Source organism: Panthera pardus, unplaced genomic scaffold (assembly GCF_024362965.1).
Source record: "Panthera pardus isolate Hobbes unplaced genomic scaffold, ASM2436296v1 HiC_scaffold_24, whole genome shotgun sequence".
NCBI classification, from domain to species: Eukaryota; Metazoa; Chordata; class Mammalia; order Carnivora; family Felidae; genus Panthera; species Panthera pardus.
The window spans coordinates 131,654,234-131,726,322 of record NW_026526810.1 but is presented as its reverse complement, the minus strand read 5'-3'; positions in this window follow the sequence as shown (position 1 = coordinate 131,726,322).

Genomic DNA, 72,089 nt, shown 5'->3' with positions numbered 1-72,089 from the left:
GGAACTGAATCTTGCCAAGAGCCATGTGAGTGAGCTTGGAAGAAGATTGTCCCCATCTTGACCTTGATGTGACTGCAGCTTCAGCCAACACCTTCATTTCAGCCTTATGAGAGACCCTCCTACCTCAGAGGTATCCAGTTAGGCCCCCACCTATGTCCCCAACCCATCAGCACCGTCGGCTAATAAATGTGCGTTGTCTTAAGTGGCAAACCTGGGGACGATTTGTTACACAGCAATAGATAACTCATACATATCTCTAAATCCAAAGTCGATGCTCCTATCCACCATAACCCACTATTTCACAGAGCTTTCCATGTTATCACTGCCACTAACATCCTGTTCCCGACCTAACAGATAAAGTGACTCACCGAATGTGCCTCTGAGTGTGGGGGCAAGAAAAACACACCGCCGTGTACATCGCGAGCCAACTCCTCTGAATGAAACATTAGTAGAGTTTCCTACTTGCCAGCGTTTTACATTCAATGTTTTAATGAAATTATTGTCATTTAAAGTGAACGTTGCAGGAAATTGAATGGTGCTTCAGCCTGAAAGTTCCCTGAGGGGCCCAGGTCGTTAGAAAAACCACAGTGAAGAACAATGTTTCAAGACATCGATTCACTTATTCCTGTTGTACTTGAGCCCCATAATGTACCCCACACTGGGGGACAACCCTGGTCATTTTTTTAAGCCATACTTTGGGATAAGGACCCAGACAGATAAAGACAGGGTAGAAGTGGGTAAGCTGGGGAACTGGGGAATTATGAACAGTCTCCTGCAGAAACGGCCTTCAGCTACGCTCTCAAGAGAAGCATTAGAATGGGCCAAAGACAGGGAGGAGGAGGAAGAGAATGTTCTTTCCAATTCATTCACTTACGTATCAATTCAGCAAACGTGTATGGAGCACCTAACATCCCTATCATGGAGGTCAGGAGGCGTACAGAACAAAATGTATACTATCGGTATCAGGAAATATAAGTGTAACATTAAGGGGATGCTTAATTGATCGTTTGGAGGAACCCATCCAAATAGTAACAAGAGATTAGAGAAATCCCCCCTCATATAGTGGGGTGGATTGTCAGTGAAAATCTTGCTGAGTGGCCAAGGCTAGACTTGACCCTGCCTAGGATGATCCATATATACGATGGTCCAAGTTTTTGAGCCTGAAAGGCGAAACCATTGATAACTCAGCTTGGACGCCAGGATGCTCTTTATAAAGGGTAATATTCCAGGCAAACCGGGACACCAGTCTCTTCGCTTTAAAGAACTGACAGGGGTTAGACACGGCCTCACAAGCAGAAAGAATGACGTGTGTGACAGCTGTGGAGCAGAAATGATTAATTGCAAATTGTTGGAGAAATTAAGACAATTATTTAAGTGTGATGATAACAGGGCTTATTACGGTACATGCTCAAAAAATATTTGTCAAAGAGGGAACGGGAGGGAGGTTGCTGCTAGGAGTAAGACCAACCTTCGGAAAATTATATTCCACCAAGTTCTCTTAAAATGTCCGACCTCGATTTTGTGTCTTGGTCGACCTTTGAAATAAGCATGAATGTCCCTGGTAGAGTGCAAAGATCATGTCTTGCATGTGGGTCTTCAATCGCCAATCTACCACTTAGGTTCTGAACCTCAGTTTTCTCAATTAAAAAAGAGGAGAGAGGGGCGCCTGGTGGCTCAGCTGGGTAAGCATCTGACCGGCTCAGGTCATGATTTCACAGTTCGTGAGTTAGAGCCCCGCATCAGGCTCTGCGTTCTCAACGTAGAATCTACTTTGGATCCTCTGTTTCCCTCTCTCTTTGCCCCTCCCTCACTCTCTCTCTCTCTCTCTCTCTCTAAAATAAATAAACATTAAAAAAAAAAAAAAAGAGGAGATGGGGCGCCTGGGTGGCTCAGTCGGTTAAGCGGCCGGCTTCAGCTCAGGTCATGGTCTCGAGGTCTGTGGGTTCGAGCCCCGCATCGGGCTCTGTGCTGACAGCTCAGAGCCTGGAGCCTGTTTCGGATTCCGTGTCTCCCTCTCTCTCTCTGCCCCTCCCCCGCTTGCACTCTGTCTCCCTCTGTCTCTCAAAACTGAATAAACATTTTTAAAAAAATTTTTTAATAAAAACAAAGAGGAGAGAGATTTGCTGCCTCAAAAGTCTACTTTGCAGTTTAAAGGAGATAATATTTTAATGCCCACAGTGCTCTTGGCACACGGTCACCCTTAGCACATCTGCCCTCTTTCACTCTCCCTACAAAAATCTAAAAGCACTGGGCAGACTGAAAATATTCTAATACTACCTTAATTCCTACCCGAACCTCCTTATAAACATGAGGGACTTTTACAAAGAAAACTCAAGATGATCAAACACACTCAGCCCAGGAGGGGACAATGTCAGCTCATTTGTCTTGGAAACACCACAAGGCTTCTGAAATCAAAACTCTACAAGGGTGTGCCTGGTGTGCATATTTCCACCAATGAATAAAGAATCAAACCGATTTTTTAGAGAAATTTGGATAATTTGACCATCTGAAGAACCAAGTCGAACAGATTTTAATGGTGTCTTAAGCCTTAGAAAATAAGGCCCCTTCATGTAAATGCTGACAGACCCTTAACTACAGCAAGACATCCATCGACACAGTAATGGCTTTAAGAGGGAGAGTAAGACACCTATTTACATTTTGAGTACAAGCCTATTCCCTAAACACTTGCACGTTGGAATCCGATAAAAGACCAAGAGGCAGCCTTGGCCTGATTGACAGATGTCACAGTGGCAGGGGGATGAAGCGAGATCAATCTCTAAAACCACTCTCAGCGATTGTTCCCCATTTAAAAATCACGTGTTGTTATGACTGAATTATACTTCCTGGCTCCGAAGGCCATTTCTACTTTCCACTTGCAGACCTCGCACGGAGATGAGGATGTTGAACATCGGCCGGAGGTTCCCCACAGGGGACCCACAGGAATCCGTCACCAGGGACACGGTTGGTCCGTTTGTCGGTTCTGCAGAAACTCCAGCGGGACCCAAAGGAGATGTGAATAAACGCCGTTTGAAAGGCCAGATGGAGAGGGGCTCCCGGGTGGCTCCGTCGGTCAAGCGTCCCGCTCTTGATCTCGGCTCAGGTTGTGACCTCGGGGTTCGTGAGTTCGAGCCCCGCGTCGGGCTCTGTGCTGATGGCTCAGAGCCTGTTTGGGATTCTGTCTCTCCTTCTCTCTGCACCTCGCCGGTTGTGCTCTCTTGCTCTCTCTCAAAATAAATAGATCAACTTAATTTTTTTTTTAAAGGCAAAATGGAAAGAAAGAAAGGAAGGAAGGAAGGAAGGAAGGAAGGAAGGAAGGAAGGAAGGAAGGAAAAGAAAGAAAGGACAACACCTCCTTCTAAGAGCCTCATTCGCTGCTCCACTTTCTACAAAGACGGACAATCCCTGGACTCAATTTTCTCAGAGCTAATTCACGGCTGAGCGGGCTCTCTCAACTACGACTTGGGAAACTGAGTCCCAGAACCGTGGAGTGGTGAGCACAAAGTCACCAGCCAGTAAAATTCAGCCAAGGAGGCACCGGGGCCCCAGGCCCCCATCCCGGGCTTGGGTCTCAGGCACCCAGCCCTCCAGGTCCCGAGCCATATCCTGCCTCTGCCGCGCCAGCCTGAGCGAGCACCGCCTCTGTCTCGAGAAGTGTCATTTGGGACGTGCCAGCCTGATCGCCATCATCGGCAGACTTCTTAATGGGGCAGCCAACACTGCCAGTGGCATCTTTTAAGGACACTTCCCAAGGAAGAAGAAAGCTACGAACCCCTCTCCCACTGCCATTTGGTTCCTTTGCTTTATGGCAGACTCAAAACGTTCTCGGAACAAAGACAACGGCGGTAAGAATGATCAATAGTAATAAAACAACCTCAGCTGCTATTTATTGGATTCTAATCCTGTGTCAGGCACTGTTCCAAGCACTCCAGGTGTAAGGTGGAATAAAGGGCCCAAATAAATAAGGATTTAAGGGACTGCCCTCCAGGCACGCTTCCTGGACTTCATTGCGAGCCCTTGCCCCACTCAACGTTAGCTTCGGATTTGGTTACCCCAGCCCGGTGTCTATGCCGTGCCGGGCGCTGCGCACACCGTCTCTCTAATCCCTGGTACAAACCGGCAAGGACTGAGGCACCATTATCCCCAGTTCTGGAGACACAGATAAGGAGAATAAGAAGGCACACGGAGAGGAAGGCACGTGCCCGAGGTCAGCTTGCTAGTGGGGGATGGACAGAGACAGAATCAGAACCCACGTCAGGCCATTGCCCAAGTCTTATCGCTGCCCTTGACCCCCCCACCGGGCTCACCTGCCGAACCTCTCTAGTACCAGGTGGATGAGCCCAGGTGGGGGGGGTCTCAGGGGTGACATGGTCAGATAAGCAGAGCAAACGTTTCTCTCCTGGCTCTGAAACCAACACCGACGACACAGCCAAGTGTGAAATCTGACACGTGTTGCATGCGGAAACCACACCACACGCGGCCTTTTCCTACCCCCACTGCTCTGTTCATACCTTTACGGGAGCCGACTTTTGTGGGCTAGCCATCATTACCCAACTCGTTCTTCTAAGAAGAAAAGGTGGTTCAGAGTAAAATCAATAATACAGTTCCTAAACGGTGGATAGTTTTGCATCTGGAAGTTCTCAGAATGAGACACTTCTCAACATTCTCACGAGAGGAGACAGCTTGCGGGGGAGTCAAAAGTTATACATAAATGTTCGAGTGTCCAGAGGGTGGGTACCCCTACCCCCTGCATTGTTCAGGGTCAACTGTTTATATGTATACATGTTTGGGTATGTATCTAGGAAAGATACTATGGGCACTGGGGTGGCTCAGTCAGTTAAAATGTCTGACTTTGGCTCAGGTCATGATCTCACGGTTCATGAGTTCAAGCCCCACGTCAGGCTCTCTGCTGTCAGCACAGAGCCTGCTTAAGATCCTCTGTCCCCGTCTCTCGGTCCCTCCCTTGCTTGCTCGCTCTCTCTCTCTCTCTCTCTTCCAAAAATAAATAAATAATGGGGCGCTTGGGTGGCTCAGTCGGTGAAGCCTCCGACTTCGGATCTCGCGGCCTGTGAGTTCCAGCCCAACGTCGGGCCCTGTGTTGACCGCCCGGAGCCCGGATCCTGCTTTGGATTCTGAATCTCCCTCTCTTGCTGCCCCTCCCCCGCTGGCATTCTGTCTCTCTCTGCCTCTCAAACATGAACAAATGGTAAAAAATTATAAACAAAAAACAGACACAAATAAGCGTTAAAAAAAGAGAAAAAGGAAAAACAGGGCAAGAGTCCAAAGGGAAGTTTGGGGGCCCAGGAATGCACCGCTTTGGAATCTTTCTCTTCCTTCTCCCCGAAGTATCTGTCGATCTTGTTCTTCTGCCCTCACGGGTCACTCTGAAGTTCTCTGAAAGCAGCACAGTGGCCTTTATGGAGGCATCACCAGTCACGTCTCCTCTCCTGGGGCCATGTATCTGTGTAGAGCCCAGGAAGGCAGGCTTGTCTCACCACTTGTGTTCTACAGATGCCCAGATTGGAGCTCGGGGAGGGGGGGTGGCTGCCACAGGGCCACGTGGCCCCAGTACCAAAAGTCGGTGCTCAAACTCCTCGTGTTTCCGAGGTCGCCCTGTTGAGTCCCACCGTCTAGGTCAACGACATCGCTCGGCAAATCTAAACCGCGAGACCGCGATGTTAGGCGTAATGCACAGACCCCAAGGCACAGAAAACTACAATAGCATATACCCATCGGGCACGAGGAAGAGAAGAAAACAGCCGAAGAGTCAACACCAACCTTTTCACAGCTGGGGCATTATGGGTGGCCTTTCTTTCCTCACCTCTGTTTTATAGAAGATTAACTGACGTACTGAGGTAATAAAATAAATGCATTTGAACAATTCATTCTCTCTTTTGCTCTGGGGTTTCCCCAGAAGCTTCCTTTGGAATCAACTAGGGCAGCCCCTCTTTTCCGAAACAATTTACTCGGTACTTTTACAGTGCCGACCGCATTCCTCGACCAAGACCAGGCAGCACGAGGGGCTGCAGCCTAGGACAGGACTTGTCCCGTTATGAGCCAGGGGGACAGCAATTATACAAAGCAATCGATCAGAGAAAGATCCGAGGCAATCAATAATCCAGTGCTCAAGTCAACCTTGTGAGTGCCAAGCTGTACTGTGCAGGCAGCATAAGGGAGGCATTTCTCGAGGCCTCACCTGCAATTTTTCAGCGAACGGTCCAGGCCGACGGGTTCGAGGGGTTTACGGAGAATTCCCGACTTACCAGATGCCTTGCCTCAGACTGTTACTTCTTAATGCAGTGTTTTTTCCAACACCACTTCCAAGCTCTCTGAGTTGTATTGTACTAATAAGTAGGGATTTTGGAGTCTCTAAATGTTAGACTGTATAATGAAAAAGGGCAAGGAAGTGTTTTTAAATACCAATGAATTCCACCATGCTGCTGCCAGAAGCCTGGTCTCTACCTCCGGTTTCCAGCCCAAGTGTTTGGGACTTGCACGTGTCAGAAGCCGGCGGATGGAGGCTGGGCCTTCCCACCTTCCCGTCAGGGTCCAGAGGAGGCTTCCCACCTCAGTGAGGCCAGCTGGCCGTGAGTCCCCGCACACAAGTCCCTAAGCAGGTGCTGTGTGGACTTCTCATGGGCGGCCCCACCCTTCTCTCTTCATGGCTCAATTTTAGAGAACGGAATAGCCCTTGGACGCGTCTCAAAAGGATGGTCCCTCGCAGGACAATTGGAAACACTTACAGAAGGAACTTTAAACCCTACAAGACAAAGAATGGCGTGAGAAACCAGGAATTTTTTGTTCTGGGGACAACCTATTAACTTTGTCATTCCAGAGTATCACCAGAGAGAACATTGCTCCTGCCAGCTTACTAAATGGCGGCCTCTGTCCAGGCATTGAAGGATTAGCTTAATCCTCCCGGCATCTTTAGGGAGACATTGTGATTAACCCCTTTCTCCGATGAGGAAACTGAGGCCTCCGAAGGGTCATTCATCTGTTACGTGGGGAAGGCAGCATGCGACCCAAGTTGTCCGGCTCCTTGGCCATTGCCTGGATCAGCCGGCAGTCCTGTCACTCATGCAAATAACACGCGTGTCCTGGGTGGCCCCAAAAGGCAGCAAACGTCGGGTCGGTACAACGCAGTCCTGCGAGGCAGAAACCCTGGCCAAATGGTCGTCTCGGGAAGCAAGGAAGGCTGCACAGCGATTCTTCCAATCTTTTATTGCGAACACCTTATTGAACACCTGCTGTGTACCAGGCCTTCAGGGCTAGCTGAGAAGACTCCCTCGAAATCCGATCACCACCAAGAAATGGGATGAGCTCTGAGGAAAGTCGAAGGCAGCGGGAGGGAGTCAGGTGCAGGAGTTCCAAGCCACCTCTGCTGGTGAACAGTGCAAGGGGGTCGGCAAGCACGACTGCGGAGGGGAAGCGAGGTTTCAGGACAGCCACGCGGGGAGGAAGAGCCCGCCCGGTAGACGGTGAGGAGTGGGAATCCAGGCGGAGGGAACAGACGGTGTTCAGGCACTGGGGGAGGGAGAATCGTGACCCGAAGGTGCCGGTGCTCTAATCCCTGAAGCCCGTGAGCCTGCTACGGTGTGGGGCACAAAACTAAGGCGGAATTTGGGGTCAGGCCCTTAGAAGAGAGGGAATCACCCTGGATCATCGGGTGAGCGCAGTGGAATCGCATGGACCCTTCGCAAGTGAAGGGGAGGGCACAGGGTCACCCGAAGGCACGTGATTGCGGAAGAAGAGACAGGCGATCGGAAGCATGAGGTGCACTCGACCGTCCGTCACTGATGTCTGGCAATGGAGGGAGGCAGCCTTTAAAGGAGGTGATGTCCCTGCAGCCCAACCGAAGTGGTAACATCCTGCCCGAGGCCCTGGCGGGGCCACGAGGCGGGAGCGAACTTGAGGATCTTCACAAAGGGACCTTCGGGGGACTTGGCTGCTGGCTGCGGGAGACGTGCACACACTCTAGGGCTCCCCACTCCCATACCCGGATAGATGGGGTGTCGCGGTCGGAGGGAAGAAGCAGGGGGAGGAAGAGGGAGCAGGGACCGTCCAGCGGGCGCCGGCTGACATCTCGGCCAGCTTCCGAGTGGAGGGATCCTGGGGCCACTTACACGCATTAAACAGAGTACATTAAACACATGAAATGCCTCGGGCCAGTCCCCGACGGTGAGGTATTCCCGGAACACCCACCGAGGGATCACCGCCGGTGCCGGGGCCAGAGGGAGGGGGCATGGTGCCAGCCCGCAGCAGCCAGTTCTCTGAGGACGGAGCCTGGGCACAAGCCCTGCGGGACATCCAGGGGACCTCGCGAGGGCGCATGATGGGGAGAAGTTGGAGGCTCCCGGCTTTGTCGGGACGTCTGGGTCCCCGGTCCTTCTCCACAAGCCCCACCTTGAGGACCTATTCTCCGGTGGCGGGGAGGGGGGACCAGGTGACTGTAGATCTAAAGCTTCACAAATGCACCTGAGGACAGCCAGTTTGGGGGGGCCCTCCGCCACTATTTCCTCTTCCATCACATGGGAATAGGAACGCCCCCACCCCCTCCCCGAGCTGTAAGGGACGAGCAGTGGTGTATATCGATAACATCTAGCCCTACGGCCTCAGCACGGTCGGCCCTCCCTACGTTATTTTATTCGATCAGCGGTCGCCGTGTGCCAGCCCTGGGCTAAGTATTGGGGGGTTCAGCCATATACAAGAGAGGAAAAGTCCTCCCCTGTGGAGCCTGCCTTCTAGTGGGGAGAGACCATAACAACCAGCCTTTCCAGCCCAGAACTTCCAGGAGCTTGGTAACTAAGGAAACGACAGTGCCTGTGGGGACAAGGAGAGAGCATCAGAGGAGAATCATTTGGGGAGGGGAACGGTGGGGGCGGGGTGGGGGGGGAGAATGCTGCTTTCCCCTGCAGACACACTGATGTGGATGCCCCAACGAGACACCCAGGGGTGTCCCACTGCAGTGCCGGTCAAGCTTCTCCGGAGAAACAGAACCAATAGGGTGTGTGCGCGTGAGTACGCGTGTGCATGTGTGTGTGTGTGCACAGAGATTTATCATAAGGAACCGCCTCGTGCAGTTATGAAGCCCGACAAGTCCCCAGATCTGCAAAGCAAGCTGGCCAGCTGGACACCCAGATTTAGTAGGGTAATCGCCGGTCTGAAAGCCAACCAGCTCAAGACCCCAGAAGGGTCAACGTTTCAGTTCAAGTCCGAAGGCAGGAAAAACACCAATGTCTCAGCTCAGCCAGTCAGGCAGGAAGAGTTCCCTCTGACTCAGCCTTCTTGTCCTAGTCTATTCTTCTACTGATTGGGCGAGGCCCACCCACATTAGGGAGGACAGTCTGCTGTGGACTGTGTACCCATTCAAAATACCAACCTCAGCCAGAAATACCCTCACAGACATACCCAGAAGTAACGTTTAACCAAATTTCTGAGCACCCTGTGGTCCGGTCAAGGGTTCTGTTTTCACATGACACAGGAAATTAACCATCACGACTGGGCAGTTGGACAGTCACATCCAAAAGTTACGAATTAAATGGTCAGTGGTGTTCTCAGTGAAAGAACCATCAGTAAGCGAAGCACAGGAAATGAATGAGATTATACATGGATGATGGGGTGGAGAAAAGGTCAGAGAAGCTCAGGTAAGGTCCTGAAGACCACAACATCTAAGGGTGGCACTTGGGTGACTCAGTCGGCTAAGCGTCTGACTTCAGCTCAGGTCATGATCTCACGGTTCGCGTGTTCGAGCCCCCCGTCGGGCTCTGTGCCGACAGCTCGGAGCCTGGAGCCTGCTTCGGATTCTGTGTCTCCCCCTCTCTCTGCCCCTCCCCTGCTCACACTCTCCTCTCTCTGTCTCTCAAAAATAAATAAATATTAAAAAAAAACCTTTTTAAGAGTAAACAGGGAGAGGTGGGCTGGCAAAAACAAGTCAGAAGGACCAACCGACATTCTTACTGACAGAGGTAAGAGCCGCGTGCTGGCATGGGGCTACTCGTAATCGAGGAGCCCTCGTATCGGGAGGGATGACCTCGTAGTGCTGTCGGGCTGAGACAAGAGAAATGATGCACAGAAGCAGCGAGGAACCGGCACGTCTTTATTTAGGTGGAAAGATGAGAGTTGGGGAGAATGGTGAAAGCATTAAGTTTAGAGCTTAAGTAAAGAGCACCTTCCTGGACAAGAAAATTAACTTACTGGACTTCAATTGCAGGTGACCAGTGAGCAAAACTACACACAGATGGAAACAGCACAAGTATGGAGTAAAGCAGTGAAAGTATCCAGGGACATTGCTGCCTCAGGCACAGCTAAATCTACAAGTTCAAAAAAATGGTTTCCTGGGGGAGTCTCTGACTTTTAGTATCACTCTCCGTGTTTTGGCTTTAGGATCAAACAGGCACCCTTCTTGGAAGGTCCAGACTTCTAATCTCCCAATTATTATTGTTATTATTATCATTATTATTATTATTATCATTATTATTATTTTAGCGAGACAGTGTGTGCATGTGTGAGCAGGGAAGGAGCAGAGGGAGAGAGAGAAAGAATCTTAAGCAGCCTCCGTGTTCGGTGCGGGAGCCCAACCCAGGGCTCGATCCCAGAAACCAGGGATCATGACCCGCACGGAAATCGAGAGTTGGACACTCAACCAACTGAGCCACCCAGGCGCCCCTCCGTTCTCCCAATTCGGACCAAAGTCCTCAGATTGACTCTCACTGGCTTTGACTTGTGACATCACTGCGGCCAGGGGAGTTTCGCAGCTCTAATTGGCCAGGCCTGGGTCACGTGACTAGTCTCAAGCCCCGGAAGTCTGCTCTACCCAAGGCTGCCAAGGGAGTGACAGGAAGAGTGAGTGGGTCACTGTGTTGGTCATCCGCTGCCATGTAACAAACCATCACAAACTTGGGGGCTTAAAAAAATCAACAATCATTCATTTTGCTCCCAAATCTGAAGTCGGGGCCTGGCTGGGTGGGGACCGCTCAGCTCTGCTCCACAAGGTTCAAGGGTGTGGCTCACCCGGGACTGGAAGAGCCACTCCCAACATGGTTGGCAGGTAGGTAGCTGAGTTGGGGACCCCCTCACGGGGGCCTCTCTTCCTCTACACATGAGGTGTTCATGGATTGTCTTCGGCTTCTCCATGGCATGACGCCTGGGCACCAAGAACACGGATGTCAAGAGGGCAGAGCAGCATGATTCCTTATGATCCGGCCTCAGCTGTCCCAGAACGCCACTTCCACTGGATTCTAGCAGTACAGCAGGTCCCTAAAGCCAGCCAGGTTCAAGGGTAGGGGAACTAGAAGCATCCCTCAGTGGGAGAAGCAGCCAGGCCTTTGCAATCCCCTAAGGTTACACTGGGGAACAGTTGCTGGAAAGGGAAATGGATACCGGACAGGCAAAAATAGCATACAGAGAACTTTCCACACGCTTCTCCACCCACGGTGTCATTCTGCCTTGATGTTTAGCTGCTCTGAGACTTGGGGTCCCCTGTGTAACCCACCTCTAACACCACAGGGAGGAGTGAATGCGATTGTCTCCTTCCAGCCCCATGTGATAGCGAGGTTCCCTTGCTGTCCCTTCATGACAACCGGGACACCCCGGCACGTGACGGCCCCCCGTGCCACCCTGCAATCCCGGCAGGGCCTAGATGGACGGTAAGAGGACTCAGGATGTTCAGCCCATGGTGTGTTCTACGATGTAAGAGTGCATGAATTAGCTGTTTTATGAGAAACTCAATCTCCTTATTACAGGGCAAACAGCCACTGCTCTATTCTAACTAACTAGACTGATTCAATTAACAGCACTAAATACAGTTCCTACTTGAAAATAACTTCAGTTTACTGCTTCCACAAACCTCATTACATTTGATTAAACAAAATACATAGTAATAGACAAAAGATGTTGCAAACTTTTGGCCATGGCCCATTGACTAGGGGGCCTGCAGCGTTCGGCACAGAGGAGGAATAACCAGCGTGGGCCATAAAGCCATACAGCGACACAAGTCAGCTCCGTTCTGCCTCCCCACAGCCCTGGGACCCTGAGCTCCAATCCCCTCCCCTCATCTCAGTTAAGAGGAGGAAGGAGTGCCCACTTCCAAGAGCTGTCACGAGGAGGGAACGAGAGAAGCACGTTATTATGAGTTCAGTTGTGCTCCCCACCCAGATTCCTACGGTGCAGTCCTCCCCGCGACTGTACTGGGGAAAAGGGCCTATAAGAAGGTGGTAAAGGTTACATGAGGTCATTAGGGTGGGCCATGATCCAATGGGGCTGGTGTCCTTGTAAAAAGGAAGAGGCACTGAGGCTCTTTGCTTACGCCCTCCCCCTCCTATTCTCTCTCTTCTTCATGAACAGAAAGGAAAGGCCACGTGAAGACATGGTGAGAGGGGGCCATCCTCAAGCCAGGAATTTGCCAGTACCTTGCTCACAAACTTGTCGTCTCCAGAACCACAAGAAGAAAAGCACCCAACGTTAAGCCGCCCGGTTCTACGGTGTTTTGTTACACAGCCAGAGCCGACTAAGACACACATCAAGTGCCCAGAACAGTTCAGGTCACATGATGCTGCTAGAGAAAGTCTTTGGCACCTGCTCCATCATTTACTTTGTAAACCTCCTTTTCATGGCATTTTAGAACTAGGATATTGCCAGAATACCCTCTCCAGAAGAGGTGAGCATTAAAGAGACGAAAAGGAGCTCCATCACCAGAAGCACAAAACGCAGTGTTAGCACGTTCACTGGCTTCTAGACTGGGGGGCTCTGTCAACGTGCATCCATGACTCGCTGGCTAACACTCAGTTGAAGTTGAAGAGAAGTTGAAGAAAGGTGCCAGAGGAATCCACTGGGCGAGCAGGAAAATGTGGCTTCTCTCCGGCTGGATTCGATTCTATTTGATTAAACAAATGCTTTTCAAAGTCTTCCTGCTCTACCAACAACTCGGGATAAATAAAAAGTCCCTGTCCTCTAGCAAAGAAAGAGGACATATAGCCACTTATCAGAAAACAAGACAAGGGAGGCTACAGAGGGTTTGGTAGGTGCTCAGGAACCCACAGGAGTGAACAGCCAAGGTCTCCGTAAAAAAAGAATAGAAAAACCGGGGCCCCTGGGTGGCTCAGTTGGTTAAGAGTCTGATTCTTGATTTCGGCTCAGATCATGACCTCACGGTTCGTGAGTTCGAGCCCTGCGTCAGCACAGAGCCCGCTTGGGATCCTCTCTCTTCCCCTCCCCTGCTCTCTTTCTCTCTCAAAAAAAATTAAACTGAAAACATTTTTTTTAACGGGCCACCAATATCAACCAGCACTTATGAAAATGTCCACAGCTCTGAAATGTCAACTCAGCTCTGAAAACTAGTTAGCAAGGGGTTGGGGCTGCTGCGAATAGAAAAGAAATCCATCCACAGGTCTTGCCCTGATTTTTGTCTTTGTTGTTCCGGTAAGAAATAACTGTAGAGGGGAAAATTCCCAGGGGAATACGAGGTAGGTAGGACTCCACGGCCAGCCCAGGTGGTCCAGCACAAACACACGGGGACACAGCAGATTATGCCTCGTCTCCGGGGAAAGGGCCCTGGTTCACAGGTCACGTCTGATGTACAGGCCGAGGGTGAGGAGAGAGGACACGTGGAAGGCACCACAGCCAGTGGGCATTTTCCCACTTCTCCGGGGCTTACTGGCCGCCCTCCATGGGCCCACAGCCTGGGAATTACTGGAGAGGACCAGTCACCCTTCAGAAAGAAGCAGGGTCTCAGCTCCCCTCTTACAGCCACAGGACTTCGTTCTCTTCTTGCCGTCTGTCTGTGGACCATCGGTCAGTCCTCCCACGACTCGATTTCAGCGAAAGGCCCCGTCACCCGCGGGGACCGCCCCCGTGTCCCCGCCTCCCTCACTACCTACATCGCCTCGATTTGCCACATGTTGTTCTGTCCACTGCACGGCCTAAACATCTCCTTTCTTGTTACTTCCTCCGCCACACTTCCCATCTGGGCCACCGTCTTCCCTCCCCTGGTGTCCGGCTTCCCTGGGGTGACCCCCGTGTTGGTTTGCCGGGGCTGCCGTAACAAAGTACCACAGGCTGTGGGGGGCTTACCCGGCAGAAATGCATTCTCGGTTCTGGAGGCTGTTAAGTCTGAGCCCAGGGTGTCGGCTGAGCGGCTTTTTTCCCCCCGAGGCCTCCAGCCTCAACTTGTAGATGGCCACCTTCCTCCTGAGTCCTCACGCAGTGACCCTTAACCTGCGCGTGTCTGTGTCCCAGCCTTTTCTTGTAAGGACGCCACTCATATTGGATTAGAACACGCCCATGCGACCTCATTTTAACCTCATCACCTCTGTGCAAATCCTATCGCCAAATAGTCACATTCTGAGATGCTTACTGAGGGTAAAGTCTTCAAAATGTGAGTTTGCTTGGCAAGGGGGATATAACTGGGCCCGTATCAAGCCTTCCTCTAATCCATTCCATCCCAACCCTCTCTGGAAGGATGGGCCCAAGATATCCCATTGGCCATGGCCCGGGCCAAACCAGAAAGCTTCACTGGGGCCCCAGATGCTGAGATAAAATTGGAAGGTGCCCGGCAGGGCAGGCGACGGAGCGCTGCTTGTGTTTTCCTAAAGCAGTGTCGCCTCGCAACAGCTATGCTCAGCCTCCCCAGACGTGCCAGGCAGCACTCTGTCCCCTACCGCCATTACAGTTCTCTTTCTCTTACCTGAACGACTCTGAGACACCTCTCCCAGGGAGCCTTCCTTTTACCATTACCACCCTCCCCTCCCAAGCCACCTTGGTGGCCCCCTCCTTGGCCATCACACGGCTCTCATTCTTCCCCACTCTCAAGGCCCGGGGTTACACCCAAAGGCATATTCTGCTGACCTGCCTGTTTTCTTCGTCTGTCTTCGAACATGACCAAACCAGTCACGACGGTCTTCCCACCATGTGGCAAGAGTGTTGGGTATTCGGTTAGTGCTTAATGAATGGGCGAATGCGTGAGTGAATGTGCCAGCTTCCTCTAATGAGAGATTGTTGGCTTTCTTTCCCTGTTCATCCCCGTACCCCCTGCCCCTTTGGGGAACGTAATGTAGGGCTCATCGCGGCAGGTGCTTCCCGACCTCTGGGCGCTGTGTGGATGGAGTCAGCTGTCGAGGAAAGCTACAGCACTCACGGGGTGACAGTGTCCTTGCTTATGTGGACCATTCCCCTTTGTCTGACACGTTTCTGTGGTTTCATCCATCTGAAGCTGTTTTTCATCCTTCCCCTCCCTTCGCTAAATTCTGAATCAGCCGCGATTGTTTTAAAAAGGAAGCTGTGCTGGAAAAGAAAAGCAGGTGCTTCCGTGGCAAAGAGCGTTGGTTTGGAGCCCAGACAGTCGGGAGCCTCCTCCAGGAACCCCGCTTAGCAGCTCTGTCACCTTGAACGCGTCCCTAACACTTCCTCCTCCGGTGCAGGATCCGGAAAACGGAAAGGATGCGATGTCCTGGCCGTTTTGCCGTGAGCATCGGGCCGGAGCAGACAAATGAAGGGCCGGGCGCTTAGTAGGAGCTCTGGGAATGCGAATTCCCTTCCCTTTTCCCCACGGCCACTTCTCGCGCAACCCTTGCTTCCACCAGCGACAGGTTTTGAAGGGGCTTTTCGGCACGGAATGTTTACCGGAAAACATTCCTGGGTGGGAGGGGCACAGCAGAAACGGTGGATGTACGAAGGAGGACGTGACACGCCGTGCGCTGGGAAAATCCGAACTTGTCTAGAACTGATTGCCATTTGCAACTAAAAATCACGCAGGAAGTTCAGGTAGGTAGGAGTTCCCAAAAAAAGATTCTGGCTGTCAGCGACAACCGGCAGCCTGTTTGTGCGTCTTTCACACCCTGATGAGAATGTCCCCGTCTCACTGCTCAGAATAAAAATCTTAGCACCTGGACCGGAGCAAGTGTGGACAGACACTGGCGGACCTCCCTGCACACCTGACGGAGGTGCTGTGTGTATCCTTTCGGTTTCCCAAGATATTCATCGCTCCACCATCCACAGTAAAAATGGACCGAACCCTTCTGAATCTTCCCCGTTCCTGGACCGAGACACGTGAAGGCTCTGTTGCGAGAAGCAGAGTAGTAGACAAACAGGGCTTTTGTTAAAATTCATACATAATCAAAACAAATTGAATATCCACCCTTATTTCCACGGGGAGCAGCGCTATAATGATTAATGCTTGACGATGATATTTAATTAAAGCTTATTTACTTTATAAATACTTTCCGAGTATTTTTCCTGTGGTATACCAAGCATTAACACTCCACGATAATCTTAACATATCATAGACGAAGACAAGGGTTATAGCAACAAGAAGCTCACATCAACATCGGGCACAGCCTGGAAACATCTTTTACATAAAGAATATTTGCTGTGCACAGATTTGAAAACAATTTGATTCTTGAGGTCCGGAGTGTTGTCTCTGTCTCTCTCTGTCTCTCTGTCTCTCTCTCTCTCTCTCTCTTTCTCAAAACATACATCACATATGGGGCGCCTGGGTGGCTCAGTCGGTTAAGCGTCCAGCTTCGGCTCAGGTCATGATCTCACAGTCTGTGAGTTTGAGCCCTCCATCGGGCTCTGTGCGGATGGCTCGGAGCCTGGAGCCTGCTTCGGATTCTGTGTCTCCCTCTCTGTCTGCCCTCCCCTGCTCGTGCTCTGCCTCCCTCTGTCTCCAAAATAAATAAAAATATTTTTTTAAAAAAACATACATCACATAGACAACAACACAGCCCCTCAGATGTGTGTCTACAATTTTTTTTCACCTATTTTTGTTGCGAAAGCCCTCGCTCCCTCCAACCCAGCCTCAGGCTTCTGACATAATTAACCCTGAAATTTTCAGCTCCAGTATGTTCTAAAAATCTAGATAGGATCGGCCCATATCCCAAATTTCACACAAAATCTCAGTCCTGTTTTCAGGTCCTAGTATAGGATGAAGAAAGTCATGCTGTGAAATTTGATTCTGGAAATATATCTCCCATGTTTAAAACCTTCCCCCAAATTCCAACCTACTGGATTCAATCTAACAGAAGCAGCTAATGAGCTCGAGTGTAACTGAAATTATCATCCTTTCCAATTGGAAAGAAACTTGCTTTTATTTGTGCAATTTCTGCAAAATGCACGGCAAGCCATACATTCATTGGGAAAAAAAAAAAGAAGAAGAAGTTCAAAGCTAGACTTTGAAAGACAATCGTTTTTAAATTAAAACAAAATTTTTTCTAATTAGTCACGAAGGTCAGGTCGCCGTGGAAATAACTATAATGAAACGGATAACAGTCATGCGTTCTGGCTTACTACAGAAAGCATCAAGTTCTATACACTCTGCTTCTGGACCCATCGCCTAAATAAACGGCAGGATTCCTGCCCTTTGAAAGGAAACAGAATTTACGCGCCTGCCTGGTGAGGAGAGAAACCCCAGGGCCCCCACAGGAAAGCCAATACACAGACTCCTAAGGGTGCCACTCGGCTAGCCCATGGGAAATGCTGGCCCCACGTGGTCCCCCACCTTCCCCCAAGGAATTTCTGAAGGTCCCCATTGCTGATGACCTTACCCAGTTCAAACTCACATCACGGGGGAATTCTGACAAAAGATGACAGGCATGTCATTTTTCCAGATGAAGAGGCGGGGGGTGGGGGGTCCTATAACTGCAGCATCTGTTACAGTGTAGAGTTCTCTTGACGGGACAAATTCCATATCCTTTACTTCTTTACATTTCTATGTGTGTGTGTGTGTGTGTGTGTGTGTGTGTCTGTTTTCTGAGTCACGTGATCTCCGATTAAGATGTAACGAACCTTATTCACATTGTAAACAAAACTACCTGAATTTGCACGCTTGAAATTGCCATACATGTCTTCGACCCACTGCATGAGCAGCCCCATTTTACAGATGAAGAAAGCCTGAAAGGAGATGATTCTTCTCCTCAGGAGGAATTAAAGAGAGTTGAGTATATAAACCCATGGCCGAACCCGGGGTACTATTCTGCGCAGTGGAACTAATCAGATAAACTTTAGGTCTGTCCAAAGACAGAGGATGCTGTCAGCTGTGATTTTGGAACCACAGTAGCCCATAAGAGGAGTTATTTCTATAGATACCGATGACATTTGGCTTTCAAATCTAGACGGTAGCTGGAAATGAACTGAATTTCCTCGATTCTGTTTTTAATTCACACACACAAAAACGTATCACTCTCTCTGTTCTACGTGGGTTAATATTCCAAATAGGGTGCTTGCTTTTCTTTCTTATCATAATGACGAAAGTGTATTTTATAACAAGGTGTTCTATCGCTTTCTAACGATTCAGCCTACATGTGTACATAAATGTTAAATGAGTTGGAGAGGCATTAAAGCCAATTTCAATGCTTTTAAAACCAAAGGTGACATCCATTTAGGCTGGCTTTCTAATAAATTCCGATTTTTTTTCATTTGGGGAAAAATATATAATTGCTAAGTTTATGCAATTCAACAAGGTATTTTTATCCTCAGAATAATAAATCCCTTTTAAATCGATGGTCTTTGTACTTGTTACAAAGAGTTAATAATATAAGGCAAGTGAAACCTAAGTGCAATTATTAAATACCTTACTGATAAGTTGAGACCAAGAGTTATACCAACAGAGAAACTGGGAAGGAGAATAGTGATGAAGTTAAAATATAAACAAATATATAATGCCACTTTGCAGGATTAAGTGCACTGTCTAAAAGAAAAATTTAAGGAAATAATTTAAATAAATGGTATAATAAGATCCTTTTAAAAGACAGCTGTTTGGATCCATATTTAGATTCATGTTCTTTTATCCATTCTATGAATAACAACTAGCTTTTGTTATTTCCTTACATGAAACCATTTTTAAAATAAATTTCAAGTGTTATAAATCACTCAGAACGAACGTACCCCTAATTCATGCCATTTTATTGCCACTAAGGAAATCAACATTCTTTTAGACTTTGTATCTCTCTGTCTTTTTCCTCCCCGAGCACTTCTTGATTGCAGAAGCCTGGATAGTTAAAGTTATTGTGGTGGTGGGTTTTCTTTTTTCTCTTTCTTTCTTTCTTTTCTTTTTCTTTCTTTCTTTTTTTTTTTTTTTTTTTTGAGTATCATAATTGGGAACCCACTTTCTCAAATCAAAGTGTTGCAACATTTTTAAAGGGGGAGAGATTTCACACCCGTGGTAAATACTCCTCACAGAGCTATACCAAGTAAGTTGATAGACATGTAAAGATCTATAGGTTTCAAATCCCTATCTATGTGAATTTACGAAGCCTGATGTGCTGCACTCATAGACAGCTTAACCAATCCATTGACATGTTAGTAAGCCCTGCTTCCTAATGAATCCTGGGGTGATAACTCACATGTTTAAGTGTTGGGAAGAGGGTGACAGAGTAGAGAAGCCAGGCGTCGCTGTCTGCCCAAGACCTAGGGGTCTCTCAGACATGGCACCCCCAGGGTCAAAGCTGGGGAAGCCCTGGGCAAACTGGGACACGCTGGTAAGCCTAGAAGGCAGCTGGGAATTCATCTTGGTTGGGGCAAGGGCCACAGAGGAAAGAGACTGGAAAAAATAAGAACCCTGAAAAACATAGCAAACCCGAAAAAAGAATGATTTGACTGTATTGTCTAACAAGGAGGCTTACCAGAATTGAAGGAAATTTACCTTTAACGGAGGCTTTGAGACTCAAAAAAATGGAAAAGTTTTCAGCATCCCAGCAGAATGATAACTTCAAATGGTTCGCAACTTTTAATATCACTATGTGTAAAGATGGGCTGCTTTGGAGCGCCGGGGTGGCTCTGTCAGTTAAGAGTCTGACTCTTGACTTCAGCTCAGGACATGATCTCATGGTTCGTGAGTTCGAGCCCTGTATCGGGCTCGGCACTGATAACACAGAACCTGCATGGGATTCTCTCTCTCTCTCTCTCTCTCTCTCTCTCTCTTTCTGCTGCACCCCTCTTGCTCTCTCTCAGAATAAATAAAAATAAACTTAAAAAAAATGGGCTGCTTCATTTTACTTTCTGAAAAGACTAGATTTGGCGGACCCACTATATTTTAAGAGCATTTCTGAGTGTTTTGGGTGAGGGGTCAAAAAAATGTCCCCCTGGCTAATACAGACTTAAAAATGGTGAAAATGGCAATGGTATGAAATCCTAACTGAAAAAAAAAAAAAAAGTCAAATCAATTTCACAAGAGATCACAGTAAAATTTTTAAAAATTAGACCAAATTTCTGCCTTAAATCAGTGAATGATTAAGACAGAGGTGCCAATGAAATCTGATGAAACCGATCCAGAAGCAGGCTTTTGAAATGTTACCCCCATAAAAAGAGCCCATAAAATTAATCTACCTGGACGCTTTCCATGTTAAATCAGCACAGAAATAACTTCTAAGCACTTAGGACATTAGTTATAAAAATGCGTGGTCTCTAGTTGTTCAAACACACAGATCCGTGATGCCGAGAACTTGGGTTTCTCTAGCCCAACACAGACGAGAATTGAGCAGCTGTGGATGCTTTTCAGAAACACCTGAGACTGATGCTCAGTTGCAAAAAAGAACGTCATCAGAAAGCCAGAAAAAGGAGAGGGGGGAGTTGGAAAGTCTCCAGATCATTTTAGTTCACCAGAACTCATATGTCCCTTCCACAATCAAAACTAAGTGATATCACTTTGGTCCCCGTGTACCACTTATTTAAACTTGGCACACGCTGCAGGGCGCCTGGGTGGCTCAGTCGGTTGAGCGTCCGACTTCGGCTCAGGTCACGATCTCGCGGTCCGTGGGTTCGAGCCCCGCGTCGGGCTCTGTGCTGACAGCTCAGAGCCCGGAGCCTGTTTCAGATTCTGTGTCTCCCTCTCTCTGACCCTCCCCCATTCATGCTCTGTCTCTCTCTGTCTCAAAAATAAATAAACGTTAAAAAAAAAATTTTAAAAAAAATAAATAAATAAACTTGGCACACGCTGTTCCAGTCTGGTATACCAATACCACCCTGCTGCTACAGGGTGCTCAGACCCTCGTTAAGAGAGGACCGGAGGCGTGGGAGAAGTCTGGTGGCTTGCCTGAATGGGGCTAGAAATGTCCAGGGGGACACGATGTGACTGTCACAGATCAGCTACCCTCTGAGCCAAACTTCCCACCTTGCATCTGATAGGAGAAAAACACGACAGAGAGAAAGGAGCTGAGCTTTTCACAAGTCACTTAACCTCTCTGAGACCCACCCCATTTTGTTTCATGTAAAATAAGCCCACCAAGTTCCTCAAAATGAAACCTAAAATTGCTACATGGCTCAGAAGCTCCACTCCTGTGTAAATACCCCCAAAGGACTGAACAGGGGACTCAAACTTGCAAACCCATATTCAAAGCAGCATTGTTTGTAAGGGTCAAAAGGCAGAAACGATCCAGGTGTCCATCCAGGGATGAATGGATAAACAAAATGTGATCTACCTGCACAGCAGAATATTACTCAACCATAAAGATGGATGGACACCGTTCTGATACAGGCAACAAGGTAGATGAGGCTACAGAACAGATGAGGCTAAGCGAAATAAACCAGACACAAAAGGACACATCCTGCATGGCTCCAGTCTTGTGAAACATCTAGAATAGGCCAATTCAGAGACAAAAGGTAGACCAGAGTTACTAGGGGGTGGGGGGAGGGGAACGGGATGGGGATGCATCGCTTAACGGGGTACAGAATTTCTGTTTGCGGGGATGAACATTCTAGGAACAGTAATGGTGGTTGCACCAGATCGTGAAGGCAGGTAACGACACTGAATTATACACTTCCACTTACCAGTGGTTGCGAGGGCAAATAAAAAATCTTATTGTATTTTTTAATTTTTTTTTAATTTTTTAACATTTATTCATTTTTTGAGAGAGAGAGAGAGAGACAGAGTGTGATCAGGGGAGGGGCAGAGAGAGAGGGAGACACAGAATCCGAAGCAGCTCCAGGCTCCGAGCTGTCAGCAGCACAGAGGCCGATGCAGGGCCCGAACTCACAACCCGTGAGATCATGACCTGAGCTGAAGTCGGACGCTTCACCGACTAAGCCACTCAGGCGCCCCAATAAAAAATTTTAAAACAAGTAACAGAACCATCACTTACAGCTAACGCACAGGATTCAGAGAAATTCAAGTACAGCGTTTATGGGAAAGTGGCAAGGAGGTGACACAGCTCACTGTGACTGTCCTTCCCCTTTATGGCACATGTCAGGGCTGCTCCGTGACACTGGGGACCTACCTGGCCTCCCCCCGGCCTCCCCGGAGGCAGGCGCCCTGAACTCTCAGGGCCTAGAAGCTTCGAGCTCCTCCCTGTCTGCAAGGCCCAGGATGCTACCAACTCAGGAAGTTTTCTTTCTTCAGGAGAGGAAGTAGGGGCCGTCAGTTTGACAAAGGCAATTAACAAGTTGTGCGCAGAAGCTTACTTTTTTCCCTAATCACGAGCTTTACGATTTACTGCATGGAGAAAGAAACTGGATTTAAAATGCAATTATTGTGCAGTAATTAACTTTGTCCAAATGAGGCCCTTTCAGAACGCGGTTTCTTTAGAGACACGTTATTGAGCCCAGTGGTGTTGGGTTGTTTTGTTGTTGTTGGTTGTCTCTTTTTTTTTTTTTATGTTTTTCAATAAAGTTTTTTTTATGGTCAAGTTGGTGGATTAAAAAAAAAAAAGTCTGATTCGATACAGTTGGGCTCTTTCCAAGAACTCTGTCCCAGTGTTGAGAGTTTCAGCTTTCCACTGTTGGGGGGAAAGAAAGAGTCTCATTTCTGGAAATGAAAAGTGTCTGTTGCCCCGTGAAACAGCCTCTCGCAAATCTGCCTCCAGCCAGCCAGCCCGCCCGAGACAATGGCAGCGACAATTAGATGTCTTCCTTGCCCTCCCCTCCAAAAAGAACATGGCTTCACCCTAGAATTGCTAGCTCAATCCAGGAGAGAGTATCCTGCAGGCCCCTGGCTGAAATGCAGAGAGGGGCCTTTGAAAAATGGGAAATGCAGCGAAAATGCCTTTTCTTCACCTCCACAATGTCATTCGAGATTTCGTACTTTTCTTTCTTTTTTCGTCACCAGGGAGGTAAGACGACCCTCAAGAACAAGTGTTCAGGGGTCCAAACACCCCGGGCGTGACAGGGCAGAAAGATGCTGGAGGTCGGCACCTGGACTGAATGTCAGGGAAAGAGGACTGAAAGAATCCGTTCCCCTTCTCTGCTTCTCCCCGGGAGAAGCATTCGAAGCATGGCTTATTTTTAAAAGCCTTTTCCAACATCCCTTATATCTTAAAAACAAAAAAAAACCCCAAAAAACAAAAAAACCCTCCACCGATCTCTTAATAACCGAGGTTCAGAAACACTGAGCTCTGTCACCCAAGAGCACCACGAGGGATGACTCTTGGACGTGTTGATGGCTTTGCATCTAAGACTGCATTTACACCTTTAACCCCATCAGAAACACAGCAGAAAGGGAGTCCAATGCGGGGGGGGTGGGGGGAGGGTAGTGACCCTTTCTCCTAATCCCACAAACCCCCAGCTCCGCAAAGCCAAGGTGTTATCGGATCCTGCAGAAATTACCAGCCGCGTCCACGCGTTTTGTCAAGAGGAAGAAAAAGAAAGAAACGGATGGAGGGAGGAGTGCAAACCTCGGCAGATATACGTTGGCCCTGCCAATGACTCTCTGTTTAACTTGTAATCAAAACAACTCAAACCCGGTTACTGTTTGCATATCTGCCAAGTTTCTCAATTTCAGCAGTAGGCAGCAGGCCCTTGGTGTGACAGGCTGTCTTTCAGATTCCAGCGTCATGTGCCAAAGCCCCAGCTCAGAGGCAACTGGTAAATTAAATGCCAGCAAGCAAGGACATTCCTACACCTTTCCTCTGTGCACACAAAACAACACCCCGGCCCCTCGTCCTGGCAGAGGCGTTGCAGGCCCGGGATGCACGCGGAGGGGCCCGGGGCCCACGCCCCCCTCACTGGGTCATTCTACCCCGTGCTTGCTGGGCACTAGTCAGTGCCTGATGGAAATCGACTACCAAGTTTTCTTATTAAAAAGAAACCGGGGTGGTGGCGGGGGGAGGGAAGAGGGAGCGGAGGAGGGGGGGGAGAGAACCGCTCTGCCAATAGATGAAAAGAATACTCTCAAATCAAATAGACTGAGAAAAACTCGCTTTCAAGGGCCCAACGATATCATGCAATCTATAGATAACGTTAGGTATTCAGATTCACTGCAAAGTGTAATTGAAAATAAAGCAGACATTAAATGCATACAGGCACATCTTTAAATCTTACATCCTAAAAGCTTCTTGTGAAACTAAAGATAAGGCTTCTCTTTGCCTAGGAAAGTGTAAGCTTTTAAAATCCAGTTGACCTTTGGGGGGGGGGGCAGGGATTGGACGGTACAGGGTCAGCCACCTCCGCGATTATGGGTGCTGATTAGCCAAGCAGATACTAACGAAGAAGCCTTGTTTTGACTGCAACTTTGGCCACATACAACCTGCTGATTTAATGACTGACACTAAGTTTAGGGAGTGCGGGCTGCAATCTTAATTATGCGAGTGTGGCCGCGCTCCTGATATTAATAATGGCCAGCATAAAGAGCAGAATTTGACAGAAACATGTAATTAAGGCAGAAGAGACGCTCAAGTCAGTGGGCCCTGTGGACACTCTAAGTGCAAGTTTGATCTTCTGATTTTGCCGCTTTACCAAAATCTGCTTCTACAGTGAACAATATGGGGTGTGTGTGTGTGTGTGTGTGTGTGTGTGTTTAATGTCTTATAGGTGGAACCGGTGTGCTTTACTCGAAATGACAAGGCATTAAAATTTAGTTTAGTGTTTTCAGGAGGCGAGGGCGCGGAATGCACTGGCGGGAAAGAGCCTGTGTGCAGGGGTGCTGTGACAGTGGTCTAATTTGCCTTGGTATCCTGGATGACAAGCAAGGGAGGGCTGCGGGGGAGAAGGACCCACGCTCCTGAGGGCCTGCCCGAGGTTGTGGGTCTGTGCAGGGCTGCGTGATCCCGGGGAAACGTTCCTGCTGTTGTGTCTCTGTCAGCTTGTGCGAGGGGGCGCGTGTGTGTCTGCACCACCACGGCCTGGGTGTGCATGCAGAGGGGAGGCCTGCTGCAAACCTCTCCTCTGCCCCGTGTCGCCTCCTGAGTCCAGGGGTGGGAAGGGCCTGTAGTGTCTGGGGTCGCTTTCATGGGCAGTAATTTGGCAGGTACAGAGCTGAGCCGAGCCACTTGTATTCAGCCTTCGATGGGCATCAGCGTGGTTGCACGATCAGGGTAATTCTAGCCTCTATGCCCCAAGATGCTTTCTTTTGCAAGCTCAGGAGCTTCGTCCGAGAGGGAAAAAAAAATGTTTAAGGGTAACTCACCAACCTGCAGGGTTTCTTTCCTGCAACCCTGGAATGTTGCAAACCGGCAACATTTCCCAAAGAAAACAGAATTCTCAATGGCTCCAAGGTTTAACGACAAGGCCAATTACCTGGTGGACGTTTCTGGAGACACAGCCACCATGGGAAAGCTGCTAAGAAATTCTAGTAGCCAAATTTTAATTAGCTGACAGGCGAGTCCCTGTTAAGTTTCTGTTTTTCAATCAGGGAAGCTATGAATGGATCTGATCGCTTTCCGGGGAAATTGTAAGGTGTGTGTGTGTGCGTGTGTGTGTGTGTGCGTGCGTGCGTGTGTGTGTGCGTGCGTGTGTGTGTCTGTTTGGAAACAGGAGGCCTTCGAGTCCGGCTTCTGGTCTTGGTTCTTGGGAGGGCCTGCCTGGATTTTGAGCAGAAATGTCTCATTGCCACATTCCCTCAAAGGCCCAGCGTTCTCGTGTTGCAGCCACAGTCCCCAGCCCACAAGGGTCCTCACAAACCCAGTACGCTCCCAGCATCTTATTGGTATGCTAATGCCCAGAGCTGCCTCAATTTGCAATTCCTCCCTGGAAATGGTATTCAGATTTTTCTCGTCCCGTAGTGGGAGGAGAACGCCAGGAGATTTTTTTTTTCCTGCGTCTGGTCAGACAGGTAAAATAAACTTAGCTCTGATGACAGAAGACACACGTTCCCCACCCCCCACCCCAGGCCTTCTTTGGTCCGAACAGAAAACCAGGAGCTTGCGCAAGTTGAAATACCGATATTGCCTTTTGCAGAAGATGGGGAGGGGAGAGGCCAGGTTCCTGTTACAAACTGTTGTTCTCGATTATTAATCCCCAGCCTTTTGTGCACACTCAAGGAGATGTGGTCTCAACATCTTTACTTAGCACTGGGGGTGGGGGCTCCCCCTTTGCTTAAGATAACCCCTTTTCTTTGCATTTGAAAATAAATGTAAAGTTTACCTTGGGAACAAATGATTAATGAAGTGTTTTCAATGTACCCCAGCTGTTCACCATAACAGAAGAATAATTTGATGGTTGGGGTCCTTAAGCCATTGGATGGCAATTGATTTTTTTTTTTTTTTTGGAGGGGGCTTGGGGGTAGGGTGATTAAAGGGTTAATATTCAAATCAGAAATTTGCAAGGCCTGCATAATGGGAGCGCCACCCTCATAACAATAGGAATTTTTAACAATATCCAGCCTTGTTAGCAAGAGAGTTACATGCATTGAGGGCAATCAGTGTGTCTTGTCACTTTCTTTTTATCTACCATCTCCAACCGCCGAGGAGCCGAAATGAAGCACTTTGGAATTATCAATTTCAGCCACATTTGCATAACAAAGCCCCCGAGGAAGAGGCATGATAAATGTGAAGGACCCCTCTTGGAAAAGGAACTGTCAACGGCGCCCCGAAAGATTCTCCGACCGAGCGCATTCTCCGGGACTGCAGTCAGCGAAAATAAAATGAAAGCATTAAAGAAAGTCATTCTCTCAGAGAGAAAAATCTCCCCCTCTGCACAGAGAGAACTGGATGAAATGACATTATGCATATGAAAATGTCCAGAAAGATGTTTGATTTATGTATGCATTAGATGCAAATTCCATTACGGTGCGCGCGCTGTTGTGTGATTTGGCGCTGAACACATCAGCGCCCTGATCAGATCTGATCTCATTAATTCCGACAAGGAGAGAGAGAGGGAATTGAGAAGAATTTATGGCCTGGACACTTGAAAGAAGTAAATTGTAATTCTGTTTAAAGCTGTAGCGAACCTTTTAAACACCTTTTATTATAGGAAAGAAGCACTCACTTTTATAACACTGTAAGGACTTACTTAATCTTGTACGGGGGACTCCGGGTCCTCATTTGGGGGGAAAAAAAATGTATGACCTTGTTTAGAGAAAAGAAAAAGGAGCGGAAAATGCCTTCTTAGAGCAAGATTCAGAGAAAACATCACAATAGTAGGATCAAAGGAGAAACGGTACCTCTGTGAATAATTATGTAAACCTTTACTTTTAAGGGTCGTTTTCTTTTCTTTTTCTTTCTTTTTTTTTTTTTTTTTTTTTTTTTTTAGTGGCTTACTATTTTCAAATAAAAGACCAAACAGCGAATGAACATTTTTATGGGACTGGGCGGCAGATTTACATTTTAAAATGTCTTTTAACCGCATTACGGATAAAAACAGAACTAAAAATCTATGATGAGCGATGATGCCTGGGGACAAGTGTCTTGTGAAATCTTCACTCACTAGAGCCGCTTTGGAAACCGTCCATTTCAGACCAGAATTAACAACAATTAATAACAATAAGAATAACCCAACTGCCAAAAACAGTTTTAAGAGGAAACCCACGTCTATAGGGAAGACCCCAGATTGTTTCTGTCAATAATGATTCTGATCTTTGTTTTGCTCCGGAACAAGACTTTAATAAAAGTCGTTTCCTTCTTTCAGGAGCGATAATCACCCTTCATGGGTGAGATGTCCTGTATTTACTTGATAGGGAGTGTAAAGCCGAAATTGTCTCAATATGTTACTGCATCGGGGAATCATGGTTCCCTCCCCCAGCATTCATGACCCCCTGGGGTGCAGCTTTGCCTGCAAGGGTTGCATTTCCCCCCCCTCCCCACACAGCTTTCATCTTTCTGAGCTATGATTAACTGTCTTCCCAGGGCCAGAGTGGGGGCAGAGCCTGGTTCGGAAAACCTTAGTTACCGATCATGTTTGATTTGAGATGAAAATGAAGATAAGGTGCCGGCAAGCTCTCCCAGCACAGCCTGCAGCTTCCAGGGGACAATCCACTCCGATCGAAGTCATTGTTGAGTTTAGCAAATGTTTATCCAAATTGATGCAGCAAACTTACACGTGAGCGCAGATAAACAGCGACTGGGAAGGCAAAAGTGTTTCAGAACCAGGTGAACCTGTTTAAATGTCACATTTTGTCAGAGGCTAATCCCCATGTCGCTCGGCGTTTCCACCCAAACTATAAAAGTATCTCCTGTGTGCTGTAGATATAATTATAGATGGAATGCACACCTCATTTACATTGTGCGTCTGTGTTCCTACCCTCCCGTGCCGTATGTTTTTAAGGACACGGGGAATGCATGGCATCTATTGGTTTGCCCACATTCCAACGTGTAACACCGGCAAATCAGGAAAATAATTGGGTTTTCCTTTGAGAAGAGAGAGAGGGGGGAAGAAATTCTTCTTCCTGTGATGTTTTAAAAATTCAAAATTTCCCCATTTATCTCCATGATAGCTCTAACCACACGGTTGAAAGGTATATTTAGGCTGCAGAGACTGTATTTTAGAATGTGGGATTTCAAGTCCTCTCACTTGGAGGACTTGAAAGGATTGTGCACATTTTGAATGGGATTGTCTGCTAGTGGGGGGGGGGGGAACTTACGTTGGCATTATACGAGTGAGATTTTTTTTTTCCAAGGCGTTTTAATGTGTCTGGGTATGCGTGAAGGCATGCATTGAAAAACGGATCCAGTTTGCTTGCCTTCAATTAAATCATCCCTCAAATATACACGGAAGGAAATGTATATATTATATTTCACAAATAATACGGAGGGGTGGCTTTCTCATACCTTCACACAGTCAGCCAGACCCTTACGCGTCCCACGCCCCCCCCCCCCACACACACACACGCACACACACACACAATGAATGGGTAAGTCTTGGTGATTAAGGTCATTCTGTTTGTTCATTTCTGCCCTGGCTAATGTGATTGAATTGGAACAATACCTTTGAACTCCCGGGCTCTGATCTGCATACTAATTGATCCCACGTCCTTGACAATGACCTTTACCAACCATCCACCCATTCTGTGCCCGGCTCAAAAGTTGCTATCAAAATCCGGCAACAACAAAAAAAGTCCCTTTATAAAGACCGTCTTAGAGCTGTGTGTTACTCCCTAGCTCCCCCTGCGAGATGCTTTAAGAAATAAAAAGTGTTTGTCCAAGACTGGAAAACAGGTTTAGCTAGGAAGGCTCGCGCTTCTGATCTGGTAACCTCAAGAGCAAGGACGAGGGAATCTGGTTTTCAGAACTTAGTCCTGTGTTTGTCCCATCTTATCCTAAAATAAAAATCCTTGATAATAGTCTCCCTACGAGGTGTTTCCACAAATGGTCTTTGAGCTATCAGAAGGCTGCACATGAATTTAATCTTCCCAGTATCAGGGAACAGGACCAGGTTCCGTCTCTGATGAAAATGTAGGTATTTTGTTCATCATGGATTTTTGTGCATTGATTGTGATTATTTGAAACACTGCATTAAATGCTTATTTCTCTTGATGATTGACTTTTTCCTCTCCCTTAAATCTCTCACCTGACGTGCACGCCTCCTTTGCCTAACCCTTGCACTAGCCCAGCCACCTGGCTTCACGGGAGCTCTAGCTAGAGTCTCAGGGAAGTCTGGAGCAAAACCTTAGAGAACTGAAAACAAAGTATATTTTTTTCCAAAAACTTATACATATTCACCTACCTATTTAAATGGGCACGACAGTCCCTGAGACTAATATGACACCGTAGGTTAACTATCCCGGGATTAAAATTTTAAAGAATAAATAGATGGGCACGATAATGAGACATCAAGTATAGTATCTATGAGGACTCTAGAATAGCTCGTGGAGATGAAGACGTGCTCACGTGGACACACACACGCACACACACACACACACAAACATACGCGCAAAGATATTAATGGCCCCCCAAAACAGGCTGCACCTTTTAAAACTTTAAAATTCTGCTGTGCCGTAATGAATTGACCAGTGGCTAGAAGCTATCAGGTGTCCATTATGAGCCAAAGTTACATTCTTGGGGTGGCCTTGAAAAGAAAAAGACATCTCTCCGGAGCAGAAGATTTATCAAAGACATTTGTTAAAAGCAAAATAGTAACATCAGTCCTAGAGCAAACACTCAAAATAAAAAACACAAAACCTTTTCTTCGCTACTAAATCATCGATTATATCAGAAGGCAGGGTGCCCTTGAAATTTGCCTCGGGGATAAAATGGAAGAGGCCAGCACACTTGGCTGTGAACAGAGCACATCCTAGCGCTGAAACAAGCAATCAACAGAAACCCAGGACCCCTCACCCACGCTCACCCACACCAGCTCTCCCTGGGTCCACCTGCTATCAGCAAAAAAGCACACAGGTGCAAACCAAAAGGCCACCCGCTTTCTGTTCTAGCCACATCAGAACTTGACATCTGACACACATCTTCTGTGGCTCAGAGGCCAGACACTGGTCCTTTTCAGCCCAGCGGGACCACGGGTCGTGACACGGTGCGTACTTCACATCCACGGGTACACTCAACTTCCACGTTTTCTGTTTCAGCAAGTAGACACTTTTCTAAGAACATGTCGTTCTTAAAAAAAAAAAAAAGGAAGAAGAAAAAAAACTGTCTGTAATTTGTCGTGAATTTCAATTACCAAAAAACTTTTGACTTTTTTTTTCCTTTTTCAAAAAAAAAAAAAAAAAATTGGCATACCTCCAGGTTTTGAGAACGTGGTTAAGGCAGAGAATGACAGAGAGATAAAGATTGTGTGTGTGTGTGTGTGTGTGTGTGTGTGGAGTAAAAGCTCAGAACATACGGGTTCATAGAGGCCTGGCTGGGTTTTAAGCCCCGAATAAAGGTTCCTAGTGACATGGGTAAGAAAGAGCATTTTGTATTTATGTGGAGCGGAATGTTCTGACAGGTTCCACAGTGTTTCTCGGAGCTGACATGTCACAAAAGTGACTCTCGGCGTCCCAGAGTTGCACACACATATCAGGAAGCTAGTCTACACTCACAAACTCTCTGCACATAAAGGGTTTTGGAGAGGAAATAAAGAATCATTTTGCAATTGGAAACTATAAGGGGATTTTTTTTTCTCCTTTCAGATACACAGAATACTTACGAAACGGGGGCAGAACTTTTTTCTTTTTTTTTTTTTTTCCTTTTTTTTGAAATGTGCAACTGTGTGAAACTTGTCTGGTTTCAGATTTACACAGAAATTTGGAACCATCTTGTTTTCATCCAAACAAATTCAAACTGAAGAGCTTCTTAACTAAGCTGGGAGCATATTTGCACCAAGAAACTGATGTTCCTAATTCATTAACCTACAAGCATTTGGTACGAGTTGAACTTAAGGAAATGCGAACTCGGTGACTTGTTTGTGTCGTTCGGTTTCCTGGAGGGCTGAGGCTCCCGCCAGCACTGTCCCAGGTACCAGGCGGGGAGATGTTAACCAACTGAGTCATACCCACGTGATCTCGCTTCTCTGCTTTGAAGGAACAATTTTGGATTTTCAAGGAGCTTGGTACATAGCTGGAGCTGAATAAATGTTTATCAGATAAGTAGAGAAATCAACCTGGAACATTTTAAGTGGTAATGCGACACAGTGTGTAATTACAAGGCCGAGCAGAATGGTCCAGAGGATTCCAGCTGGAGTGCAGAGGCCGGAGGAAGCTCGGCCCTCTGGCTAGGCTCACACACAGCGCCAACTCAAAAAGGGTTTTGAATCAGTGATCACATCTACCCTCTGCACCGTCCTGTGTGATGGCAGGAAACACAAAAGATCAAGTCCCCGTCTTCGTGGGGGCTCCGTGCTGGTGCGGGTATGGGAAGTCCACGTGCACCGTAAGTCACAGGACACATGCCACGGAGAAAAATAAATCCCGCAGGGGATATGGAATCCTAAGGAGCTCCCGTGTGGGGCGGATGTGTTCCGGGTACAGAGATGAAGACAGCTCTCTTAAGAGAGAGGTGACATTTTAGCAAGAACAAGAAGAAGCAAAGGTAGAAGCCGCATGTCCCTCTAGAGGAAAAGATATGCAAGTAGAGAGAAGGGCAGGTTCAAAGGCCTGGGGGTGGAGCCTGCTTGGCACCTTCGGGAAGAACCCCAGGGGGATGCCTTTAGAGCAGGAAGACCAAATTCAGCGGGGCTGGGGGTGGGGAAGACCCTGCAGGACCTGTGAGGACAGTAAGCTTGCAAAGCCAGCTCTAAGCCTGGGAGTGCCCTGATCTGAGGGTAATGGCAAAGCCCTCTTCTCAAGGTGTTCAGAAAGGCGAAATGCCAAAACCCGAGGGGAGAGCGTAGCCCCGGGGGTGCGAGGGCTCAACCTCCAACCTGAAGCTCACCAGCGCAGGGTGAATGGAGATCCCCAGTTGCCAAAATTGAAGACTTTGCACTTTACAAAGCGAAGGCAAGTAAACTTGTCACAAAGGGGGAGGGAGAAAAACTGATGTGTCCCCCCGAATTTTCCATCGTTCTGATGTGCAATTTGCTCGTCCATCTTCTTATCCACATCCGTGTGTTTTAAGCGTGTGCCGGGAAGTGGAGAGGGAAATAAGGAGCAGAAGGGATACTTCGTTTGTCCTGTGTGAGGGTCACTTTAAAGATCTCTCCCTGTACTCCCCTAAATGGCAGGGGTGTTTCCTGCGTCCCACAGCGGAGGGCCAGGAGGTCAGGCTCTGGGATCAGGGAGCCTCTGCTACTTCCCGGAACCCTGTCCCAAGAGATGAGCCAAAACACAGGTCGTCGAAGAGCCCCTCTCCCTCTCGTTAAACTAGATTGAACCTCAGTTTTCTCACCTGTGAAGTGGGAGCTATGACGCACATTCCGGCCACCTCCAGACCGGCGGGGGCACAAAGGGAAAATAATGAGTGTGGAAAGGTTTTGCTAGAAATAAATATTACAAATTATAGTTTCGTAACTATATATTATTATAACATTAGGGTTTTTTAGAACAGGTGAAAATAAGAAAACTGAACAAGCAAACCAAACAAATCATCTGGACAATCTATGCTGATTATAAATAGATATAAGCATGTCGATTGTCTAACGTAAATTTTAAAGTATTTTTTTTTTTTTTTTTTTTTTTTATTTTTGGGACAGAGAGAGACAGAGCATGAACGGGGGAGGGGCAGAGAGAGAGGGAGACACAGAATCGGAAACAGGCTCCAGGCTCTGAGCCATCAGCCCAGAGCCCGACGCGGGGCTCGAACTCACGGACCGCGAGATCGTGACCTGGCTGAAGTCGGACGCTCAACCGACTGCGCCATCCAGGCGCCCCTAACGTAAATTTTAAAAATACGTATGAAAAGTTTTAAAACAATACAAATTATGATCGATTTACCACCCAGAAAAAACACAAAATTTTGCTATATTATAGAATTAGCAACAATTTTATTATTTGTTTAAAGTAGGTAAATCACATTACTGTTTAAAAATCAGCAGCACAGGGGCTCCTGGCTGGCTCAGTCAGTATAGCTGGATCTCGGGGTCATGAGTTCAAGCCCCGCTTTGGGGGTAGAGCTCCCCCAAAAACATGTTTAAAAAACATAAAAATAAAAAATCAACAATACAAAGGCAAAGTCTTCTCCCGTCTCTACCATTTTTCTTCCGAGAAACCAATAGTCCTCATTGATGAATGATAACATACCGGGCCCACTGTTTTATCCTTTCTTTTTTCGCTTAAAATTTATCTTCAAGATCATTCCACATCAGCACGTATGTAGATCTGTTTCTTCCTTTTTAATGGCTTCATGGTATTGCATCGTAAGGATATTTTATGTTTCACTGAATCTACCAATCCAAGTTGTGTCCCATCAATCACAATCCCAAACAAAACCACAAAGAGCACATTTTGATGAATACGTGTCAGTGCAAAAGAAAGCCAGATTGCCAAAGTGGAACCAGGTTAAAGAGTATGAATAGTGTTAAGTTCAATACCCACGGGCCAACTTTTCCTGCAAAGAGGGTGTACTGAGTTACCACTCACGTGTCATGTATACAAAGTCCTTTTTCCCAATCTTACCTGCATTTTGCATTTTCCTCATGATGAACAAGTTGGGAAACTATTTTTATTTTATTTATTTCTTCTTTTTTTGTTTTCAAAGTGAGAGAGAGAGAGAGAGAGAGAGAGAGAGGGAGAGGACACACGTGCCAGCAAGGGAGAAGGGCAGAAGGAGAGAGGGAGACTCTTAAGCAGGTTCCACACCCAGCATGGAGCCCGACACAGGGCTGTATCTCACAACCCTGAGATCATGACCTGAGCCAAAATCAAGAATCAACGCTTAACCCGCAGAGCCACCCAGGCGCTCCGAGGAACCCTTTTTTAATAGTTAGTTGTGTTTGGTTTTTTGATGAATTACCTAAAATTTTTTCTCTGTTTTTTTTTTTTCCATTGGATTGTTTTCCTCTGTTAATGATTTATAGGAGCTCTTTATATATGAAGGAAATTAGTCTAAGATACATTACACGTGTTGCAAAACGGGAGTTTTAAATTTACAAAAAGTAAAGTGTATCGCACTCTTTACCTTATGGCTCTGGCCCTGTGTCATGCTTCAAAAGGCTCTCCTAATTCTGACATTACTGGCAGAGAGTGAGGAAAAGAGAAGCATCAGGTAGACAGAACAGCCCATGAAGAAACAAGGCACGTACAGAGAAAGCAGAGAGGACCAGAGTAGCTGGTAGCCTTTGAAGGTTGAAGAATGGTGAGAGAACAGGCTGGAGGAGAGAAAATCAAGAAGAATGCTCTGTGGAAAGAATGAGAAACGTTTGAACCATTGCAGTCGATCAAGGAAGGGACTTAGCTAGATTTACGTTCTGAACGCATCACTGCAGGATGAGTAAGGGATTGGTGGGAGACCAAGGAGGCAGCAGGGAGACCCGGAGCCCGGGTGATCGTGATCGATACCGGCAGACCGGAGGAAGGTGGGGCTGTTCAAGGAGGGGAAAGTGGGTGGCATCTATAACGGAGACCCGAGGGGAGGAATCGACCATGGGAGGATGCTGGGTGGGTGGGAATCCCGTTTCAGGTAGCAGGAAACACAGCAGATGACAGGCGACAGAGACAACCCTTCACTCTGGGGCACGATCATCTTGAGGCACCCTTGAGAAATCCACATGAACCCACACCAAGAAGGCAGCTGTCTGTGGGAGGTGGTGCTTGCAAGACAATGATGCTGGAGTTCACAGGTACCTGGAGAAGTGATGGGTCAAATCTAGCAAAAGGCCCAGCACGTCGTAGGTGCTCCAAACATAGCTGCACCTCCTCGCCCCCGTCCAACGCACCGATGGGCACAGGCGCCATCGTTTACAGCAAAACCGTGTGTGTTTTAGTTTGCCAGGGCTGCCTTAAAGCACCAGTCTGGGCACCTTCAACAACAAAAATTTGTTTTCTCGCAATTCTGGAAGCCGGAAGTCCGCCACGGGGACGTCGGCAGGATCCGTTCTTTCCGAGGCATCTCTCCTTGGCTGGCCGATGGCCATCTTCTCCCTGTGTCCTCTCTCCATGCTCCTTCTAGACACACCTATGACCGAATTTCCTTTTCCTGAACAAGTGCCGGCCCTATGGGATTAGGGGCCACCCAAAAGATCTCATTTTATCGACGAAACCTCTGCAAAGACCGAATCTCCAAACACTGTCATGTTCTGAGACTCAGTGTATGAATCCGGGGACACACAATTCTGCCCACCACAGTGCACATGGTAAGGCTCACACCCTCGGCTCGGCCCTGAGGTTATAGGGGTGAGTGAGGTTCCAAGCTTGCCTTTGGGGAGTCCGGAGGGACAAATGGGCAAGATATGATCAAGTAATCAATCGAGCGTAATCAAGCAGAGAGGGCTAGGTGTGCAATCTTTAAGGGTCTGTGTGCAAAAGCTGGGGGATAAGGATAAACACACAGGCGCATATTCACGGCAAAGAACAAACCCTAGGTTTTTCCCTTCGTCAGAATGTAACCCACAGTGTCCCGTTTCACGGTTTGCAAAGCGTTTTCACACCGATGACATCACTCAATCATCAGAAGGGCCCACAAGGAAGGCGGAGTAGGGAAACTGAGGCACAGACAGGTGCAGTGATGTGGGGTGCCCATTCAGCTCTCCTTCCACACACCACCCTGCCACCCGGGAGGGCCATGTACACAATGGAAAGACTTTAACACAGGACATGAGATGGAAATCGTACAAAGAGGCACTCAGAAAGGCCATTCCGAAAACCGGCAAAACGATTATGAGGATGTAAGCTTTTCTGCCAAATTGGGAAGAAGGATTAGACCCCACTGGCTCTTCCCTGCTGCCCTGTGTCTACACTGCTGCCCGTCGCAGCGACTGTCACCTCAGGAGTGATGCCAGACAGTCACAAAGTCAGGCTCCCCATCACTGCTGAGTTCCGTAAGGCTCCTCCGATGGCCGTCAGAAAGTCATTCCAAGACGAAGAAGGTTTCATTAAGCAATAACGACCAGGCAGAAGTCTCTCCAGGACACATAATGGGATGTTAAAGGCTCAAATCTTGACCCTCTAGTTGCCTATTACGAGGCTGGTAAGGACAGATAAACAGATCGTTACGACCCCTATAAACCTCAGACATTAATCTGAAACACTCCCGTTCATCACCGTTCAGTCCTGCCTCTTCCACGCATAAAAAGAAGGTTTGGCACTCGATGTGGATCTTACTTCTCCCTTCTTTAGGTTATCGTCCCGGGCAGGGCAGCTGGACAACCTGACTTTGGCTTTGTCTCTAAGCGTACTTGACCTGTTAGATTCGGAAGACAGACAACTTCCCCCATCCCACCACCCACCACCGCCCCCAACTCAGAGTCTCGTGGACAAATTGCTCCTGGACAGAATTCCCGATTGAACGGTGGAGGGTGTCTCCTCTGGATGAGTGAGTGTGTGTGTGCGCGCCTTTGTGTGTGTTGTGTATTTGTGCGCGTGTTTCGTGTTCTTGTGTGAGCGTGCATGTATGTGGTTGGGATCGATTTAGACCTTAGATCCGGTGTCGGGGGATCCGGGGCGTTGGAGGGGTCCTGGCAAGTGAAGACGGGGCTCTGAGTGCCAGGCTGGGAGCAGGAAGCCCACTGACCTTGAGGCAGGACGGGGCAGGACGTCTCGCCTCGGTGTTACCCCTGTTCCTTTCGGTCGCCTTCCCCCACCTGTCTCAATCCTTCGCTGCTGCTGTTTTTATGACTCACCTGTTCTTGTGTGTGTGTGTGTGTGTGTGTGTGTGTGTGTGTGGTGTGGAGAACAACAGAGTCCCATGGCCACATTTTGGCCATTTGGTAGAGGGGAGCCTATGACAACAGCGATGCGATCCAGGAAAATGCCGCTCTCCTACCTTCTTACGGAGCCTGGCCAGTACTCGGCCTGCGGTCAGGACTCTTCAGACCCCTGTGAACTTAGATTCCTGCCGCACGAGGCAGAAGTTCGGGGTTCATTCCGGGCTCCTCTGTGCAGAATCTGAGCTATCAGCAGGCAGGGAGAGAGAAGCTAAGACAAATTAAGACAAAAGTAATCCCAGGGTAGGAATGAAGGCTCCCTGACTGACAGGGTGCTGTACCCCCACCCCCGTGCCGGTGCTCTGAGAGCCGGCCGCCCTCACGTGTCCCTGGCTGACACGGGGCCAGAAACTGGGGCAAACCGGGTCTCACCCCACGCACTGGAGCTAGCATCCAGGCCCTCGCAGGCGAGGCCCAGCCGATCGGGAGACGGCAGGACGCTGTCACTCCCCACCACCCACTCCCCCCCCCCTCCAGATGCCGTGTCTGCCCCGACTCTGCTCAGGGCTCCCAGGGCAGCCGAGGGTCTCCTGAGAAGGACAGACAGCGTGAACGGAAGCTCTGAGGACGTCTGAAGGAGCACTCTCGTCGACAGGCTGAGAAATGCCCTGAAATCATACACACACCGATGTTCATAGACCTGTAAGCATCCTGGGTCCTGGGAGAGGATCTGCTGTTCTCACCGGCTCCTCCAAGGTCTGAAATCTCCGAAACAGGAGCAACATCCGTAGACCTTGCTTCTGTCGCCAGTCAAGGCCGTCTTCCCTCAGAGACGGCTCCTCGTCTTTCAAGACGAGCACCAAACGTGTCTGCCCACGAAAGCTTTCTCGACAACCACTCAGTCCCTTCTCCGAGTTGTCCCGGGAGCTAGCACACAGCCCTCTGCGGCCTGCCACCCTCTGTGGTTACCGATTATTTTCGAAGACTGGCTTTCTCCTCAGGAGGCGATCCCGCAAGGACCCTGACCATGCCGTGTTCGCCTCTCCAACCCTGGAGTCCAGTAACTGCCTGACGCATACTACGTGCTCAGTAAACATTTCCATGAATGAATGAATGAATGAATGAATGAAGTTCTGCTTCAACCAAGATACCATTAGGATAAGCCGCCCCGAACCTGCCTGCCCTCATCCCGAGACCTCGGAACAAGGGCTGAGAGGAAGGCTTTGGTCTGTAGCCGCCTAGAATTTGGAGAGCAGTCCATTCGCTGTCCCCGCCCGAGGCACCCTCCCCGGACGGGACACGATGGAATCTCCAGGCAATTCACAGAAATGGCCCGGCACTCGCGCTCCTGAAAAGTCAAACTCCCACATTCGATCGCAAATCAGAATTTGATTATGGAGGAAGTGGAGGGAAGTGTCCTCCCGGGCGAATTGCGCGGCTGTCAGCTGAATCCCGTTTTGGCAAGACACGGTTTCTCGCCATCGTTAGTGTTTGAGTGGCCAAGACCAGGGGCCGTCGGTCCCGTTCGCCACCCCCGATAAATACGTCTGCCGTTTCTTCGCTGTGCTGGGCTGCTAGCGGCAGCTGTTCACTCCCCCTGCTTCCGTGGCCTCATCGGGGGGTGGAATGGACCTCTCCACCCTTTGCCGCTGGTTTTGCCCATCACACTCGCTTTGGCCAAGACTGTGTAGACGGCAGTGACAGCCGTGGCGGTTCTGAGCCTGAGGCCCAGAGACCTGGCATGTTTCTACCTGTCCTTTTATTCTGGCATCGCTGGCACGAGAAGACCGCGTGTGTCCCGGGGGAAAGGGGCAGATGCATGAGGAGTAGATGCTTCGTGCTGCAAGCCCTAAGGGCTTATGGGTGCGTGTTTCTCAGCATTGTTGCCCCGATGACTCACTGATACACCCCTGACTCACGTGTTTGTTGCTGTGTAACAAATTACCGGAGACTTAGACGCTTAACACACTACAGACGTATGACCTACAGGCTCCCTGGGGTTGGGATCGCCGGGTCCTCCCCACAGAGTCGCGTGAAGTCCGGGAGTTGGCCAGAGCTACAATCTCATCTCAGGCTTGACATCCCTCTCCAAGCTCACTGGTTCTTGGCAAAATTCAGCTCACTGGGTCTGGGGGGGGGGTGAGGGGGGGGCTCTGTCAGATGTGTATCACACATCTTCATCCACAGCTCCTACCCCAACGAGGCAATACGCCAAGTGGGAGGAACTCTCGGCTTTTCAAAGCTCACCTGATCAGGTCAGGCCAAGGCAGGGCAATGTCCCTTTTTTTTTTTTTTTTTTTTTTGAGAGAGACAACGAGAGAGAGTGCACACGCACAAGTGGGGGGAGGGGCAGAGAGAGAGGGAGAGAGAGAATCCCAAGCAGGCTCCGTACCATCAGAGCGGAGCCTGATGCGGAGCTCGAGCTCGCGAACTGTGAGATTACGACCCGAGTCGAGATCGAGAGCCCGACGCCCAGGATCGTGTCCCTCTTGACCGCTTCAAAGTCAACCGACTGGGAACCTTAACAACATGAGGAAACTCCCTTCGCCTTCGCCGTGTAACCTCACCGTGGCACAGACCACCACAGACACAGGTTCCGCCCCATTCCAGAGGAGGGGGTCCCGTACGGTGCACATGCCAGGAGCTTCTAGAACGCTGCTCACCACAGGCCTCGTTACGTCTGGTGACACAGAGCCCCGTTTTCACCTAGCTGAGTTGCTCAGGGAGAACAGGTCTCCCTAGTTGCTCTGGGAGACTTTTGTGTTGGTGGCCAAAGGGTACTCCCGTCTCCAAATGCAAACAGCCGTTTTTGTTGTGTTTTTTTAGATTGTGTTTCTTCCTCCAGCCTTTTCTATGAGTTCGACAAAAAAATTCAACAGCGTGAATTTGTAAGACAAAGAAAAACTCAGTCTGCTCCCTGAGCACCGCACCCCAGACCACAATAGATCACGGCAGGAGTTAAGGGGGGAAAGGTCAACAGACCGACAACAATGAACACCCGAGAAACAGGCGTGAGCGTATGTGAGGAACACCACCGAGGTCCCTGTGTCACAGGGCCCTGGATGCGACCAGCACCAGCCCCGATGCCGTGTCCTCTGCAACTGGCCCCGTAGAAAGTGAGCAGTTACGCCTCACTTTACCTGGAGGCTTTGGAGTCAGACACAAGTTTAAATTCTGGCGGCTGTGCTACACACACACACACACACACACACACACACACACGCACAATGAAATTATGAGCATTTTATAATGAGCACTGATTCTTTTCCTGAGTTGGAGTCCCGCTTCTACCTCTTGTTGACCTTGGGCAAGTCACTTACCTTCTCTGCATTTCAGATTCTTTCTCTATAAAATAACAATAGTGATAGGAACAATAGTCATAACAAGAAAATCCGTGCTACACACAGCTGTGAGGATTAAATAAATAGATGCAGTGACACTAGCTGGCAGTGCTCTGGCTTGTAGAGACGCCCTTCAGTGGCCACAGTCAGATCCTTTCCCTCCCCTTCCCTTGCCTTCCCTTCCCTTCCCTTGCCTTCCTTTCCCTTCCTTTCCCTTTCCTTATTTCCTCCCTTCCTTTCTCCCTTCCTTTCTCCCTTCCTTCCTTCCTTCCTTCCTTCCTTCCTTCCTTCCCTTTCCTTTCCTTTCCTTTCCTTCCTCCCCGTCTTCTCCCTTTCTTTCCTCTTCTCTTCCTTCCTTCCTTCCTCCCTTCCTTCCTCCCTTCCTTCCTTCCTTCCTTCCTTCCTTCTTTCCTTCCTTCCTCCCTTCCCTTTCCTTTCCTTCCTCCCTGTCTCCTCCCTTTCTTTCCTCCTCTCTTTCTCCCTTCCTTCCTTTTTTTCCTTTCCTTTCCTTTCCTTTCCTTTCCTTCCTCCCTCCCTCCCTTCTTTCCTTCCTTCCTTCCTTCCTTCCTTTCCTTTCCTTCCTCCCTGTCTCCTCCCTTTCTTTCCTCCTCTCTTCCTTCCTTCCTTCCTTCCTTCCTTCCTTCCTTCCTCTTTCTCTTTCTTCTTTCTTTCTTTCTTTCTTTCTTTCTTTCTTTCTTTCTTTCGTCACACTGTCAGACTACATTACACACACCGGGGAAGTGAAGGTCAGTTGGGCACACTCCTTCCACACTCCCTCCCCGTGGAGACATGAAGTCCTGTGGTGACAACAAAATGCACGAGCTGCTTCAGTGCAACCCTTTAAGTTTTATTCGCCACCCTCCTCAAAAGAGACCAAGTAAAAGAACACAGGTGCTTACAAAGTGCCAGGAAGGTGAATAAACAAAGATGGAAAGTGTGTGTTGGGGGGAAAAGTGGTACGAAGAGGAACAGACGTGAGGAGAGCTCACGAATTCAATGTTGCCGTCTCACGAAACGATGGCCGCGTCCCTTGTTGTCATTTTCAGTGAAATACCAGCAGTAAGAATGTGTCATGGGCTCCAGGAGCACAAGAAATGGGTCCCCCCGGAGCCGTGAGGTCAGAGAGGAAGACGCCTCTCAGAACATGGAGGGGGGGATCCGCTTCTGCAGCCCCACCGCTGTTTCTGGAACCTCTTTGTTTATAACCGGCGGTACAGAAACTCGAAATTCTAATGCGGGTTCAATTCAGATGCAAATGGCTCTGTCCAAGTGGTAAATGTGAGAGAAAGACCAGGGTGACAGCAGGGACATTATTCCTTCCCGCACCATTTCGATGTTCTCTGAGTCACAACGATAGAAGTTTGGGTGCTGAGCTATCACCTTCTGGGATGAGTAATGAGGGACCATCCCCCATCCGTTTTCCCTGTGAGCTGGATGGCAAATCCAATTAGTTATCTCTGAGGACAACCCGTAAATATTATCAGGACATAAAATATTGTGGGCATTTGGAAAGAAAATACAGTCATCTAAATATTGATGTTTTTCAACCGAGAACCGAAGCAGGAATCTCAGCTCCAGGCAGAACTCGCTCAGCCGCCCTGGTCCAGAGACGAGCGGGGCGGGGCCCTGGACGTTCAGTTCTTGTTTTTGTTCCTGCTTTCGGTCATCCGTTCATCCATTCACCCATTCCTGAGCCCAGAGGCTGCCCCCCTGCCCAGCGTAGGGCCCTGCCATTCAAAGATAAAGAAGATACAGTTGCTGTGACGGAGCACTGCACAATGTAGCGGGAGAAGCCGGCGGGTGAACTGACCGTTTTCATGGGTGCGGACTAAACACCAAGAAGCCCGGGGCTCTGGGAAGGACCTGGCCTGGGCCTCCAATCCACTCAGATACATCAGGGAAGGCTTCCTGGAAGAGGTCGAATCTGCAAACGAGCCTTGAATGCCGGAGCTCACTGGCTTCTGTATGCCCCCGGCATCTGGCACCGGCCGGGCACCAGACAGGTGTGCCCAGCGTATGAGTGTGTGTAAAGAAGTGACCACTTACGGGATGCAAGGAACTGTGTGCAAGGGTTGTGAGTTCAAACCCCACCAGGGGCCACGCTGGAATTTTCTGTCAGTAAGGAGCCCCGCTGTGAGGCCCGAGGGTAGAGCAGAGACTACGGTGGCCCGCAGGGCACCCGTCCCCTCTGCGAAACAAGCAGTTTCTCAAGGTGGCCAACGCTCTCAGTTCACGCCACAGAGATCAGAGCTCTAGATCCAGCTTATGAGATCGCCCAGTCTGGGTATGTCAGCGGCTGATTCAAATAACTGAACACCCGAGAGGTCTCAGCAGTACACGTCTGTGGCCCATCCGTGGCTCTGGGATTGCGGGTTGGGGACTTCTGACTTATTCAGTCCTTAGGAAGCTGAGCAGAGTTCTGTCCGTGGAATGAATGTGGTCCTTCCATGAAGTTAACTGTGGGGGGGGGGGATGCACAGAAGTGAATAAACATGTCCCCAGCTTGCAGCATTGTTCTGTCGGCCTCTCTGAAAAAAAAAGAAATGAATGGAGGAATGAACGAACGGGCCGGACAGCAGAGCCGAGAAAGGGATTCCAAGCAGAGGAAGCAGCATCTATGAAAACAAGACGGACTGGAACGTGGGTGTTCAGGAAACCGCCCCCACCCCCACCGCAACCCTGACCCCAGACTGCAGGTGCCAGATGGATGGGCCAGTGGTGGAAGGTGAGATCGGGAAGAAGCAGGGATCGGCCCGTGAGCCTTGAAGGCCAGGCCAGGGACAGTAAACTTAATTCTGAAACGAATGCACGAGAACGGGGCGGGCAAGTTTCTCATCTGTTCCATGACTCTGTTTCTCCAGTGGCTGAACAAGGACGGACGGCAGTGCCGAGAGGGACCCCATGCGTTCACGCACCGAGGGCGGGCCCTGAGTGTTCAGATCGGCAGAGCTATCCATCACTGCCGCGTCAGCCCTGACCTCCCTCTGCCCACAGCAAGCCCAGGCCAGACCAGCGGGTCCCCGGACACAGAGCAGCCAGGCCGGGGACAGCACTGCACCTGCCCAGAACGTCCTGGCCTCTCTGTGCTCCCAGTGAGCAGCTGATAGGAGAGGAGGCTGTCTTTGCTGACCTCCTTGCTGGGACCGCAAGCCAGAGGCCCTCGGCGACGGGAGATCGGTTCACGCTGGGACTGTGTCATGCACGATCAGGGCATTCAGGGCCATGAGTCACAGGTGTCTGTGAATCCCAAGGCGTGGATTCTCAAGAAGTAAACCCCTACAGAGTTTTGAATGGTGCCAAGTGTTCATGACAGTTCCCCTTGCCCTTCAGAGCACCACTGATCTCCAGGCCGACTCCAAAAGGCAGCCATGGTGATTTTTATTGCGCAGAGGAAGAGACAGAGGGTCCGAATGTTCAGTGAGTTGCCCAGAACCACAGGGCAAAAAGGTGGCGCGGTCGGCTCTGCCCTGCTCTTGCCCCGTGGCCCAGAGGACCGCCTTCCAGGCCCCACCTTCAGCTGGCCTGTCCCGCAAAGGCTGAAGCCTGGGAGGGCTCGGATTTAACAGAGGAGCCGAGCGGGGCAGTCCTGCGTTGAGGACAGCAGAGGGGCCGTGACCACGGCAAAAACCCACCGTGTCCCCGAGCAGCGGCCGCTTCCCCCGCCCCCCACTCTCCCCCACAAATAAATAAATAAACTCAGAACAAGAACAAGGGGTGGGGGGGGGGGAGAAAGAAGTTTCTGACTTTCCGTAACCTTTTCTTAGAGTTCAGGTTATTTCTTTAATGCATTTGTCTGCTTTAAAATTGTCTCCTTAGCCTCTCAAGGGAAACCAATATAATACACCATCACATTTCTCACCGGAGAAAAAAGAACACTTACTCTTAATAGGTGGCAATTTTGCCAGATGTTATTGACATAGTAAGTGCGAAATTTCCGTGATACTCAATGCAGAGCGCAGCAGATTAAAGAACAATGAGCAGAGTGCAAAATGAAGTTTCAAAAGCCGCAGTGTCAAAGTCAGGGAAGGTGTGAAAAAATTACATCTTCGCAACACTATTAAGAGCAAGTTTACTAATTACCCCATCCAGCACAAATTTCAAAGTAAATGCCCCAAGACTGGGGAAAGTTTTACAAGCGGTGTGTGTGTGTGTGTGTGTGTGTGTGTTTCCCCTCCCCGCTTGTCAGCATTTCTTTCCCAGAGGGAGAACAGAGCAGCCGAGCCGGGTGGGGGGGGGCTGCCCCGCTTCCGGCACAGAATGGGAAGGGGTTCCGGGGAGACGGGGGGCTTCAGTGCCCATCGACCCAGCTCCTGGACACCCTCCAGCCAGCAACAAAGCTTTGTCCGGGGCCCGGGGATCCACCGGCCGGCCCCGGCGTGGGAGGCAGGACGGGCACTGAATCCACCTGTCACCTGTGAGGCGGGGACCCTTAGCACCTGCTCCCTAACACGGATCTGGACACGACGAAGCAGACACTCAGTGATGAGAATTACACAGACCTGGGTCTCGGGGGGGGGGGGGTGGTCCTCAGGCCCACGAAGTTCATCCTCTGCTCCTTCTTTCCAACACACCAGTGGATTTAAATTGCTTTTGAAGCAGTGAAAATCCTCTCCCAGATGAAATCTTAAATTTCCAAAATAGAAAACAGATGGAAACAGATGGAAACAGGCGACTAGGAGCAGTAAGGTTGTCTAGGAGCAGAGTCTCCCCTGTCCTGGTTTTCTGTCTCCTGCGCGGGGTGGGGCGTCCTCGAGTGGCCTCCATCTATGACCCGTGTCTGAGAATGTCAGACCCACGCACCTGCACCCACGCACAGGCGCGCGCACACACACGTGAGGGGGGAAGAGGGGCTCAGGTTCTCAAAGAGATTTGTGATTCTCCCCAAATCTAAACACTCAAACTTTCAGTAAGTGCCTGATGTTGATCCCGCTTTGGAAATGCACTCTTCTGACAAACGTGCCCGTTCGCTGAGATCCCGCCTTAACTAAAAGCCACAGTTCACGGGCACATATAGTCTGCACCAACTTATTTTCTCAATCAGACTTACTCTTCTCACATAACCACAGGTCCACACGCAGTTGTCACCAGGAATGCGGAGAAACCTGACGTACCCTCTTCCCCGGGTTTTCCCCAACGTCACTGTCTTGCGTCTTGCACGGCTATAGGGTCAGACCAGTCTTCAGATCTCCCCGGTTGCCCTCGTTGCTGTGTATGTGTGTGTCCGACTTTTTTTTTTTTTTTTTTTTAATGAGACGCTTCTCAAAGGAGCGAACGCCCGTGTAAAAATTGACGTCCCCCTCCCCCGGGGGAGAACCCAGATAAAAGGTGGAGTGACCCATTTTGTTCCGAACGCGGCAGATCTGAAATGCGCCTTGACCCAGAGTACACGGACGGGAGCAGGTGCAAAACCGGGAGCCGGTCCGTGGGGGCAGCTTCAAGGCCCAGCCCGGGGGTGGCCGCCTGGCTCCGCGCAGGGGAGCCCACGCCTTACTTAGCGGAGAACTCAGATCCCGCTGGCTTTATAGATGAGAATTATCGCCCTGAGTGTTGCTAGGAGGCATACGGCGAGAAGTGTCGATGGAGACGGGGAGAGACGGAGCGGTCTGCGTTTGCCAAGCCCGTGGCTCTCTAAGTGATCTGTGCCGCGATTCCAAAGGCTTCGTGCAATCAGGCTGCAAGAACAGAAATGCAAGGGGAACCGGGCAGGGCCGCCCTTTGGGGGAGATCCTTCAGCTGGGGCCCCCGATCTCCAATGCCACCAGTTTGCCACGCCTCTTGTATGCCCCTAAAGCGTTGCCAGCCCTTGAAACACGCAGACCCAGAGACCTCCAGCGATGGAATCTACTCAGTGCTGTATGGACCATCATGTCCAACCCCTGCATCTCACAGGTGGGGAAACTGAGACCACAAGAGCAAGTGGGGAACCCCGCATCCCCCCAAGAGGAGGGCAGAATGAAACAGTGTAGGTATGACATCCAGGACAAGGCACAGGGGACCCCGCCCCCCGCCGTCCCAGCCACAGAGCTGGTCAGACGGCAGTTTGTAACCTCTCTGAGCCTCGCTTTTGCCATGTACACTAGAAGTTAGCAAACCACTTTTTAATTTTTTTAATTAATTGATTAACTAATTAATTAATTAATTTAGAGAGAGAGAAGATCCCAAGCAGGCTCTACACTCGGTGTGGAGTAAATATTTTAGTCTGTACAGCCACAGAGTCTCTGTTCCAAGTATTCAACCACGAAGTTGCTTAAAAGCAGCCACAGACTGTGCGGAAAAATGGGCGTGGCCGCGTGAGGATAACACCTGATTTACAAAAGCAGCTGGGGTCACAGTTTGGTGATCCTTAATCTATGTAATCAGTAAATTAGTGGCTCCTTCATAGGACTGTCACGATGAATCCCAGAGATGACGTACACGGAATTCTCTAGAAGAAGGCCTGACTCGTAACAGGCACTCAAGACACGTTGGGTAGTACGATTTTGTGTCCAATGTATAGTACACAAACACATGTAATGTGGGTCTAACCCTCTTGTGAAGTGCTGATTGACCATGCTGAGGGACTGGCCAGGAATGCTTCTAGAAGCGTTCAGTAAAGACCTGCGTGTAAAGAACAGGAATTCGGATCTCTAGACGGGTCTTGTGTTTACATGTCAAACCAGCTCTTGACTCAGAAAAGGTGAAAACACGTTGACCTATCGCAACGATGATTCAATGTTTGCATATATGGTGAAACGATCACACAAGGAGCTTAGCTAATATCCAGCAACATACGTTTTCTTTAGCCAGTTGTCTGTGGACGGACACTTAGGTGTTCCGTATGTCTTGGCTGTTATAAATACTGCTGCAATGACCACAGGGGTGCATATACCTTTTCGGGTGTTTCTTTTCTCGACGTAGTACCCAGAAGAGGAATTGCTCGATCATATGGCAGTTTCGTCTCTAATTGTTTGAGGAGCCGCCATACTGTTTTCCACAGTGGCTGCACCAGTTTGCATTCCCGCCAACAGGGCACGAGGCTTCCTTGGTCTCCACATCCTCGCCAACACTTGGTATTTCGTATCTTTTGGTACCAGCCGTGCTGACAGCTGTGATATCTCATTGCGGTTTCGCTTTGCGTTTCCCTGATGATGAGCGACATGGAGCGTCTTTTCATATCCCTCTTGGCCATCTGGACGTCTTCTTTGAAAAGGTGTCTCTTCAGATTCTCTGCCCCCTTTTTAATCAGACTGGTGTTTTCTTATCGTGTATATGAGTTCTTTATATATTTTGGATGTTAACCCCTCATCAGGTGCATGGTTTGCAAACATTTTCTCCCGTTCAGTGGGTTGCCTTTTCGTCTTGTTGGTGGTTTCCTTTGCTGCACAGAAGCTGTTGGGTTGATGTAGTCATTTGTTTATTTTGGCTCTTCTTGCCTTTGCTTCTGATGTGAAAACCAAAGTAGCCTTGCCCAGGCTGATATCAAGGAAATTACCATTTACGTTTTCACCTAGGAGTTTTATGGTTTCAGGTCTCACATCGAAGTCTTTAATCCACTTTGAGTCGATTTTTGTGTATGCTGTGATACAGGGATCCAGTTTCATTCTTTTGCCTATTTCTCTCCAGTTTTCTAAACACCATTTGTTACAGAGACTGGTCTTTCCCCTTTTTATATTCTTGGCTGTTTTGTCATACCTTGATAGACCATATGTATGTGCGTTTATCTCTGTGCCCTCCCCTGTTCTATTCATCTATGTCTATGTGTTTTTATGTCAATGCTAGGCTCTTGATGTCTACAGCTTTGTAATACAGTTGGGAATCAGGGACGGTGATACTTCCGTCTTTTCTCCTCCTCAAGGCTCCTTAGGCTGTTCAGGGTCAATGGTGGCTCCATACAGATTTTAGAACTGTTTGCTCTAGTTCTGTGAACAATACCATTGGAATTTTGATAGGGATGGCATTGAAATCTATAGATTGCTTTGGGTAGTGTGGACACTGAAACAATATAAATTCTTCCAATCCGTGTGCATGGAATATCTTTCCACTTATCTGTGTCTTCTCCCACTTCTCTCATTGTATGATGGTTTTCAGTGTAGAGGTCTTTCCCCTTGGTTAAGTGAATTCCTACGTATTTCTGTTCTTTTTGATGCAGTTGTAAATGGGATTGTATTCTTAATCTCTCTTTCTGATGGTTCATTTAGTGTACAGAAATGCAACAGACGTCTGTCTATTGATTTTGCATCCCGCAACTTTACCGCATTCATTTATGAGTTCTAAGAATTCTTTGGTGGATTCTTTGGGATTTTAGATATAGACACAGGTAAATGTGGACATACATGAAGGTACAGATACAGCTCTGAATAGTGACATTCTTACCTCTTCCTTCCGATTTGGATACCCTTTCATCTTCCCTCGTTTCCAGCTAGGGCTTCCTACACTACGTTGAATAAAGGTGGCGAGAATAGGCACATCCTTGCCTTGATCCTGATTTTAAGGGAAAAGCTTTCAGCTTTCACGGGTGAGTATAAGGTTAGCTGTGGGACCGTCACGCTATAGCCTTCACCGTGTTGAGGTACACCGCCTCTATAGCCAAGTTGTTGAGATTTTTATCGTAAATGAATGTTGAATTTTGGTCAAATGCTTTTTCTGCATCTATTGAGATGATCATATACCTTTTATCCTTCATTTTGTTAATGCGGGTATCACGCTGATTGGTTTGCAGATATTGGACCATCTTCGCAGATGGTCCCACTTGATGGTGGCGTAGGATCCTTTTAGTGTGTTGTTAAATTCAGTTTGTGAATATTTTGTGGAAGGTTTTTGCATCTATGTTTATCGGGGACACTGGTCCGTAGTTTTCTTTTCATGTGGTATCCTTGTCTGGTTTTGGTATCAGGGTAATAATGCTGGCCTCATAAAATGAGTTTGGAAGTTTCACCCTCTTCAGTTTTTTGGAAGAAGTTGAGAAGGATTTGGTATAAATTCTTGGAATGTGTTGTAGAATTCACCAGTGAAGCCACCTGGTCCTGGATGTTGGCTTGTTGGGAGGTTTTAGATTCTTGATTTAATCTCCTTATTGGTGAACAGTCTATTGATATTTTTCTATTTCTTCATGATTTAGTCTTGGCGGGTTGTAGGTTTCTGGTAGTCTCTTACGAGCCTTTGTATTTCTGTCGTAATGTCTCCCCTTTCATTCTTAGTTTCGTTTATTTCAGTCTAATCATATTTCTTTTTTTTTTTTCTTGGTGAGTCTGGCTAAAGATTTGTCAATTTTGTTTATCTTTTCAAGGAATCAGCTCTTGGTATCATTGATCTTTTCTATTGTCTTTTTAGCCTCTATTTCATTTATTTCTGCTCTGACCTTTGTTATTTCCTTTCCTTTACGAAATTTGTGCTTTGTTTGTTCTTTGCCTAGTTCCTTGAAGTGTAGAGTTACGTTGTTTATTTGAGATTTTTCTTGTTACCTGAAGTACAACCGTGTTGCTATAAATTTCCCTCTTAGAATTGCTTTTGCTTTGTCCCATAAGCTTTGATATGTTATATTTCCATTTTCATTGGCCTCAAGGTATTTTTTTTATTTTACCTTTGATTTTATCATTGACCCACTGATTGTTCAGTAGCATGTTGTTTAGTACCCACATATTTGTGAATTTTCCACTTTTCTTCTTGTAACTGATTTATAGTTTCATACCAATGTTGTCAGAAAAAGACGCCCGATCTGATTTCAGTCTTCTTAAATATGTTAAGACTTGTTTTGTGGCCTAACATGTGAACTATTCTGGAGAATGTTCCATGTGTGCTTGAGAATAATGTGCATTCTGTTGCTTTCAGATGGAAAGTTCTCTATATACCTGGTAAGTCTTTCTGGTCTAATGTGTCATTTAAAACCAACGTGTCTTGGGGCACGTGGGTGGCCCACTCAGTTAAGCGACAGACTCTTGATTTCGGCCCAGATAATGATCTCGCAGACTGTGAGATCTCACCAACTGTGAGATCAAGCCCCATGCTGCACTGACAGCACAGAGCCTGCATTGGATTCTCCCTCTCTTGCTCTCTCTGCCCCCCCCCCCCACTCACGCTCACTCTCTCTCTCTCTTTCTCTCTCTTTCAAAATAAATAAATAAATACATAAATAATAAAAAAAAATGTTTTTTATCCATTTTCTGTTTGGGGGATCTTTCCGTTGAAGTAAGTGGGATATTAATGTCTTCTATTATTATTGTGTCGTTATCCATTTGTCCCTTTGGGTCTGTTAATATTTGCTTTGTATATTTAGGTGCTTGTATGTTGGGTGCATAAATATTTACAATTGCTATATCCTCTTGTTGTAGCGACCCCTTTAGCATTATGTAACGCCCTTTTTTGTCTTTCATTACAGTCTTCGTTTTACAGTCTATTTTGTCTGATACAAGTATTGCTACCCTGGATTGTTTTGTTTTGTTTTGTTTTCACTTCCATTTGCATGGTATTTTCCCAGACCTTCATTTTCACTCTGCGTGTGTCTTTAGGTCCGAAGTGACTACCTTCTGGACAAGCATATAGATGGGTTTTGTTTTTTAATCCATCAGCCACTCTATGTCTTTAACTGGAAAATTTAGCCCATTTACATTTAAAGCAATTACTGATAGGTACGCACCTATTGCCATTTTGCTAACTGTTTTCTGGTGCATTTGTAGTTCTTCTGTGTTTCTTTCATCTCTTGCTCTCTTCCTTTGTGATTTGATGACTTTCTTCAGCGGTATGCTTAGAGTCCTTTCTCATTTCTTTTGTGTAGAAGTTTTTGCTTGGTGGTTACTATGAGGCTTACATAAAACAACTTGTTTTTACCAGTGCATTTTAAATTGATAACAACATAAATTTGAATGCGTTCTAAAAACCTATATCTTTACTCTTCTCCCCCTTTTGATTTCGATTTCACATTTTATATCTTTTTAACTTATGTATCCCTTAACTAATTATTGTAGTGAGTTATTTTTAATACCTTTGTCTTTTTAAACTTCATACAAGCTTCATTAGCGATTCATCTACTATTTTTACTATGCATTTACCTTTACCAGTGAGATTTATATTTTCACAGGTTTTCTTGTTACTAATTAGTGCCCCGCCCCTTTTTTTTAGCAGAAAGAAGGTCGTTGAACATTTCTTGTAAGGCTGGTTTAGTGATGATGAACTCCTTTAGCTTTTCCTTGACTTGAAAACTCTTATCTCTCCTTCAATTTGGAATGATAACTTTGCCAGGTAGAGTATTCTTGGTTGGATTTTTTTTTTTTTTCCTTTCAGAACTTTGAATATATCATGCCCGTCTGCTCTGGCCTGCAAAGTTTCTGCTGAAAAATTTGCTGAAGTCATATGGGGCGCAGGGGACGGTCACTTTTATGTAACAAGTTGTTTTTCTGTTGCTACTTTTAAGACTCTCCCCTTTAATTTTTGATGATTCGATTATAATGTGTTTAGGCGTAGGTCATTCTGAGTTCATCTTATCTGGAACTCTGTGCTTCCCGGACCTAAATGTTTGGGTTTTTATCCCCCAGATTAGGAAAGTTTGCAGTCATTATTTCTTCAAATAAGTTTTCTGTCCCTTTCTCTCTACCTTCTCCTTCTGGGAGCCCAATAATGCAAATGTTATTCTGTTTGATGGCCCATAGGTCCCTTAAGCCATATTCACTGACTGTTACTCCTTTTTTTCTTTTTGAGGCTCTGGGTGAGTTCAACTCTCCTGTCCTCAAGTTCAGTGATCCCTTCCTCTGATTCATCTAGTCTATTGGTGAGCCCTCTGGTATAATTTTCAGTTTCGGTTATTGTATTCATCAATTCTGTGATTTCTGTTTGGTACTCCCTTATATTTTACATCTCTTCGTTGAAGCTCTCATTGTGTTCATCCATTCATCTCCTGAGTTCAGTGAGCATCTTTATGACCATTACTTTGAACTCTTTATCCGGTAAATTACTTATCTTCATTTCCTTAAGGTGTTTGTTTGTTTGTTTGAGGTTTTTATCTTATTCTTTCGTTGGAACACATTTCTCTGTTTCTTCATTTTGTTTTTGTTGGTTTCCAAGCATTATATGAAACAACCATGGCTCCCAGTCTCGAAGGGTTGGCCTTACATAGAAGGTGAAACTTAACATCCAACCGTGCCCTAGAATTTTGTTGGCTCTCAAATTTTTGCGATAGTCCAGACAGCCTATTTTATTTCTGGTAGATCCCAATATTCGAGGGTATGCCAAGACCAGTCAGTGTCTGAAAGAGGGACATTTCAGTTAGCACCTAGTTTCGAGCAGCTTAAAATCCAGGCCCTTTAAAAGGCAGCAACTCTTAAAGAATGCAAATATATACAGCCCTCTGGAATTGCAAAGGCAAGCCCTGCTTGTCCCTAGGGCAAGGTGATCTGGAGGCTTCTCTGTGCAGTAGTCCACAAAATTGGGACACCAGGTGTGGGTACAAGCTCCTTTTGGGGAGATACTTGTGAGCTGTGAGGCAGAAGGAGACCCCAAGGATGGCGTCCCCCATCTACGTTCCCCGAGAGCCCCTCCATAGCCTCTAAATGTGTGCCAGACCTGAAGCCTGCCCCGAGAATAGCAAGTAAGCCTCTGTCACAGAAAAGCTGGGGTGTTTCAGTGTGCTCTCTTTGCAGTGCCCTGGGGGTGCTAGCCTCCCAAGGCCTGTCTCTCCAATAGTGACAGCCCCACAGAACGCAGGAATGCCAGGCCCCCTGGCTACCAGGGCCAGGGGGTCGAGGCATATCTCCTGGAGGGCAGCTGTAAAAACCAGGGCAAAAACTGGGGTACCAGACTCCTGGAAATGCTCCCCTCTGAGAGATGCTGGTGCTCTGGAGCCGGGTAGAGGGAGAGTGCAAAGAGAGGGCCCGCCCTCTGAGGCCTTGGGAAAGGTTTACAGTCAGCCCTCAGATGTGTGTTTAATTAGAAACCTGCCCTCGGGCTGTGGCTCTGATGATAAGCTAATAGGTCTCTTTCACACAGAGATTGAGCTCCTGTGTCTGCAGCCACTCCTGTGCCCTGGGGGTGGTGGCCATTCAAGAACTCTTTCTTTGTTGGGGACTGTCCTGTGGGACCCACGGAACCTAAGCCCTGCTGGTCACCAGAGTCGGGTGTCTTAGAGATGTCCCCCGCAGCAGCTGCAAAAAAAAAAAAAAAAAAAAAAAATCAAGCCACCAGACCTGGGTGTAAGCTCCCGTCTTGAAGATACCAGCGAGCTGGAGCAAAGCCCAGGCACAGCACTGGGCTCTGTTCCCCCAGAGCACCTGGAGAGCCTTCCAGAAACGTGCCAAACCAGAAACCCGCCCCTCCGGCCATTGCTCCTGGATCACCACATGGGCCTCTTTCTCAGAAAGACTGGGGGTGGGTTTCAATCTGCTCCATGCAGCGTCCCACAAGTGGTCGTCCGCTGAGAAGGCTCTCCAGTTGTTATAGTCTCACGGGGGCCGGGAACTGGGGGCGGGGAGGGGGCAACCCATCCCCACCCCCACCTCCATCCTCCAGAGCCCGGCAATGAGGAGATGTTCCCTGGGCGGCAGCTGGGGAAAACAGAGCTGCAGACATAAAACCCGGGGCCCCAGATATGCATAGAAGCTCCTTCCTGGAAGATACTAGCATTCTGGAGTGCTGCAGGGGTAGGGGGTGGGGGGCACAAAGATGGCCCCCTGCAGACAAAAACGGGGAAACAGGTGGAAGGAAAAGAAAAACAGGAGAAGTAAAAGTAAAAAAAAAAAAAAAAAACAAGAAGAAAGGAAAAAGGGAAAAAGAAAGGAAAAGAAGAATAGGAGAAACAAAAGAAAAAAGAAAAAGAAAGGAAAAAGGGAAATATAAAAATTTAAAAAAAGGGGGGGGGCAAGAGAAATAACCATGGTGCCCACTGGCTTCAGCAAGGCAGAGGAAGGAGCGTGCGAGATGAGGCCTGACAGCTGGAGCGTAAAGGTGCCACCTTGGGGTGGGGGGAAGAAAAGATGGGGGCTGCTGGATGCGGCAAGACAGAGGGAGAGCAGGAAGACGGTACCCCCCCCCCCAGCCTCTGACCCAGCAGGAAGCGGCCCTCAGATGAGTGCTTTAAAATGAGAAAACGAGTCTAATTCACATAAAGTCTGGGTGCTTCTCAAAGGGCTGCTTCCGCAGGGAGCCTTGGGTGGATGAGTCCTCTTGTAAGCATTCTTTAAGAGGCATTCCTTCCTCGGTTGGCCACAGCCCTGCGAGTCTTGTGGCCACGGCCCTGCAAGGAAGACGCCATCGGTCTTCAAAACCGGGTGTTTTCGGGACTCATCTCTCAGTCTTAAAGTTAGGGTGCCCCCTGCATTTTTCTGGTGTGTGTCCCGCTGGCCAAAAACCATCCCCCGTCACCCTAACGTCCACGCCTTGCCTCCCAGTCAGCAAATCCCGCAAAGACGCATAGAGTGACCACACGGTCCCCGGTATGCGTATAAATGGGGGCACCAGACCGACAAGCATGCATCATCCCTGCATCCTGGAGCTCGCAGTTGAGTGGGGAGACAGGTATAGACAGATAACCCTGCCTCACGCGAGTCCCTGCCTCTCCTTAGGTATCAGTCTCCTCGCCTGGAAAATGCAGGGGATGACGCCTTACCTGATAAAATCAGGGCACCTGATTTTATGGGATTGTGGTTTTGTTGCCCTGAGGAGACCCGGAGTCAGGGTGACCATCTCATTCCGGTTTGCCTGGAACTTTCCCGGGTTTAAGGCCGAAAGCCCCGAATCTCGGGACTCCCTGTCTTGGGCAGACCGGGACGGTTGCTCACCTCGCTGGGGTCACCTGAGGTCGCCAGATACACCCGGGAGGATCTCCCTGTCTCCTTTGAGTCTCCAGGTCTGTGGCTCGAAGACCGGCTGCACTGGAAAAGCTTGAGCAGCGGGAGAACGGGTTACGGGAGGGGGCTCTTGGCCGGGACTCACCCGGTGGGGCAGGTGGCTCATGACTGTCTATTGAGAATCACTGCTCCTGCCCCATCTTTTCATTTAGACTCTGCTTCTCAGAAATGCCAGGGTGCCTTTCGGAGGGCCCTGTCTGCAGCCGCGGTCTTCACATTGAATCCCTGTCCTGGGCTATAAGGGAGGAGAGAGAGGCAGTGGCTTGTGTGGAAGGAGGAGGGACGGCCGGACGAATGGAGGGGTCGAAATCACATCTGTTCTCTGCCCTCACCCTTGCGTTTGCGTTTTGTTTTACTTATTTATTTTTTTTAGGGTTTATTTATTTATTTTGAGAGAAAGAAAGAGAGAGAGAATGAGATGGGGAGGGGCAGAGAGGAAGGAGGACAGAGGGTCAGAAGCAGGCTCTGAGCTGTCAGCACGGAGCCCCACGGGGGGCTCGAACTCACGAAGGGCGAGATCATGACCTGAGCCAAAGTCGGACGCTTCTCCGACTGAGCCACCCAGGCGCCCCTGTACTCTGTTTTGATACGTTTGTTGAACAGAGTCATCAGTCCTTGGGCTGGTTTTGAACCACAGTGGACAGAGGGGCAGGACAGAAGCAGCCCCTTCAGCAGCCGCCCAGTGACCAGTCCCCTGGACGCACTGCCACGTCGCGCTGATGCTCTGAATTCTGCCCATAACCCAGTAGCGACTCCCCTCATTCACTTTGTCCCGGTTGCTGGATGTGCCATTATTTCCAGGAGACTCCGTTCCATTTTGGGGAGGAGGGGGCCTCGCGGATGCAGTATGGTTGGGAAAATGGGGACAAGGAGGGAGAAAAGAAATTGCATAAAACCTTCATCTCTGTGGGAATGAGCCAGTGCCTATGTCACACCTTCTAGGGTTGTGGTTTTTTGTGGGGTTTTTTTTTTTTAATGTTCATTTATTTTTGAGAAAGAGAGAGAGAGAGCACAGGAGGGGCCGAGAGAGGGGGAGACAGAGGATCGGAAGCAGGCTCCTCGCTCTCAGCGCCCAGCCCGGCTAGGGGCTCAAACTCACGAACCGTGAGATCACGGCCTGAGTTGAAACCGAGAGGCAGGCGTTTAACCAACTGAGCCCCCCGCCCCCAGGCGCCCCATGTCACCTTCTAACAGACTGTTCTGCACTCTTAAAACTGTGTGTGGAAAGAGTCTGCAAAAGCTTACCTGATGCACGTGATAGAACGTGACCCCGAAGGATGCAGGGGGTCGGGTACACGGCACACAGTTGCGCGTGCAGAAAGCACTTTCCCAAACAGCTGAGCCCTACGGATGGAAGATGGGGTTCAAATGCACCAGCGCGGGGTGGGACTTCGCAGAGATTTTTCCTTTCTTCTCCTTTCCGCCTTCTAGCTTATCGTAAACTTCCAATGTTGACTGCCTATCAATTTTAGAAAGGAAGAAAGTAAAATAAATCACGGCATGAAAATGTCCTTAGAGGGGCGCCTGGGTGGGTCAGTCAGTTAAGCGTCTTGATATCTGCTCAGGTCATGATGCCGTGGTCATGAAAATGAGCCCTACGTTGGGCTCTGCACTAGGCATGGAGCCCGCTTGGGATTCTGTCTCTCTCTTGCTCTCTCGGCTCCTCCCCTGCGCTCTCTCTCTCTCTCTCTCAAAATAAATACATAAACTTAAACAACTTCTCAAAAGAGGGGGAGTTCTTAAGGCCAATGAAACTGAAGATAATAGAATTTAGGAATGTCTGCAAAGGTTACGTAATCTGTCCCTAGATTGCCGAATCTCTCTCCTTAAAACCTTATTAAACATCTTCCCCGTCTTGTTTTGGAAGGCGTAGATTCAGTGGATTGCCCTTCTTTCATCTACTTTGCTACTTTTTACTCACCTTGGGCAGCTTGGGGTGGGGGGTGGGGGGTGGGGGGATTCTGCAGGATCCTGCTGCTGCCGGAGGGAAGGAGGTTTTCGAAGCCGAGCAGGGGGGAGCATCATCCCAGGGTCAAGGGGACGTTGTAGAATAAGAAGGGAAGCAAGGCTGACGGCTGATGGCATTCCTGGTCGGGTGGTGGAGAGGGGCCCCGAGAATAAAGAGGCTCGGAATAGAAAGAGAGACAGAGATGAGTCAGAGAACAAGAGGGGACGGCAGAGGGCAGACGACGCCCCCACAGTGACAAATCCTTAGCTTCTCAGGTGGAAAATGTCAGCCTAATTTAGGAACCCATTGCCCCATTCCCTAAAATAAAAGCTGCCCAGGTAATTCGCAGTGTTCATAGGGGTGTGATCATGCGTGTTTTGCATCGCCAGGAGCCTGGAACTGGGAAGGCCACGAGGATCATCCTGGCTCCGCCTGGAGGCACCCGCAAGTTCACGGCCAGCGGCTGGTTGTCCTCTAAAGCCTCTGAGCTTAGGTTCTTCGTCTGCAAAGTGGAGACGGGACACAGAATCGCGCGTCTCTCCGCAGTAGCACAGAGGAGGCTGGAGCCTGCCTCGGAACCCAGAGGGCTGGTGTTCAAATCCTGGCTCCCTCCCTTTCTGTGTGAACCTGGGCAGACCTGCCCCTTGCTACCTCAGTTTTCTTATCTGTAAAATGGGAATAGCAATGATACCAATCTCACAGAGCCGTACAGAAGACGAAATGAGTCACAAAAGCCCTGGAGTGGTACTAAGCAAGTCACAAAAGCTGTGTGTGTGTTGTCTTTGTTCTTCTCAAGGCTTGTACTCCTTACGGCAAAAACGTAACGGAATCCCTTAGATTTGGGAGGTGGGTAGCCAGACTCAAGGGAATTAAGTTTCCACGTGTAATGTGCATTCTATTTTAATGATTTCTCTGACGTAGGAACACGTCTGGAGTTGCGTGATCAGAAAAGGAGGCAATCCACCAGCTCACCTGTGGGCATAAATCACTGAATCGCGCCACCCACCCTGACACCCAGGGCCACATCCACCCACAGATGGCCGGAGATGAACATTCTGTGCACCCAGAACAGCCCCCGGGGCTCTTCTCAGAAAATGTGACTTTCTCGTACGGGACACCTACCGAGAATAATAGCAATAATGAAAGCAGTAAATCCAAGCACACACAGAGCTTGCTAAATATCTGGAGATCTAGAAATCAGTATTTGTGTTCCCTCGAAAGTCTCCTTCCTGGCTTTTCCATCACATTCTGGTACTTTCTTGAAACTTTTTCTCAAGTATCCTACTCAGAATTCCCAGCCTTTCTCTTGCCCTCACTCTTGCTGTCCCCTCTTTCCCTGCCTCGCCCCTGCTAGGACTTGAAGCCTTTCTCCACCTTCCTTGACCAGCATGCTCTGCCATATTGCAGTGACCCGTCCCTCATCTGCGTCCCTCGCTAAACTGTGAGCTCATCTAAGCGCGGGGATGGGGTCTTCTTCAATTCTCTGAGCCCCAGCTGGCACCATACAGATAGGACAGAGGGGTGGACAGGAGTCAGATGGATAATTGAATGACGGCATTGGTTGCCGAGAATCAGTTGAAACAACGGAGCCAAAAGAAGATAAAGCCACCAGTGGGTTTCAGCAGACACAGAGTTAGAGGTTAGGACGGGAGCTCACCAGCTAAGGAGGTTGAGAGAATGGAGGGGCCACGTAGTGGAAGATACGGAGTCTAGGTTTTGATCTAATAATTCCGGGAGCCTAGCAGCGATGTCCTCCCTGTGGACACGGTGTGTGTGATTTAAGTTGGGGGTCCTTGAAGGAGCCAGACAGTAATCACACGTAAAAATAAATTCCTCCCCAACCTCTGACAAAGCTATTTGGAAACTCAGGATGTCAAAACAAACATGTGCCTCAAATCCGGCAAGAATCCAAGGTTCCATAGCTTCTCTGGACGGGTGGTGACCTTACAAAGCTTTCCTGGTGCCTGGGATATGCAAATTATGCCCCAGACATACACTCGGCAACAGAAAGCGTGTCCCCAGAGGGTAGACAAGACCGTGTATTTCACGGAGTCAAAACCCCACTGCTATGCTGTAATCTTTGTGCCTAACTTCCCATATATATCTTCATGCTTCCCCAATTGCCCATTTATAACCTTTAATGCAAATGCCATTTTTAAAATCAATTCTTCCCTGTGTTAATTTAAAGACTCCAACATATGTCAAGACAATACAGGCAATTTCAACTAAACAGCAGTTGGCAAGAGCCAAGATTTATGCTCTGTTTATATCACATCGAGAGATAAAATACCAGAAAGGGGGGACAGGGAGGGAGAAAGATGAATCCACGGGACTTCAGTGAATCATGTGGTCAGCCAGCAATGCACGGTCGCGTGGGGTCAGGCCGAACTTGCAAGCTCAGACTTGCGCGTCTCCACCGAGCCCCCCCCCCGCCCCTCCCCGGGGCACATTGTGGTCCAGTTGCCACCCAGCCTCTCCTGTTCTCCGCACGGTGCCGTCAGCCCCCTCGTTTCTTATAAAACTTTACTGCGCACCCTCTCAGCGTCCGACTCTGTGCAGACGCTTGAGATTTACGAGTGAGCGACGGAGCTGTCCCTCAGGGGTACGGAAGCGAACAGAGTGCCCAGGACCACTGCGATGCCAGCGGGCGTGCCATGGGATGGCCTAGATGGCCCATTTCGCACACTCCTTGGAGCCTAGTGAGAACTCCTAGCAGTTCCCGTATTTGTTGAAGACTGAACAGGGATGCCAGCGGTGAGACCAGAAAGACAGAGCTCTCTTCCTCTCCCTAGATGGGGCAGTGGCCAGCAGTCAAAGGCTGCCGTGGCACGACGTGGGGTCTCTGGCCGGTTTCTTCGGGTCTTAACCACGGGCGACACGGCTCCCTCTCCCAGGTGGCTGCCCCTGTTCCAGCAGGAACAATAGAATGGGGTGTTCCCCAAGAGTCTCCCGAGCCACTTTTGCTGCGGCCCATCGGCCAGAACATTTCCACGTGGCCACCCACTGTTGCACGGGATTGTGGGAAGCGTGCTCTTTATTTCAGGTGCCCATAGCCTGGCCAGAGTTCCGCAGCTATGGAAGGTGAGCGTGGCTACTGGGGGTGACTGCGGCCTGCCACGATTCTCGTCCACCCTTCATCTCGGAACGACTGGGCTTTCTGTACGTGTTTTTGTTTTTCTCGTTCCGAACCTTCCTTGGCTCTTCCATCCCGTTACAGGTCGAGGTGGACGGTTTCGAGGGGCCCTCCCAGCTTCCAAGAAGGAGGAAGTGAAAGAACGCATGAATGAAAATAAATGAGTCTCGCCTTTTGATTTTACGAAGTATACGAAATGAGCCCTATGTCACAGCTTGCGAAAAACACAGACCACCCAGCCGTGCCTGTGCGTATCAGTTCTCGCGCAGGGGAATCAAAATTTCTCTGACCCCCACAGTGTTTGCAGCATTTTGACTGAAAGTTTCCTCTGGCTCATTCATTCCCCCTAACATCTTATCACCTTACGTGACAGAGGCATTTTTGTGCCTCTCCGTGTCTTTCGTGAATTTCTCCACTATTCCCATCAAGAGTTGGCATTGCCTTTTTCCAGCGAAGCCCAGCCGAACCCGAGAATAACATAATCAGCAGGTTTCAGAGGAAATTAAAGTCGGATCACTGCCTCCCGCACCCCATCCAGCTGCAATGAGACAGGCCTTATCAATGCTTCAGTTTTTAATGTTCAGACATGTTAAGTTAAGCCAGCTTGTGCAAGGAAAGGATTTACTGATTAGTTCCTGATTTGGTCCATAATTGGCAATGGCAATGACTTCTGCAATGTTAGCTAAATTTTAAAAAAGAGAGAGAGAGAGAGAGAGAGAGAGAGAGAGCTTACAGGTAATTCGTTGCAAGATGCTTGACAAAGACCTGGGTCCTATCACAGAAGAATCATAGTTTAACTTAATCAATGATGACTTCATCAAGAGTTTTTATTTATAGCTAATGCAAAAGTTAAAAAAAAAAAAAAGTACAGCCATTAATTATTGGTAGGTTTTTTTAAGCCAAAAGTACGAGTTGAATAAACGTACTTAAGACACTTAAAGCTGAGGCATTCTTTATAAAATGACTAGCTAAAGAGTCCCTTGGGCTGCCTTTTAACTGCTTTCAAAGCTCTAATAGCACTTTTTCCACCAAAGACACACCCCTTGAATCCTCGGAGAGATACAATAGCATAATTGTTCTTTTAGGTTTCAAGGCCTTGACATATCTGTCACGGGAAGAATAGTGAATAATAATACCAGAACTATTTTATGCAAATTTCACTTAGAGGTTTCAAGATTTCCCTGAGACGGATCTTGCCCCTTTGTTGACACCTGCATTGTCACATTAGCTTTACAGAAGAGCGTGGTTAGAGTTTTCCTTTTGTTAAATAATTCTCATTAAAAAAAAAAAAAATCTTTGGATAAAGTTAAAAAACAAATACAAAAACAATGAGATGGAAACATCAATTTGGAGTTGTATCAAAGGGAAAAACAGTACTCACTGGAATGATTTTTGCCCCCTGCAGCTAATCGCTCTGCCGATGGAATTCTCCCTCAACTTAAACCACGGTGGCAGAAAATGGAGGTTGATGAAAAAATGCAGTTTTTCACGTATACACATTACACCACCCGGCACATCGGCCTCACGGACATTTTCCGCCAGGCTGAGCTCGGAATTCACGGCTCCTCCAGAGGGAGGGCGCTCACGACGATCCCGTCCTTAGGACAGAGCGATGAATACAGTTAATCCGAAAAGCAACCCATTAGTCTCGGAAGTAGATCGTAGGATCAAAGAAAAAAATAATTACGTAGCTTTGGTACTAAAAGACACCTGTGAGTTCACCAACCCCTCCAGCCCCTCCAGCCCCTCCATCTGTGCGAGGTTATCAAGACATAAATCACATGTAAGGTTCATTTCCCCCAAAACTAAGGAGAAAAATGAAAAAAAAAAAAAAATCCCTGTGTGCAGAAAGGAGTTTCAATTACCAGCAACTCTGCCTGTCCGTGGAGAGAGGAAACCATCCCAATCCGTCAGTCCATCCGCCCATCCCTTCCTTCCTTCTTTCCTTCCTTCATCAAATCTTTACTGACCATTATCTAGGTGCTTGAATCCAGAATGGGGTTCTGTAAATTCAGGCTTGCATCGGACACATAATGGCCTGACCTCTAGGACTCGTAATCTGGTGAGAGAGGCTGTGGACAAATGAAGAGAGGGTAGACCGTGGAAGAAAGTGAAACATCAGGAATGCCTTTGTCTGTAACAGGCTTTTCATTTCCTTCGAGGGAAAGGGCGCTGGCCTCGCCTGGGCCTCGATATTGCCCCCGAGGTTGCCGTCGCTGCCCGTATTTAACAACGAAAGACACTGAAGCCCAGAGAACACGGCTGACTCATGCAAAGACCCAGAAATAACGCAGTGGGGAGCTCTGTGCTGATGAGCAAAGACTGAGCGTTGGTGACCAAGGGCTCCTCGCACGCCCAGCCTCTGTCTGCCGTCCTGAGCTAGACGCGGCGACCCAGGAAGGCCAGGTGATCTTGGCCGCGCCTGGCCCGGCAAGCCACGCATCTCGTCCGGGCCTCGCTTTCATCATCAGCAAAACCGCCTGCATCACAGGGCTCTTCTGAGAAACAAATGAAATCACGCTCACGAGCGGGCTTTGCATGGCCCCTTCCTAGTCCCCTTGGGCCGCCAGAACAAAGCTCCAGAAAATGCACGGCTTTAGCGACAGACCTTTACTCCTCCCCAGCTCTGGAGGCAGGACCGCGATCAGGATGCTGGCGTGGCTGAGGTCCGGAGACCGCTCTTGCTGGCTTGCCCAAGGCTACTCTTGTGGCAGCCTCACAGAGTGGGGAGGTAGAGGGACAGTGAGTGCGTTGGTGTCTCTCCTTACAAGGACACTGAATCCATCGTGAGCCCCTTTCACAATCTCCTCGAAACCCAGGTGCCTCCAGAAGACCACCCCCAAACATCCTCACATTGGGATTAGGGATTCAACATGTGCATTCTGGGGCCGGTGGGGGAGGCGGGGGGGACACAGCTCTATCCATAGCATTGCATCCTGGCTGCCAACAACCCAAGAAGTAAAAAAGAGGCTGCAGGATGTGGGGACCCAACAAGTGTCCGTGTAGACTTCCATAAGGACACAAATGACACCACAGGTGAAAGTAATGGCGACATTTACCACGGCATAGCGACAACTGTTATATGCCAGGTGCTCTGTGTATATCGGTGCATTGAATCTCCTCAGAAGACCCATACATTGTCCCCAGTTTACAGATGAGAAAAACTGAGGCTCGGAAAATGGCCTGCGCACGTCGCACATCCGGGAAGCGCCTGGGCCGGGCCTTGCCCCTGGGTTGGACCCCTCCAGGGATGTGCAGGCACAGCTCTCTCTATAATGAGGAGGGTGGTGATCAGGCCTGCAGCTGCTTGAAAACACGCCCTTACATCCCTTGTCACTGCTCCCATGGAGACCTAGGTGTCCCTTTGTCACTCCTCCCGTGGAGACCTAGGTGGCCGTGTCCACCCAGGGCCTCAGCGCGGTGGGAAGGAGGGTCTTTGCAGATATAATTCAGAGTGCGCCTCTGCCTGGTCAGCACAGACCTCCTCCCCACCTCCTCGTGGAAAGGTCACTGTCTCCCACTCTACTCAGCTCCGTCTCGAGGCCAAGGCTGTAGGAAACGCCGTCGGACTCCTCAAGGACAGAAGAAAGGACGCAGGAGTAATCCGGAGGGCAGCGGAGTTCAGTGTGAAGGAAAACGATGCTCGCCTTAGAGAGGCCCGCGGCTCTGTGTCCAAATGGCACCTGCTCGCTCGCGTCTGCCTCTCCCCGGCCGTGTGGCGTGTGGTTGGCAGCTGAACCTCTCCGAGCTGCAGTTTCCTTGTCTGTAAAGTGGGAGGTAATAACCGCGGGGACGTGACCTAATGCCGGTCCAAGGTGTGGTCTGGCATATAGAGCAGGCTTCCCATAACGCACACACCCTGATCCCTGACCTTGAATTCCGCACAACGACGGACGCCAACATCCCCTTTTATCACCTGGGTGGGAGGGAAACCTGGAGCCAGGAAGAGGAGCGACCTACCAGCTAGTGCATCGGTTTAATGTCTCCCCTGGGGGACCAGGAGGCTTAATGTTTATAAAGTACTTTGAGATCCTGAAAGCAAAGACTTTATACAAATGCGAGATAATCATGATAATTAAACCACTGTTATTGAATATAGGGAGGCCTTATTGTTCCCTCATCCTGCAGTGAGCAAACCCCTGGCGGACTCTTTAGCACGCTGAAGAGATAATTTGCTAAATCATATACCGTTGCCCTGCAAGTCTCACCCACCTACAGACAGGGACAAGTTCATAGTCAACAATAACGCTAATAGCAGGCTCCCGTCAGCACAGCTCTTCACAGTTTATAAAGCACCAACAGATCGTGTCTCCCACTCTGTGTCAGTGGCACCAAGAGGGACAGAGAGGGGAAACTGTGCCTGGTCGCGCCCCCCCCCCCCCGGGAAACTTGGGGACAGATTTACCGAAGGGCCCGCCGCGAGGTTCTCCATTGTTAGAAAATCTCGAATCTGAAAAACAGAGTCCACCTTCAGCCTGACGGCCGCATTTTGTGAACGAGAACACTGAGGTTCCCCGAGGTGAGGCGACACGAGACAGGGCCACCGCGAGCCCCCAGGGCCCTTCTGCGCAAATTGGAAGCACGCACCCCTCTGCTGGGGCGTGGTTTGACCCGAGGCTGGGTTTCAGCTCCCCTCGCCTGGCCAGGGGTTTGCCTGGACTCTCCATCCGAAAATATTGCTGTATTTTAAAACACACATTTGTATCTTCAATTCTCATTCAGGCGTCATCGAGTCCAACAGGTGAGGAGACAAGTGTCACGGAAAGGTAGCCTGTTTCACTCACGGATCGCGAGAGGAGGGCACACCGTGCCACGGGGCCACCCACCGAAGCACCAGGGTCTGTCAGGGGCTGGGGGGTCGGGGGAGGGGGTTGTGGAGGATGTGAGCAGGGTCCTTTGCAAGGTGCTTGCCCTGGAGGGAGGAGGGTAGGGATTGGCTAGCTCCAGTAATGTCGGCAAGCTTTGGGGCTTAGGGGTTGTCCCTAGGAGTCTGGCATCTGGCACCTGGGTCAGGCAGGTGGATGGCGGTCTGGCTTGTGGAGAGCCTGACAGGGGACGCCATTTGCAATAAGGGCTTGGTCCGTTTGCACAGGAGGCTCAGCGGACAGTGGTTGGCCTTCTCTAAAGATCAGCTGGCCCCGGGAGCGGTGGTCCCTGCACGGTCAGCAAGCCCCCGAGACATCAAAGCACCAAAAATAAGGAATAAGAAGACGCAGCTAATGCATGCTGGGCAGGACCGGAGAGACCGTGGGGTCAATCACGCCCATTGTCCGGATGAGACATCCAAGGTCAGACGAGGGAAAGAACTCGACAGGGGCTCCATTGCCAACCAGCAGGGACCGAGGTGATCTTCCAGAAACGAGGCCCACCAAGTCTTGCGTTTTATCCCCTCAGTGTATTCCTGCCGTTTGGAAAATAACCTGCAAGCACCTTAATTTGGGAACCACGGTCCCCCAGGCTCCAGGCCTCCCCCTCCACGCTCACCTAGGCCAAAGCCTCGCTGACCTTCTTGAGGGTCCCTGTCCTCCACTGGGTGGTGAGCGTCTTGAAGGCAGGGACCGCAGGCTACTCCTCCAACAACCCTCACCGTCTAGCACAACGGGCACACAGCAGCACCGAAGGGCGAACCCCGAGCTCCAGGTTAGCACGCGGGACTCCCAGGCCCACACTCCTTGCTGTGCATCCACAACCTGAAGTCACCCCTCCGCTTCGGAAAGAGCAGAACGGATTCCACACTGGGCAACGCTTTCTTCTAAGCTATGCATCTGAGACCCGTGTTATAGCTGTAATTACTTGTGCTGCATTTGATTTTGTATTTTGTGCCTTTGTCGGAGCCAGCTGGATTTCGCGAGAGGAGGAGTGTCTGCGTCTCCAAATCACGGGCTCTCAATCGGACTCCCCTAGCCTGCTTTGTCCCTGCGCGGGTACAGCCGGAACCTGTTTGCCTGGGTGCGTTTCTTTCCCTGCTGATTTAGAAGCTGCAAATAGACATCTCCTTCCAAAACATACCTCTCCACAGAGCCGACCCACTGAGTCAAGCTCATTGTCTGAAGACACCTCTATGGCCAAAGGTGGTGCTATTTTTTGGAGCTGTATTAATCTCTTTGTCTAAACAGCGCAGGCTTAATTGGTTTAGATCAGAGTTGCACTGTTTTGAGTAAAAGGGCGTGATTAATGGGAGCTGAAGACGGTTGGACGGGCATAGCCTAATTCAGTAGCACCCACAGACCTATTATCATCATCGGAACCGTGAGAGCTTTGGGCCACCTGCCTCGGGGAGCAAGTTGTTGCCTCAAGAAGCACACAAGAGACCTGAGAAGGCCGTGGAGACACCCAGAGCCAAGCAGGGTCCCGCGGGCATCTTCCCTAGCGACCTCGAGTGACGGAGCGGCCTGCCCCGTGTCCGGTGGTATGGAAAGAGAGCACCTGCTTCCCAAGCAGTCGGATTCCTCCCCGCGCAGGACAGAAAGGTGTTGCCCTTGCCCTACCTGGAATTTGCTTGATAACTTCCTGGCAAGGCGACTGATGGCTCTCTTTCCCCTTGGCCCCCAGATCCACCTGCCAGCCCTCCTCACCCTGCCCTGCTCCCCACAGGCTGTCCGCAGTGAGCCCCCTGGTCCTGTGCGGGAGCGAGGAGGCAAGGAAGGAGGAGGTCAGCCTGTCTATTCCCTGGGGTGCCCCCGTCTGGGTACGAAACCCTAGCGCTCTGCCTGGGGTCTTGGCAGGCCCTCCCTCTCCTTGTCCTTCACACGAAGGCGGGGGAGCGGCAAAAAACTCAGGTACAGCTAGTGTGCCACACCTGACCGAGTGCCCCAGCTTATGATCCACCAGCTTTCCTTGGAAGCCTTTGCACACATTCATGTATTTAGCCCTCAAAAGCCCGACCGGGCAGGCGCGCCGTATCTCGGTTTACGGATGAGGAAACTGAGGCACAAAGAGGCTGAGCCACCTGCCCAGGGCCATAGCCTACCCGGCAAGAATCAGGGTGCACCCCCCCCCCCCCCCCCGCAAGCTGCCTGTCAGCAGCGCCTCCACTGGCACAGGGGCAGGGGTGAGAGGGGAGGGAGTTGCCAAGTCAGAAACCAGTATAAGCAAGGAGCTCGCGGCACAGGACGGTGTCAGGAAACCGCAGTCCAGTGTGGCTGGGAAGGGGAGAGGGAAGGGAATAAGATGCAGCTGCCAGGCGCCTGGGCTGGGGGGCGGCGTGACTTCAATGTCACCCTCTGCGGTCCGCACACTCTAGTTCAACTGGGACTGGCGCTCGGTGTGTGCATTTCGGTGTGACGGACGCTGGGGAGGCCGTTGGGGGGGGTGGTGCGGTGCAAACGCGACGGAAATCACAGCCCCCGTCCCTCCTGCTGTGAAGGAGGACACACACCTGTAATCTGCGGCAGCTGGCGTCACAGGACCCCGGGAGCACAGGGCGATGGGAACACAGAGGCTACAAGGACGACTTCTGGCCAGGCTGAGACTGGGGTGAGGCAAGACAGGCACCGCTTTGATGCGGAATTTTTAACGCGGCATCCAAAACCTCTGTCATTAGGATAAATATAATTTTAATGCAAAAAATTTTTTAATCCAAAATTAATGCCAAAAAGGTCCGTGATGAACAAAAGATCAAACTTTTACTTGATCTTACCTATAAGATCCGTCTTCTTCCCCCCCCCCCCCTTTGGCCTCAGGCTTAGATACAGCTCAGCACGTCTGAGCCCATATTTATTTAAAATTTTTATCTTTTGTTCATCGTGGATTTTTTTTTTTTTTGCATTGATTTTGATTTGTTAAAAAAAAAAAACATTTGTGCTTCGCACCTGGGGAGAATGCTTCAGGGCCAGCCCCGCTCCCTGGGACACTGAACTTGAACTTTCCCTGGTGGGCCCTTGGCCGTCCCAGGGGAGAAGTCAAGAGGATTTGCAGTGGAGAATTGGCCAGAGAAGGTCAGGGTAGAGGAGGAGAAGGACAAACTGGGTAAAAGCGTGCAGTTGTCCCTGGAATAGTCCTGCGGGCTCGGAGCTGAGAGAATCTGGGGAATCAGGAAGGTTCCTTGACCTGGATGTGGAACCTCCTTTTTGTGCATGAACACAGCCTGCTCCTTCAGTTCTTGGCCTTTTTCCTCTTCCAAATTGTGACCAGATGCAAGTTAAATTAGGATTAATGGAGCCCCTTTGTGGTGCGCTGAATTTGAGCTGTGCTGCACACAGTAAATAGTTTTATAACACATCATTCAACCTTTCTAAGAGGTTAAAAATTATATACTTCAAGCTTTAGCACATTTGTCTCCAGTCTGAATGATTCCAAACAGGAATGATCAGTCTACTTTGTTAAGCGAAGTTGGGTTAAAGAAAAAAAAAAAAAATCAGCAATGAGCATCTAGTTCCAATTTAGAACTCGGTGGCTTTTTTTTTTTTTTAATATAAACATCCGATTCCTGATAGAATGAGCTGGGGCTGCCTTTTCCCCACTCTCTGCAACCACAGTTTTTGTATCATATATTTGGGTTGGATTCTTTGCACATCACTTATTTCCTGGAAAATCTTTAGAGAGGTCTGGACTGCATAGTTATAAAAATTATTGTAATGTATTTTCCGTGCATATTAAATTAGCTCCCCAGACTGATAAAAGGCTGCGAAGCCATTATTTTTTATTCCTCAGTTTACTACAACCCTAAAGTAATAGCCTTCTATTAAAGTTTATTGATTGTTCCCACTGTTAACTAGCAAGTTGGTATATAAAAATAAAACAGAGAAATCTGCCATTTCCCCCTTGTGTCTTCGCGCCGCGTGTGTCCCCCGAGTAAGATATCGAAGGACTCGTGTTGGCTGTACTTTGAGGAATCACTGGGAGTTTGGGGAGGTTTGGGTTCAACTGTTTATTTTTGCTTGTTGCTTGTTTTTGTATTTCCAAGGCATTAGAGTTTTTTAGAGTTTTGAGAAACATTTAGTATAGTTTTTTTTTTCTATCTTTCTCGAAGGGAAAAGAAACCCTGGTCTGGGAGAGAGAGTCCGGGGTTTGAACGCCTGGTGTTTGCATCCCCGTGCTTGACCACCTACCATGTGCCAGCCTTTTCCCCTGCACTTCCAGTGCTGGGGAGAGAGATGATAAATAAAGATTTGCTCTATCAGATGGCAATAAATACTGTAAAGGAGACAAAGCAGGGGGCACCTGGGTGGCTACGTCAGTTACGTGTCTTGACTCTAGATGTTGGCTGGGTCATGATGTCAGTTTGTGTGATGAGCTTAACCTCAGGCTCTGCGCTGACAGTGTAGAGCCTCCTTGGGATTCACTCTCTCTCTCTCTCTCTCTCTCTCTCTCTGCCCCTTCCCTCCTCTCTCAAAATAAATAAATAAACTTAAAAAACAAAGCAGAGTAAAGGAATAGAAAACGTAATGTTCATTTTACGTGTCAACATGATGGGGCCACATTGTGCTCAGATATTTAGTTACAGATTATTTCTGGGTGCGTCTGTGTTGAGTTGAGTGGAGATTGAGATTAGTCAATGGAGACTGAGATTGAGACTGAGATTAGTCCAGCTGAGATTAGCATCTGAATGGATAGACTTCCTTCCGGAAGCAGACAGGCTTCCTCCAGTCCACTGAGGGTCTGAATAGAACAAAAAGGCAGAGGGAAGGAGAGTTCCTCTTCTCTGCCAGATGGTTTTCAATCTGGGACAGGAGTTTTCTTCTGCACTCTGATTAGGATTTACACCATCGACTCGCCCAGTTCTTGGGCCTTTGGATTTACACCTACACCGGGGCGCCTGGGTGGTTCGGTCGGTTGAGCGTCCCACTTCGGCTCAGGTTGTGATCTCATGGGCCGTGAGTTTGAGCCCCGTGTCCGTCTCTTTGCTGACAGCTCAGAGCCTGGAGCTTGCTTCGGATTCTGTGTCTCCCTCTCTCTCTGACCTTCCCCCATTCATGCTCTGTCTCTGTCTCAAAAATAAATAAACATTAAAAAAGATTTTTTAGATGTCACCTACACCAGCCTTCCTGGGTCTGCAGCTTACTGACAACACATGTCAGGACTTCTCAGCCTCCATAATCACATGAGCTAATTCCATACATGTACATATACATATACACATATATACATATATATATCTGTGTATATATATATATGTATATGTGTATATATATATATATATATATATATATGGGTGTGTATCATATATATGTGTGTGTATATATCATATATATCCTATTGGTTCTGTTTTTCTGGAGAACCCTAATACAGAGAGTGATGGGCATTTTTTAGATCAGGAGGTCAGGGAAAGCCACTCTGATGAATGATGTTTCAAACCCCAAGGTGATGAGGGAGCCATTCCTGCCAATACTTGAGCAAGGAGAACGCAACAGGGACTCGAGGCGTGGCTTAGCAAGCAGGCACCTTAGCCCGATCACGGATAACAGTTCCACAAGCGTTTTTGGAGCACACGTTACCCCAGCACGCGGGAATAGAATAGTCAATACCACAATAAAACACGGCCTCTGTTTTTGCTGGAAGCCCACAGTTTAAGTGAGGGGATCATCATTTAAAGACAGCATTGGGCAGCCTGCAAATCTTAAAAAAGACGAAGAAGTCAACTGTCACACGTACAAGCTGCTACTCTAATGCACCATGTGCTAAGAGTCGGGCTCAGGTCGGCCCGGGAAGCGTTACAGGAAACCAGGAAAGGCAGTTTGTCTGCCAGAGTTGACTCCTGAGCAAAAGGAGACTCAGAATCAAGCAGATGTGGGCACCAGGACCCCTCTTGTCGGCGTGACCCGCGTGGTGGGTGAGGCCAGCAGAGCAAGGGCAGGGAGGCAGGGAGCCGTAGGGGAAGGAGCCAGCGTGGACGCGGTTGAGTCAATGGAAGGAAGCCACCTGCTGGGTGACAACCACTTGAAGGTTTTCAAGCAATGATGCCGTCTTTTCAGATATTTACTTTAGAAAGATAATTCTGGCCACCAACTGGAAAACAGCGAGAGGACGGAGTATTGGAAAGAGACTCACAACCCCGACTCCTGGGTGTGCTTGTGTATGAAATGAGAGCAGCGGTTGGGATGCTCTCCGAATTTACAACCAGCTCTAAAAGTTGGGAACCCTCGGATATCTCTAAGTAACTTACATGTGTGTGCACGCGCTCTCTGCTACAGATTTTAGATGCTGCTGAACTAGCTTTTGCTCTTATCCAATGAGTAGCTACGGGCCCTACATATGGACTGTGAGAAAGCAAACATCCTTATATTTTGGCGAAATGACGCTTTCACCGCACCTTGCTTCCGGCGGTCGTGCACGTGTTCACGTGGATCGTTGTTTCTAAAGGCGCTGTTTAATTTCTTTTTTTCCCTCTTCCCTCTCTCCGCACATAAATGTGCGCTTGGTACTTACCACGCTCGTTCCAAGTTTCAGCTCTCCTACTGAAAATAATAATCCCGCCTTGAAATATTTGGGCTCCGCCCCCCCCCCCAAAAAAACGCAGAGGTGGAGCAGACGTGGGAAGCATGCGCTTCATTTTTGTCATCGTGTGAAATTCTAAAAAAGAAAAACCGGGTTACGTAGAACCTCGCACAGAAGGGAGGCAC